At 32.0% G+C, this 65,426-nt stretch overlaps 12 protein-coding genes across 12 annotated transcripts; 4 read left to right on the top strand and 8 right to left on the bottom strand.

Annotated features, from left to right (window-relative positions):
- Positions 1 to 7,037: 7,037 nt before the first annotated feature.
- Positions 7,038 to 7,280, top strand: BO70DRAFT_300820 (uncharacterized protein; the record flags this gene model as incomplete). Its single annotated transcript, XM_025539685.1, has 1 exon — positions 7,038 to 7,280. A coding segment is annotated over one exon (243 nt), but the record flags the coding sequence as incomplete, so codon positions are not given.
- Positions 7,281 to 22,577: 15,297 nt separating this feature from the next.
- On the top strand, positions 22,578 to 25,007 carry BO70DRAFT_300805 (uncharacterized protein; the record flags this gene model as incomplete). The annotated part of the gene is made up of 1 exon (XM_025539684.1): positions 22,578 to 25,007. One exon carries the CDS (start codon positions 22,578 to 22,580, stop codon positions 25,005 to 25,007), a length of 2,430 nt encoding a protein of 809 aa, XP_025395178.1.
- A 1,628-nt stretch (positions 25,008 to 26,635) lies between these two features.
- Positions 26,636 to 28,919, bottom strand: BO70DRAFT_400444 (uncharacterized protein; the record flags this gene model as incomplete). The annotated part of the gene is made up of 2 exons (XM_025546923.1): positions 26,636 to 28,842; positions 28,907 to 28,919. The coding sequence occupies 2 exons, from the start codon at positions 28,917 to 28,919 to the stop codon at positions 26,636 to 26,638; spliced, it is 2,220 nt and encodes a 739-aa protein (XP_025395177.1).
- A 445-nt stretch (positions 28,920 to 29,364) lies between these two features.
- Positions 29,365 to 30,750, top strand: BO70DRAFT_366171 (secretion related GTPase srgD). The gene is made up of 2 exons (XM_025544269.1): positions 29,365 to 29,732; positions 29,791 to 30,750. The coding sequence occupies exons 1-2, from the start codon at positions 29,664 to 29,666 to the stop codon at positions 30,568 to 30,570; spliced, it is 849 nt and encodes a 282-aa protein (XP_025395176.1). The 5' UTR covers positions 29,365 to 29,663; the 3' UTR covers positions 30,571 to 30,750.
- Positions 30,723 to 33,929, bottom strand: pmt2 (protein O-mannosyl transferase). The gene is made up of 5 exons (XM_025544268.1): positions 33,349 to 33,929; positions 33,135 to 33,265; positions 32,517 to 33,069; positions 31,701 to 32,460; positions 30,723 to 31,630 (listed from the first exon to the last, which is right to left on the bottom strand). Exons 1-5 carry the CDS (start codon positions 33,484 to 33,486, stop codon positions 30,987 to 30,989), a joined length of 2,226 nt encoding a protein of 741 aa, XP_025395175.1. The 5' UTR covers positions 33,487 to 33,929; the 3' UTR covers positions 30,723 to 30,986.
- A 2,138-nt stretch (positions 33,930 to 36,067) lies between these two features.
- On the bottom strand, positions 36,068 to 38,706 carry BO70DRAFT_417521 (putative MFS monosaccharide transporter; the record flags this gene model as incomplete). The annotated part of the gene is made up of 8 exons (XM_025547415.1): positions 36,068 to 36,499; positions 36,554 to 37,266; positions 37,321 to 37,514; positions 37,580 to 37,868; positions 37,921 to 37,998; positions 38,053 to 38,372; positions 38,605 to 38,606; positions 38,646 to 38,706. The coding sequence occupies 8 exons, from the start codon at positions 38,704 to 38,706 to the stop codon at positions 36,108 to 36,110; spliced, it is 2,049 nt and encodes a 682-aa protein (XP_025395174.1). The 3' UTR covers positions 36,068 to 36,107.
- A 1,339-nt stretch (positions 38,707 to 40,045) lies between these two features.
- Positions 40,046 to 41,434, bottom strand: BO70DRAFT_345109 (putative mitochondrial carrier protein; the record flags this gene model as incomplete). Its single annotated transcript, XM_025541487.1, has 4 exons — positions 40,046 to 40,913; positions 40,969 to 41,117; positions 41,181 to 41,187; positions 41,247 to 41,434. 4 exons carry the CDS (start codon positions 41,432 to 41,434, stop codon positions 40,055 to 40,057), a joined length of 1,203 nt encoding a protein of 400 aa, XP_025395173.1. The 3' UTR covers positions 40,046 to 40,054.
- An 826-nt stretch (positions 41,435 to 42,260) lies between these two features.
- On the top strand, positions 42,261 to 46,205 carry spt16 (chromatin-remodeling protein SPT16). Its single transcript, XM_025548357.1, has 7 exons — positions 42,261 to 42,815; positions 42,872 to 42,956; positions 43,028 to 43,149; positions 43,223 to 43,375; positions 43,425 to 44,856; positions 44,912 to 45,510; positions 45,562 to 46,205. Exons 1-7 carry the CDS (start codon positions 42,636 to 42,638, stop codon positions 46,051 to 46,053), a joined length of 3,063 nt encoding a protein of 1,020 aa, XP_025395172.1. The 5' UTR covers positions 42,261 to 42,635; the 3' UTR covers positions 46,054 to 46,205.
- On the bottom strand, positions 46,177 to 47,619 carry BO70DRAFT_155503 (zinc metalloprotease). Its single transcript, XM_025538241.1, has 2 exons — positions 47,033 to 47,619; positions 46,177 to 46,968 (listed from the first exon to the last, which is right to left on the bottom strand). The coding sequence occupies exons 1-2, from the start codon at positions 47,315 to 47,317 to the stop codon at positions 46,300 to 46,302; spliced, it is 954 nt and encodes a 317-aa protein (XP_025395171.1). The 5' UTR covers positions 47,318 to 47,619; the 3' UTR covers positions 46,177 to 46,299.
- Positions 47,620 to 47,743: 124 nt separating this feature from the next.
- On the bottom strand, positions 47,744 to 49,466 carry BO70DRAFT_432829 (CDC50/LEM3 family protein). The gene is made up of 6 exons (XM_025548356.1): positions 49,148 to 49,466; positions 49,056 to 49,092; positions 48,908 to 49,004; positions 48,138 to 48,852; positions 47,927 to 48,089; positions 47,744 to 47,880 (listed from the first exon to the last, which is right to left on the bottom strand). Exons 1-6 carry the CDS (start codon positions 49,242 to 49,244, stop codon positions 47,790 to 47,792), a joined length of 1,200 nt encoding a protein of 399 aa, XP_025395170.1. The 5' UTR covers positions 49,245 to 49,466; the 3' UTR covers positions 47,744 to 47,789.
- A 30-nt stretch (positions 49,467 to 49,496) lies between these two features.
- Positions 49,497 to 49,974, bottom strand: BO70DRAFT_155438 (uncharacterized protein). Its single transcript, XM_025538240.1, has one exon. The coding sequence runs from the start codon at positions 49,837 to 49,839 to the stop codon at positions 49,600 to 49,602; it is 240 nt and encodes a 79-aa protein (XP_025395169.1). The 5' UTR covers positions 49,840 to 49,974; the 3' UTR covers positions 49,497 to 49,599.
- Positions 49,975 to 51,468, bottom strand: BO70DRAFT_155437 (SWIRM domain-containing protein). Its single transcript, XM_025538239.1, has 2 exons — positions 51,455 to 51,468; positions 49,975 to 51,390 (listed from the first exon to the last, which is right to left on the bottom strand). Exon 2 carries the CDS (start codon positions 51,286 to 51,288, stop codon positions 50,110 to 50,112), a length of 1,179 nt encoding a protein of 392 aa, XP_025395168.1. The 5' UTR covers positions 51,289 to 51,390; positions 51,455 to 51,468; the 3' UTR covers positions 49,975 to 50,109.
- Between the last annotated feature and the right edge of the window lie 13,958 nt (positions 51,469 to 65,426).

The following is a 65,426-nucleotide window of genomic DNA, read 5'->3' as shown; positions in this document are numbered from 1 at the left end:
TCCATTGGTTGTACTCGCTCGGCCATCCTTTCCACTTGATTAGATAGTAATCCTGACCGTCATAGCGTTGGTAGTCTTTGACTTCTTCAACTTCCCATTCATCTTCGTCGTCTAGCTCAGGCATCGGGAGCGGTTCTTCATGATCTCTTCCAGTGTTCCACGGTTCCAACAAGGAGACATGGAATACATTGTGGATTCGTCCATATTTCTCAGGTAAACATAACCGATACGCCTGAGATCCGATGCGTTTAAGGATCCGAAAGGGTCCTATGAACTTCGGAGCCAGCTTTCTCGGTTCTTTGAGTCGTAAGTTCTGAGTCGATAGCTTAACTATCCCTTTCTTTGAAGTAGAATGGCTTTCTGCGCTATCATGGTGTTCCTTTTGCTTTTCTGTAGCCATTCGCCATGTCTTTTGTAGCTGTTCTCTCGTTTCTCTAAGTTTCTCGATTCTATCCTGTACCGCTGGGACTTCTCGCTGCTGAGAATCGGCCTCGATTCTGATATGAAAGTCCGGCGAAAAGCCATAAAGGATATTGTGAGGTGATTGGCCCGTGGTTGCATTATCTGCGTTGTTGCAGGCGAATTGAGCACTTGGAAGGATTGATGGCCAGTTGGCATCATACTGGCTGGAGTAGCATCGGAGGTAGTGTTTCGAGTGTTTGGTTCATCCGTTCTGTTTGGCCATCGGTTTGAGGGTGGAACGCAGTCGAAAGCTTCAAGGTTATATGGCTATTATAGGCTAAATTTGACCAGAATTTGCTGGTAAAGATCGATCCTCCGATCAGATACGATCCCATTTGGGGGTCCGAAGATCAATTCAACCTGTTTATGGAACAGTTCGGCAAGGTCTGGGGCAGTTATCGTGGACGGAACAGCAAAGAAAAGACAGTATTTCGAGAATCGATCGACAATAACTAGAATAGCATCAACAGTCTTTCCATATTGGACGATAGGGGGCAGCCCTGTAATGAAATCCATTGCCAATTCGGCAAAGGGACGTAATGGAATCGGTAATGATTCAAGACTGCCATATGGTCGATGCTTTGGAGCAGTGGTTCCTTGGCATATTGGACAAGTTCGGACGTATTCGGCTACGTCGTGCTGTAATCCGTTCCAGTGGAACTTTCTGCGTAGCAGTGCTTCTGTTCGGGTCTTTCCGAAGTGTCCCGCTAACGGATCGTCATGGTATAGCTTAATAAGCGTCTGACGTAGTGTCTCAGAAGAGGGGATATAGTATCGGTCTTTGAAACAGATATGACCAGTTGTTTTAATGGTCCAATGCTTTTGGCCCGATTGCTTTTGTTGAACAGCAGCCTTTCGCCGTTGTGTCTCTGGATCATCGTTCTGCAAACGCAAGATCATCTCTTGAAGTTCGGAATTACATGTATCCGAGTACGAAACTTCCGCGGCACACACTCGTGACGCCGTAGATTGGGGAATGAATCTCTCTCGAGATAAGTTCTCCCAAGCAGCCCAGTCAGCTGTCTCTATACCGGCTCGACCATTGGGGTTCTTTGAGCTCAACGCAATGCGGGTATCGAACCCAGGGTAACCCTGCGCATCTCGAGGTTCGAACTGGGTTTTTTCTTTGACAAGATTCCTTATTGTCAGGGACGATACGCCCACGAATCGCGCTCGAATCGGGGTCAACAGTTTCTCTTGAGGAGCAGGTTTCACTTGAGATTCAGAAGGCATTCTGGAGGGTCCATCTGCTGGGTTTGATTTCCCTGTTCTATGTTTAATGATGAAATCGTAGGGGATTAGACTCATAAGCCATCGAGCTTGCCTCCCGTTAACCCGGGTTTGACGCATAAAAGATTGCAAGTTCGAATGGTCTGATAGGACCTCGATTGTTTGGGGAGCGCCTTCTAAATATTGTCGCCATTGTTTAAAAGAGTAAACGATAGCGAATAGCTCTTGATCTGGAGTACCATAGTTTAGCTCGGCACCGGAGAACTTACGGGACCAGAATGCAACTGGATGGAATACACCCTTGGTGTCAGGTTGGGATAGAATGCCACTCATCCCTTCTTTTGACGCATCAGTTTCTAAACGGCGGGGTTTCGTAGGATCAAAATGCATTAGTAAAGGTGCTTGTTGAAAGGCAGCAATAAGGCGGCGGAAAGCAGTCCGTTCGGTTAAGGTTAGATGGACCTTCCCTGGCTTCCGCCCGTTGGTTGTTCCACGAAGCAAAGAAGTAAGGGGCAAGGCAATACGAGAGTAGTCTTGAATAAATCGTCGGTAAAAGTTGCAGAATCCAAGGAAGACCTGGACATCATGGTAACTTTCGGGAATCGGCCACGAAACGATGTCGTTTACCCGTCGAGGATCCATGGATACTCCGTCAGAGTCGATGATGTACCCCAGGAATTCGACTTGGGATTGGTAGAATGAACATTTCGATGGTTTTGCATAGAGCTGAGCTTCTCGAAGCCTCTCTAAAACTTGATGAATATGCTTTGTATGAGATTCCTTATCTGACGAAAAGATGAGGATATTATTCAGATACGCTATACAAAAGTCATCGAGGAGTCCTCGAAGCGCAGTATGCATATAGTTTTGGAAAGTTGCTGGAGCGTTAGTCAATCCAAATGGTATGACCGTGTATTCGAAGTGGCCGTATCGGGTGCGAAACGCTGTCTTCTATTCATCGCCTTCCTTGATGCGGATTCGGTAGTACGCATCCTTGACATTGATCTTTGAAAAGTAGGTACTTCCCGAAACCCTGTCAAGAATCTCCGAAATAAGAGGTAAGGGATAGCGATTCTTGATAGAAATCTTATTGAGACCCCTGTAGTCTACGCAAAGGCGTAAGCTATCATCTTTCTTGGGTACAAAGAGAATAGGGGCTCCAGCAGGGCTCTTTGAAGGTTGAATTCGGCCTAGTTTCAGGTTCTCTTCGATATATTCTCGTAGGATCTTAAGTTCGGCTTCGGATAAGGGGTATATTGGACCGTAAGGGGGTGTTTTATTAGGTTTAATGTCAATGGCGTGGTCCGCAGGGCCATGAGGAGGTAGCTGTTGGGAGGAATTTATAGAGAATACATCTTGGAACTGCTTGAGTTCAACGGGAATTACCTCAGGGTTCGGTGACGAATCGCGAGGTTCTTCTTCTGGTAGCCAGACGTCTTCGGGGAGCTTAACAATGGCGTACACTCTTGCTGAGTTTCGAGTTGCTTTAGTAAATTGAGTAACGGAAAGCAGTGAAATAGACGGTACGCTAAACCACCACTGGCGGTTCCATGCTGATAAGGTAATGTATAGATCGTGAAGCGTAGTCATTGAAAGTAGTACAGGGCTGCCTTCCAGTCGGGGGTCCCGGTCAATCCCTACACAATACCGTTCGAAAGTACGGGTGCCTCCTCGCGAATCGGTAGCGGTAATAGGGACTTTCCATACACCATAGGTAGGAGTGGTGATTCGATTGATGGCTTCAATCTTTGGCGCAGTAACCGGGGCACGTTGGAGGTTATAGGCTTTGGCAAACTGGTAACTAATAACATCCACTTCGGCGCAGCTATCCAGGTCCGCAAAGGTTTCGAGGCTGTTTCGGATGCGGATAGGAACATGAAAACGATGTGTAGTCCCTACTGTAGGTGAAGGAGTCGAAATCGTAGGGCCTATCCCAACTCCTCTACTTTTCCCTCTGAATCCGATGAGGATTGGTAGGTTCTAGCGGATTGGACCCTTTTGCCTTCGGTAGGGTGTCGGTTCGCAAGGTGTTGGGTACTTTTGCATATAAAGCATTGTAATCGATTGCCATCCTTTCCGATGGGGTTTTCCCTGCGATTCGGGACATCTTCCTTAATGGTTTTACTAGTGGTTTCTTGGAAGCGCTTGCGTGGCTTATAACCACTGAATCGGTTATCGTTTCGCTTGCGTTTTCCTCTATTTTCCCACAGTTCGTAATAGTGAGTAGCGATAGCCACCATTTCGTCCCGCTCCTCTGGTAGGTGGGGAACATGCTCTTGAATATAATGGTTTAGATCCGGTAGTAGCTTAGCAAAGTAGGATAAGGCCCTTTCCTTTTCTGCTTGGCGAGGAAAGTGTTGCTCCAAGGTATCAAGGTAAGCATGGAACTCTCGCGGATCCTGGCCGTATCGCTGGTGAGCCCGTTCAAGTTGGGCCATAGTATCCGATTGAAGGGTGGCAGCGTTCCGAATCAGTGTAAGAGTCCAATCTTTGAACCGAGACCATGATTTCTCGAGGAATCGTCTCTCTTCCGGACTCTTATCGTCCACGAAACGGTACCATCTCTGCCTACATGCTGGGTCCATATAGCTGATAGCAGCGAGGATCTTGCGTTCCTCTGATGAATATTTCTTGGGTGCGCCTCTGAACATATATTCCAAATCGGTGATCCATTCTTGACGTTTTTGGAGGTTGAAGTTCAGGGCAAAGCGAGGGATATCTTTAAACTTGATCTCTCCCTTATCCTTTTCTGATTCGGGGGAGGATCGGTAGTGTCTCGAGGAGGTTTCGCTCGGGGAGCCATTCCTTTGGAGGTGAGCTATTCTTCGCCGTAAGTTGGTAGCTTGTTCCAATCGATGAACATGATCTTCTAGCTGTTGAATCTCTTCAACGGTGGGAACGGTATTCGGCGAGGGTTCTGGATCGATTCGATCGCTGAGTGCTTCCATTTCTTCACTATCTTCAATGGGTGGCATCTTCCTTAGGTAGTCGAAAAGAGAAGGATCAGAATGTGATAGGATCTACTTGTCAGGGTAGAAAGCCTGTCGACTAGGTAAGGAATCAACCATGAAACACCGTGTATTCGTTTGATAATGACAAAGGTAGCCTATATCCACGAGATAGACTGATCCTTGAAGGATCAGTAGCTCCTTACAGAGGGATCGGCACCTTATAGGTGCCGGAGAGGTGTAGAACCACTATCGATGACCTCACGACTCTCACAACCACTATAACACGTCATCCCGATGACACGACTCTCACAACCACTATAATACGTCATCCCGATGACCTTTATCCCGATAGCTGGTTTATTCTATCACAATTAATTAATCTATCTAATTAAAAAAACAACTAAATTATATGATTTTAAAAATAATTATTCTTATTTATAAATATATTTTATTTATATTATAATAAGATATTAGTCTGTTTATTCTTATTTTTACTTTTATAAATTAATTTAACTTTAAATTTTTATAATTAATTATTAATTAAAAGATTTTATATTAATTATAATTCAGTATTTTATTATTTAAGATTTTATATAGTAATGAGAAGTTTCTTATTATAAATTAAATAATTATATTCTGTTAATATATTTTATTTTAAAAAATATATATATAATGATAATATATTATTATTATTATATTATAAAAGAACTTTTTTTATATTATAGTCAGATAAATTTAGTTTTATAATTATTATATATTCAGAATAAAATAGAATTAGAATTAGATAAAAACAATATTTTTAAATTTATTAAAAATTATATAATAATCTAATATCTATCTGAAGACTATATTTTTTATATTAATTAATTTAAAAATTATACTATTTCTGAAAAGTTTCTAATAAATTATTTATAAAAATTAATAAAATCTAGAAATTCTTATATAATCTTTATAATTATTAAAGATTTTTATTTTTAAATAATCTAAATTTTTATTAAATTTATCTAAATCTTTTTCTCTATTTATATAATAAATTCAAGATATTTAATTTTCTTTTTTTTAAAATTATATTTCTTAATATCTAGATATAACTTTATTTTATTTAGTTTAATAAAGAATTTTTATATATAGTCTTTATATTTTTTTAAAAAGTTGCTTAAATAAATAAATATATTATTTATATAAATTAAATAAAACTTATCTAGATATTCTCTAAAAATCTAATTAATAAAATTTTAAAAAATTCTTAAAATATTAATAAAATTAAAAAAAAATTAATTATTTATATAATCTATATTTTATATAAAAAGCTGTTATTTATTCTTAATCTTTAATAATTTATATATAATAAAAAACAGAGAAGATATTCAGCTTAGTAAATTATTTAATTTATCTAATTTATTTAAGTATTTTATATATCAGAGATAAAGAATATTAATTTTTTTAAATAATTATATTTAATATTTAATAATTTATACAGAAGCAGAGTTTTTTTTAAATTTTTATTTAAAAAAAATAAATATTATAATAAATAAATAATTAATTTTAATAAAAATTTTATTGCATAATTCTATTAGTATTTTTTATAATATTAATAATTTGTTATAAAATATATTATTGTGATAGGATCTACTTGTCAGGGTAGAAAGCCTGTCGACTAGGTAAGGAATCAACCATGAAACACTGTGTATTTATTTGACAATGACAAAGGTAGCCTATATCCACGAGATAGACTGATTCTTAAAGAATCAGTAGCTTCTTACAGAGGGATCGGTATCTTATAGATATCGGAGAGATATAGAACCACTATTAATAATCTCACAACTCTTATAATTACTATAATATATTATCCCGATAACACAATTCTTATAACTACTATAATATATCATCCCGATAATCTTTATCCCGATAGCTGGATTATTTTATTATAAATAGCGCTCTTCTCTGCTGGGACAAGCTATTTAGCTCGGGTATTAGAAATAGTTTTATATATTTCTGATTTAGAATAATAGGAATCTGATAGTAAAAGATAGAAAACTCGCGGGATATATAATATAAACAGAGTTATATACTATTTCTGTATAGCTTTATAAATATTTAGTTATATTTATATAAGTGGATCCCCTGCGAAGAAGTATAAATAAAAAAATCTCTTATATTACTTCTCTTTCTTTTTTTTTTCTATTTTATAATTATTATTTTTTAGTGATTTATAATTATTCTCTTTATATTTCTTTATTATTTCGCGTAATCTTTATTATTTTTATTTATACTGTATTACTATTATTCTCTTCTTTATTAGATATTAATCTTATTTTTAATTATTTTATAATAATAAAAAAAACAGTATATTCTAAGCAGAATATTCTTATTAAAGCCCGCTATAACTTTTATATATACTGTCTGAGATATATAAATAATAACTTTAATTCTAAGAAGAGCGCTCTGTATAATATCAGTTATTTATTAGATATAAAGATATTTATTCTATATTATTTCTATTCCGCGGGAAAGAAGACTTATAATCTTATAGATTTTATATATTTTATATTATATATATATAATTTACTAATATCTCTTAAGTCTATAATTAATCTGCTAGAAAACACTTGTGATTTTATAAAGATTATTAAATAGATTACTCTAATTCTAAAAAAAAAATATTAAAATAATAATATTAAGTAGACTGTCCGCGAAGAGATCTATATTTTTATAAAAATATTTAATAGTATAGAGAATATCTATACTTATAAATTCTTATTAAAAAATATTAAGACCGCCAAGTATATAAGTTCTTGTTATAATTAAGAAATAAGATCTTTATAATTCTATTATTAATATTTTATTAGAAGTTTACTATTAAATATATTAAGTTTATTAAGATCTGTTGTATTTTTTTGGCGCAGTTAATTTCTTATTCTAATCTTTATATCTTACTAGAGAATTATTATATTTATAAAATAAAAATATTATTGTGTTTGCTGTTTAATAATTTAAGATATATAGACTAAATTTCTATTCTGCGGAACTTTCTTAATTTAATAAGAGCTATAATATATATTTAATATCTGGATATTAATAATAATAAATTAACTTTGGATAATAAAAATAGTATTATTAAATTAATTATAGATCTCTATATTCTTTTTCTAAAGTTTACTTTCTCTGTAAATATTTCTGAGTTATAATAAAAAAATCTGATTATTATTATTATTTATTTTATAAATAGATAATAGATATAACTAAATATATTTAAGTATTTCCTGCTATCTTATAGCAGAATAATTTTATATTTATTAATATATTTAATCTGTAATAATATAATTAATAAGAAATATTAAGAAATTAATATTTCTATAGCTTATCTCTTAAAAATATAAAATAATTTACTAGTAATTATTTTCTGTCTTCTTAATATATAGTACTTTTTATAATATTTTTAATATTATTTTATAGCTTCGGATATATTCTCTATATTTTTACTAAAAATCTATTAATTATACTTGCTCGGCTATTCTTTCTACTTAATTAGATAGTAATTCTAATTATTATAATATTAATAATCTTTAATTTCTTTAACTTTCTATTTATCTTTATTATCTAGCTTAGATATCAGGAGCGGTTCTTTATAATCTCTTCTAGTATTTTACAGTTTTAATAAGAAGATATAAAATATATTATAAATTTATTTATATTTCTCAGATAAATATAATTAATATATCTAAGATCTAATATATTTAAGAATCCGAAAGAATTCTATAAACTTCGGAGCCAGTTTTCTTGATTTTTTAAATTATAAGTTCTGAGTTAATAGCTTAACTAAATTTTTTTTTTTAAAATAAAATAGCTTTCTGTGCTTATTATAATATTTTTTTTATTTTTTTATAACTATTCACTATATCTTTTATAGCTATTCTCTTATTTCTCTAAGTTTCTCAATCTTATTCTATATTACTGGGACTTCTTGCTGCTGAGAATTAATCTTAATTCTAATATAAAAGTCCAGCGAAAAGCTATAAAAAATATTATAAAATAATTAGTCTATAATTATATTATCTATATTATTACAGGCGAATTAAGTACTTAAAAAAATTAATAATTAATTAGTATTATACTGGCTGGAGTAGTATCAGAGATAATATTTAAATATTTAATTTATCTATTTTATTTAGCTATCAGTTTAAGAATAGAACACAGTTAAAAGCTTTAAGATTATATAACTATTATAGACTAAATTTAATCAGAATTTACTAATAAAGATTAATTCTTAATTAGATATAATTCTATTTAGAAGTCCAAAGATTAATTTAATTTATTTATAAAACAGTTCAGCAAGATCTGAGATAGTTATTATAAATAGAATAATAAAAAAAAAATAATATTTTAAGAATTAATTAATAATAACTAGAATAGTATTAATAGTCTTTCTATATTAAATAATAAAAAGCAGCCCTGTAATAAAATCTATTGCTAATTTAATAAAAAAATATAATAAAATTAGTAATAATTTAAGACTGCTATATAATTAATACTTTAGAACAGTAATTTCTTAGTATATTAAATAAGTTTAAATATATTCAGCTATATTATATTATAATTTATTTTAATAAAACTTTCTGTATAGTAGTACTTCTGTTTAGATCTTTCTAAAATATTCTGCTAATAGATTATTATAATATAGCTTAATAAATATCTAATATAGTGTCTTAAAAAAGAGAATATAATATTAATCTTTAAAATAGATATAACTAGTTATTTTAATAGTCTAATATTTTTAGTCTAATTACTTTTATTAAACAGCAGTTTTTTATTATTATATCTCTGAATTATTATTCTATAAATATAAGATTATTTTTTAAAGTTTAGAATTATATATATCTAAGTATAAAACTTCCGCGGTATATATTTATGATATTATAAATTAAGAAATAAATCTTTCTTAAGATAAATTCTCTTAAGCAGTCTAGTCAGCTATCTCTATATCAGCTTAATTATTAGAATTCTTTGAGCTTAATATAATATAAATATTAAATTCAGAATAATCCTGTATATCTTAAAATTTAAATTAGATTTTTTCTTTAATAAGATCTCTTATTATCAGAGATAATATATTTACAAATCATGCTTGAATCAGGATCAACAGTTTCTCTTAAGAAGCAGATTTTACTTAAGATTTAGAAGATATTCTGAAGAATCTATCTGCTAGATTTAATTTTTTTGTTCTATATTTAATAATAAAATTATAAAGAATTAGACTTATAAGTTATCAAGCTTGTTTTCTGTTAATCTGGATTTAATATATAAAAAATTATAAGTTTAAATAATCTAATAAAATCTTAATTATTTAAAAAATATCTTCTAAATATTATTACTATTATTTAAAAAAATAAATAATAGTAAATAACTTTTAATCTAGAGTATTATAATTTAGCTTGATATCAGAGAACTTACAGAATCAGAATATAACTAGATAAAATATATTTTTAATATTAGATTAAGATAGAATACTACTTATTTCTTCTTTTAATATATTAGTTTCTAAACAGCGGGATTTTATAGAATTAAAATATATTAATAAAAATATTTATTAAAAGATAGTAATAAGACAGTGAAAAGCAGTTTATTTAATTAAGATTAAATAAATCTTTCCTAACTTCCGCCTGTTGATTATTTTATAAAATAAAGAAATAAGAGATAAGATAATATAAAAATAGTCTTAAATAAATTATTAATAAAAATTACAGAATCTAAAAAAGATCTAAATATTATAATAACTTTCAGAAATTAATTATAAAATAATATTATTTATTTATTAAAAATTTATAGATACTCTATCAGAGTTAATAATATATTCTAGAAATTTAATTTAGAATTAATAGAATAAATATTTTAATAATTTTATATAGAGCTAAGCTTCTTAAAGTCTCTTTAAAACTTAATAAATATACTTTATATAAGATTTTTTATCTAATAAAAAAATAAGAATATTATTCAGATATATTATATAAAAGTTATCAAGAAGTTCTTGAAGTATAGTATATATATAATTTTAAAAAGTTGTTGAAGTATTAGTTAATCTAAATAATATAATTATATATTTAAAGTAGCTGTATTAGATATAAAATATTATTTTTTATTTATTATTTTTCTTAATACAGATTTAATAGTATATATTCTTAATATTAATTTTTAAAAAATAGATACTTTCCGAAATTCTGTTAAGAATCTTTAAAATAAAAAATAAAAAATAATAATTCTTAATAAAAATCTTATTAAAATCTCTGTAGTCTATATAAAGATATAAATTATTATTTTTTTTAAATATAAAGAGAATAGAAGCTTCAGCAGAACTCTTTAAAAATTAAATTTAATCTAGTTTTAGATTCTCTTTAATATATTCTTATAAAATCTTGAGTTCGGCTTCGGATAAGAGATATATTAAATTATAAGAAAATATTTTATTAAATTTAATATTAATAGTATAATCTGCAGGATTATAAGAAGATAGCTGTTAGAAAAAATTTATAAAAAATATATTTTAAAACTACTTAAGTTTAATAGAAATTATCTTAGGATTTAATAATAAATTATAAGATTCTTCTTCTGATAATTAGATATCTTTAGAAAGCTTAATAATAATATATACTCTTACTAAGTTTTAAGTTACTTTAATAAATTAAGTAATAGAAAGCAGTAAAATAAATAATATATTAAATTATTACTGACAGTTTTATACTGATAAGATAATATATAGATTATAAAGTATAATTATTAAAAGTAGTACAGAACTATCTTTCAGTTAGAAATTCTAATTAATCTTTATATAATACTATTTAAAAGTATAAATATCTTTTTATAAATTAGTAATAGTAATAAAGACTTTCTATATATTATAAATAAAAGTAATAATTTAATTAATAACTTTAATCTTTGGCGCAGTAATCAGAATATATTAGAGATTATAGATTTTAATAAACTAATAACTAATAATATCTACTTTAATATAGCTATTCAGATCTGCAAAGATTTTAAGATTATTTTAAATATAGATAGAAATATAAAAATAATATATAGTCTCTATTATAGATAAAAAAGTCAAAATTATAGGATCTATCTTAACTTTTCTATTTTTTTCTTTAAATTTGATAAGGATTGATAGATTCTAGTAGATTAGATTCTTTTATCTTTGATAAAATATTAATTTGCAAGATGTTGAATACTTTTATATATAAAGTATTATAATTAATTATTATTCTTTCTAATAGGGTTTTTTCTGTGATTTAGGATATCTTCCTTAATAATTTTACTAGTAATTTCTTAAAAGCGCTTGCGTGACTTATAACTACTAAATTAATTATTATTTTGCTTATATTTTCTTCTATTTTTCTATAGTTTATAATAATAAATAATAATAGTTATTATTTCGTCCCGCTTCTCTGATAAATAGGAAATATGCTTTTAAATATAATAATTTAAATCTGATAATAACTTAGTAAAGTAGAATAAGACTCTTTTTTTTTCTGCTTAATAAAAAAAATATTACTTTAAAATATTAAGATAAATATAGAACTCTTGCGGATTCTGGCTATATTATTAATAAGTCTATTTAAATTAAGCTATAATATTTAATTAAAGAATAGCAGTATTCTAAATTAATATAAAAATCTAATTTTTAAATTAAGATTATAATTTCTTAAGAAATTATCTCTTTTCTGAACTTTTATTATTTATAAAATAATATTATCTCTGTCTATATATTAAATCTATATAGCTAATAGCAGCAAGAATCTTATATTTCTTTAATAAATATTTCTTAGATATATCTCTAAATATATATTTTAAATTAATAATCTATTCTTAATATTTTTAAAGATTGAAGTTCAGAGCAAAGCAAAAGATATTTTTAAATTTAATTTTTTTTTTATTTTTTTTTAATTCAAGAGAGAATTAGTAATATCTTAAAAAGATTTTACTTGAGAAGCTATTTCTTTAAAGATAAGCTATTTTTTACTATAAATTAATAGCTTATTTTAATTAATAAATATAATCTTCTAGTTATTAAATCTCTTTAATAATAAAAACAGTATTTAATAAGAATTCTGGATTAATTTAATTACTAAATACTTTTATTTCTTTACTATCTTTAATAAATAATATCTTTCTTAGATAGTTGAAAAGAGAAGAATCAGAATATAATAAAATCTATTTATTAGAATAAAAAGTTTATTAACTAGATAAAAAATTAACTATAAAATACTATATATTTATTTAATAATAACAAAGATAGCCTATATTTATAAGATAGATTAATTCTTAAAGAATCAGTAGCTTCTTACAGAGAGATTAATATCTTATAAATATTAAAGAGATATAGAATTACTATTAATAATCTTATAACTCTTATAATCACTATAACACGTTATTCTGATAACACGACTCTTATAACTACTATAATACATCATCCCAATGACCTTTATCCTGATAGCTGGGTTATTCTATCACAATTATATAAAACATTTTATAATATTTAAGAATTTTATTTATTTTTTTATATTAGTTTAATTTTATCATTTATATTTTTATTATAATAAAACAGTAATTTATCTATAGATAAAGATTTAAAAAATAAGAAATATTATAATAATATCTAAATAATTTTAGAATACAAATTAAGAAATATTATGATAATATCCAAATAATTTTTATTTTTAAGTTTTTTTAAATTAGATTATATAATTTTAGTTTTTATTATATAAAAATATAATTATTTCTATTTTGGTTTTAGTTATATATTAAATTCCTTTATTTAAAAAATAATTTTAAAATAAGATTATATTTAAGTCTATTTAATAAAATATAAAAAAGATTTCTTTTTTTAAATATATATTTATATTTAAATAAATTTATATAATATATATTAAATATTTTATCTATTTAGTAACTTCTTTTATTAATTAAAAAATAATTTTTATTATTAATATTTTATTTTATTATATAAATATTTTATTTATTATTTTATAACTTAAACAGCTGTTATTTATTAATATTTATATTATAATATTATAATTTAATAATATTTATATTATAAAAAAAGAACTATTTAAATATAGTTTTTTAAAATATTTTTAATTTAATAATAGTTTCTTATTATTAATATTCTCTAATATATAATTTTATGTAGACAGTAGAATTTATTTTTTTTTAATTTTTTATTATTTAATATTTTAATAAATTTTATTATAATTATTTTATTAAATTTATTTTTATAATTTTATATAAAATATTTATTATTTCTATATTTAAGACAGAGTTTTTTTTATCTTTTTTTTAAAAATTCTTTTTTTAAAATTTATTATAAAATAAGATTTTTTTAAGAGAGATTTCTTTTTTCTTTAGAATTTCTTAAATAAAGAGTTATAATCTTAATTAAGATAGTTTTTTAATTTATTTTATTTAGATTATTTTTCTTAATTATAAATAAAAAATAATTTAAATAATAAGAATTTTATTTTAGTATATTTATATATTAAATATTATAATTAATCTTAAGAAGTTAATTATAATATTTGTTATATAAATTAGCTTTCTTTATTTTAATTATATTTTTAATAATTATTTAATAAATAATAGTATTAAGTTTAATTTTTTTCTGATTATTTAATTAGCTAATATTATTAATAATAAAAAAAATCTTATTAAATTCTTTTTTATTTTATTATTATAATTTATATAAGAGTCTTTTTTTTATTTAGATTTTCAAATAATTAATTTATTAATTATAATAAATTATTTTATTATATAATTTTATTTATTTCTTATTTAAATATAATCCTGAAAAGTATATATTATTTAGTTTTTTTATAAAGATAATTATAAATATAATAGACTTTTTTTATTTTATTTATAAAATATTTTTTATTAATAAAGAATTTTATATAAAGCTTCTTACAGAAGAGAGAATATATCTTAAAGTTTTTTTTTAAAGAAAAGTATAAAATTTAAAAAATAAATTTAAAATTATATAATTAATATTAAATAAAAGATAATAAAATTAATATAAATAGTAATATAAAATATTATTATAAATGTTTCAGTTAGATCTATAGCTAAGCTTTTATTATTTAATATCTTTATTATTATTAATTAAAATATATTTATTAATTATTTAAATTTATTTATAAAATATATACTACTTATATAAGTTCTTGAATAATATTTTAATTATTATAAATTATTAAATTAAGAGAATTTACTATTTTTATATACTAAATAATTCTTAATTCTTAAGAGATTATCTCTTAATAATAATTAATTTCTAATATTAAAGAAATAATTAAATTAATTAAATTTAATAATGAATTATTAATACAGAAGAAATTAATAAAAAAGAAAAAAAATAAAAATAAAAATATTTAAATTATATTTTTTATCTCTTCTTATATAATACTATCTTGTATTTTATTTAATTATAATATATCAAACAAAGTATTCGCGCAGGTATTATTAAGTCTTTAGGATTTGAAGAGTTTGTACAAGAACCCCATAACAAAAATAAATAATTACAAAGTTATTTGGATATTCTATAAATAAGAAATTTGTAAATTCTTAAAATTCTGTCAGTATATTAATTAGTGTGAATAATATAACTAAATATTTAAATAGATTATATTTTATTTAAAAAACTATTTTCTATTTATAATCTACTGTAATTCTTATTTAATAATAGACTTTATAAAAATTAAATTATATAAATTATAATATTTTTATAAGCTAATTAATATAATTATTACTTTATAATTATAAATACTTTTTTTTAATAATTTATTTATCTAATTTATAATAATTGATATATATTTATAAATTTCTATTCTTCTTTTTTATAAAAAGGATTAACATTTTAATAAATAATTTTAATTATTAGATTAATTTTTATATAAAATATTTTTATAAATACTAGAGTGGCTTAACCTGACTATTATATCTTAATCTTAATCTGGCCATAATCTAGTAATTAGATTAAGATATAAAAAATTTTTAATTATATAATTAAGATTAGATTAAAATATAACTATTATTATAACTGTTTATATCTACTTATTAAAAAGATTAAATATAGCAAATAAATTAATAATTATAGATTAATTTATAATATATATATTTTTTTTATAAAAATAATATATAAAGTATAATATATATTTAATTATAATATAAATATAATAATATTCTTTAAATATAGTTTACTGCTTAATCTATTTAATTAATTATTTTAAGAAATATACTATATTCTGAAAAAAACTTTTATAAAATCTAGTATAAAAAAAATAAGAAAATATTAATTAAAATATAATTATCTAATTAATTAATCTAATTAATCTGATTATATCTAATTAAAATAATAAATATTTTCTAATTAGAATTAATTTCATAATTTATTATAATTAATATTTATTTAATATTTAAGAATTTTAATAGCAGCTGTATATATATCTCTTTAGATAATTTTATAAAATATTTTTTAATTTATATTTAATTAAAAAGACTTAATTTTCAGCAGAAAGATAAAACAGCAAGATTAATTATTTATTTAAATTAAATATATTTAATAATTTAAAATAATAGATAATAAATAAGTATAAAATATAGAATTTAATTCTAAAAATCCTATTTATTATAAATTATAAAAATTTAAAAAAAATAATAATTAAAAAAGATTTATTTTAGAAAAATAAATAAATATCTATAATAGTTCTTTACTTAGTATTTAATTAATTATTTATTTAGATATAATTAATAATATTTCTTTTTATAATTCTTATAAAAATAATAGCTTATAGAACTAATTTTTAAGTTTTTAATTTAGAAAAATAAAAATAGAAAACTTTATAAAAATAGTTTATTTTATTTTAAAATATAATTTTATATAAATATAATTTATTATATTTAAATATATAGCTAATATATTTATTATATTTTATTTATTTTAATAAATTTAATAAGCAGGAATTTATATTTAAAGTCTAGAATTATAAAATAATTTCTTTTTTTAAATAAAACTGTTTAACATATAATAAACTAAAATAAAAAAAAGATTTTTATAAAAGCTATAATATTATAATATAAACTTAATATATTTTATTTATTTTATTTATTTTATTTATTTTATTTATTTTATTTATTTTATTTATTTTATTTATCTATTTTATTTATTTAATTTATTTAATTTATTTAAATTATTCAATTTATTTAATTTATTTAATTTATTTGATTTATTTAATTTATTTAATTTATTTAATCTGTTTAATCTATTTTATTTTAATAATCTAATTATTCTTTCTAATTATTTTATATATAATTTATAATTTATTTCTAATTTTATTAATAGTTCTTTAAGCTATATCTTATCTATAAATCTAAGAATAGTCTGATTTAAAAAAATAATAAAATAAAAATAATATATTTATTTCTAATATTCTAATTAATAATTAATATATAATTTTTTATTATTTTATAATATAATTAAGATATATAGCTAAAATAGAGTAATAATTATATATTTTTATATATATTTTTTATTATAAGAATAATAATTTTATAAAAAATTAAATTTTATTAATATAACTAGAATTTTCTTAGTATTTCTAATAAATAATAATAAAAAAAATATTAACTTTTTTTTAATTATATTTTTTTAATCTAAAAAGCTTCTTTTTATATATTTTTAGATAATAATAATAATAATTAGATTAATAATTATTTAATTTAAGTATATCTTAATTATATTAGAGTTTAAAAAGATATAGTAAATAAATCTTAATATTAAAAATAATTAAAATAATTAATTATCTAATTTTTAGCTATATTATAATTAGATATAAAAATTTTCTTAATCTGATTATAATCTGATGATTAGATATAAAAATTCTAATTAATCTGATCTGACCTGGCTGTTAGCCACTCTAATAAATACTTTTAGAATATTTCTTATTTTATTAATAATATTTTATAAATTAGCTTTACTTTTGATTTAATTTATAATATTTTTTAAGAATATTTTTAGATTAATATTTAATTATAAAAATAAATAACTTATTATTTTTTTTATAGATATTATTTTAAAATTATAAAGCTATTCTAAAAATATTTTTAGATTTATTTTTTTATAAATAAATCTAATTATTATAATTTATAATTATTTAATTATTAGCTTCTCTGTGAGAAACTCTGTTATAATAATATAATATATCTTAATTTATTATCTTTTATAAAATCTTAAATAATATTAATTAAACTCTATAATAAAAATCTCTATTTAAATTTATAATATATTTAATATAATTTTCTTTATATTAGATATTATAATGATAATTTTTTTATAAATTTTATAATTATTTTTAATATTTATAAAATTTATTTTTAATATTATAATTTTTTCTGATTAAATATTATTATTATTTAAGAATTTTATAAAAATCTTTATAAATATAATTAATTATTCTACAGTCTTTATTAATATTATCAATGTTAAATTTATTTTTATATTTATATTAATTAAGATTTTAATCTTTTTAAATAGATTAGTCTTATTCTATATAAGTAATCACTTTTATAATCTTAAAATAAAATAAAATATATTATAAAAAATATATTTATTAATTTTTTATAATTTATTTAAATAGCAAGTAATTTTTTAATATTTTTATTTTTATATAAATAATAGTTCTTTATTATATAATCTTATTTTTTATAGTTAAAATATTTTATTATTTTTCTAAATATTAATATAAAATTTTATAAAATAAATATTTTTAATATATTTAATTATAGAATATCTTTTTATAAAAATCTTTTATAATAATTTTAATTATTAGATTATTTTATTTAATTTATAAATAATAATAACTTTTTTTATATATAATTAATTTTTTTATTTTATTAATTAATACTTAATTTTAATTTTATAAGTAGTATAATTAAATCTTATTTAATAATAAAAAATTCTAATTATTTATAGATTTTTTATTTTATATTTTATAGAAATAATATAAGGAATAATATCCACAGGATATATATACTTATAAGAATAAAGTCTGTCTTCTTCTAAATATATTTAAGTATATATATAGAATTCTAGAAATCTATAAATAATTATAAATAATATTAATTTTTTTAATAATCTATTTATATAATTATACTAGTCTGAGAAGATTGGTCCAGGGCTTTATTATATATAATATAATATAATAAGATAATAATCTCTAGATAGTATGTCTATGATTAATCAAAGAGTCTAATTTAGAATTAGAGAGTCTGTGATTAATTAAAGAGCCTGTAAGAGAAAGATAGTTATAAGAAATAATATTTATAAAATATATATACTTATAAGAGTAAAGCCTGTCTTTTTCTAAATATATCTGAGTATATATATAAGATTCTAGAAGTCTGTAGATAACTATAAATAATATTAGTCTTTCGGCTTGGAAACAACAACTCTTCTAGATTAATATCTTATAAATAATTTAAAAAATAAATATAATTATATAATATTTAGTTTCTGTGCTTTATAATCTAGCTTTATTTTTATTTTTTTTAATATTATAAATATATAAAAAATTTTTTTTATAAAAAGTTATTTTTAGAATTTATAATTATATCTTCTGTCTATAATTCTTTGAATTATTTAATTATTCTCTTAAAAAAGCTTCGCGGCTTTATTTTTTTATAAATTTTTAAATATATAATCTAAATAAATTTTTATTTTAATTATTAGTCTTTGTAATAGACTCTTATTAAATAATGAATAATTAAAAGATGATATGATTATAAATATCATAATATTTACTATTTTATAAAATATATATATATATATATATATATATTAATCTTTTTTAATTTTATAGATAAAATATCAGAATTATTTAAAAATTTTAAGTCTCTATTCTAGTTCTATAATTTATTAAAATATATTTAATTCTTTATAAAGATTTTTAGAAGATAATAAAATTATATTTATTTTATAATTAATCTTAAGAAAATCAGAAGAATTTGTTATGGGGTTCTTGTACAAACCCTCCAAATCCCAAAGTCTTAATAATGCCTGTGTAAATGTATTGTTCAGTATACCATGATTAAATAGATAATTAAATAAAGCAAAAAATAGTACTATATAAAAAAGATAAAAGAATATAATTTAAATATTTTTATTTATTTATTTTTTTTATTGATTTTTTCTCTATTAATAGTCAATCATTGAATTAGCTTAATTTAATTATTTCCCTAACAGAATTCTTGTGAGTATAATATCTAATATTTTATATAAATATAATTTTAACAGATTATCTTATAGATTTTAAGTAATAAACTTATAAGAGTATATATTTAAGATAATATAATAAAAATATATCTATTATAAAGTTAAAATAATATTTATATTATTTAAAATATTATTACTAATTTTTTATTTAATTTCTTTTATAGATAGATATATTTAGAAGAATTCTATAAATTATATATTATAATATTTATTAATATAATATCTTCGCCAGGAACTGCTCCCGCAGTATGGATATTCCTTGTGATATAATATATCGCGAGTGTTATAAGGATTACTATCCTTATATCTATATAAAATTATATCTGTATATAACTATATATACAGAACTAAGAAGAATCTTATAGATAAATATTTTTTAAAAATAATAAAAAAAAATAGTATAGCTTCACAGAAATTAAAAAATCAGATCTTTTAAATATATAATATAACTGTGCAAGAATCAGAAAATCAGATTTTTAGATATATAATATAACTGTGTAGAGATTAGATTTATAAATTCTAATTTTTAATTAATTATATTATATAAAGATCTAATCAAGAATTAGAAATCTTATCTGTAAGATATCTAACTTTCTGATCCTTCCGCAACTTTTTCTGAACCCGCCGCAACTGGGACCCCAACGCCCTATTATTATCAGTCAAGTACTCCGAGGCATCTTTTCTTCACACAGCAACAGACTCTGGAACACGCGCAATGCACTAGACGTTGAGCCGGAATGGAACTGCTCCATTATCAAAAATTGGGATTGCAACTGAGACAGATCTGGAAACTTCTCTGTTTACTGGGATATTTCTTTTCGCCCAACTGCCCATTACCGCTTGTTCCTTAGCTTTTATGTGGATTCTGTGCAAAAATACTCCGTACTTGGTATGAAATAAATAACTTGAACGGATTTAAGAATTGGACTCTTGAAGATAATTTATATTACCAGTTGATCCCTATATCACTGCGGTGGCTGCAGTGGTAACATCGCACTTCATGTAGGGGCGCTATGAGCAGTCTTGATTGTTTTATTCTGATCTTTTGCCGATAGCACAACGGCTTGTAATCCGTACTAGTAGCTAAAACACCTACAAAGGCGCGGGTTATACTCCGCAGAGCGGCTTGGTATCATATTTGCTACGTGCGGACTATATACGGGGTATATATATGTGATTGCAGACATTCAGAAGGCCATTCATGCAGGGTTGAAGAAGCTTCGACTCAGCTATGAATCTGTAGTCAATACTTCCAGCCATGGATTTCTTCTGTCCAATAAGAACACCCTCTAGCAATTGTTAGTTTGCGGGACTGATGGAAGCTACATTATTCAAAGGTCTAGTTCATAATTAATTCGCCCATTTCTCATACACAGACAGCAATCTGAAGGACGGTTTGACTGGAGGACGGTTTGACTGGAGGCAAAAGTCGGAAGCCCGATTAGAAGTATCAAACTTCTTGTGCCGTCATCTTGAGAACATTTGGAGACCGCCAGTCCTGTCCCGTATCAATCGTCTGTACGGAGTATCTACGGCATGGCAATATAGTAAGGTTCCATGATTATCAGGACATCTTGTCTACTGGGCATAAAACGCTGACCTTCCATATTCAGGCGAACGAAAATGGGGGCCAGTCACTAGACCATATCAGCACCTGGCTAACTGCTTGGGGCATGTATATTACTCAGTCTTTGAAGGATGTATTGATGGCATATACTCCGTGGAGGGTTCTCCATCAATAAACCTGGTCAGCTTATCATGGGATTCTGCTGAGTGCGAGTGGAGAAAGTTATAGAGAACAGTGGGCCGTTGGTAAGCTTGGATGTAGGTGTTTAGAAAGAGTAGACGGATACGGAGTACGGAGCCGATGATCGGATTACTGCCAAGCGCCTCCGCTTTGACCGCAGCCCGAATCTCAGGTCACAACTCCAACTTACCAAGATGAATGGATCCATCTCTCCAGAGGATGCTCTTTGGTCTTCTCCTTCCGCATCTCCACCCCCCTCTTCCTTTTCACCACCAGTACATCGGCAGTTCTCAACAAAAGAGACGGAGTCTCCCGTTCTCCACCCTTATGCCACCAAGCACACCAGTCTAGCTTCGGCACACATCGACTGTTTCTCCGCGATTTCCTGGACGGCAGATTGAGGCTGGTTCTCTATACTGTTGCCTGATCGAGACTTAAGGCGCTCTCTTGTACTGTACATCTTACCCCCCGGTTTCGATCTGGCTAGCCTAGAAGGGTTGTCAGACTTCACGTGGCCCTGTGTAGGCCAGGCCTGAGCTGAGTGTCTCTGAGAGTCCAAGCCGCGGTTTCTTGGAGGCACTCGATGTAAAGGGAATAGCAAGGGAAATCTACAGAACAATAAAGGAGCTGACTTCCAGGATCGGAATAGCGGCTCCAGTAATCTCCTCACGGTAGCCGCTCGATCTGTGTTTGATGAAGCGGATGCCCTGCGATCCTGACAATTGAATTCTGAACAGCGAAGCCACATGATATCTGGCATTCATTTCATTCAGAGAGGCCAAAGGAGAAGGAAGAAGTACGCTGGATTCTGGCCTGGGACAATTTGGGAAGAGATTGCTCCCCTTCAGTCACATAGACGCCTTATCAACAAACTGCAATGTCGGAGGACCAGCCCTCTCGCTCCGCGGATGATGAAATAGAAACCTCCAAGTTCCCCAGCGAACAAACATATAGTCCCAGACAGGATACAATCGATCAGCGATTGAAACGACTCAGTCAAGAAGTTCTCCCATTCTATCCTTTCCTCCTTACTGTTCCTACTGATGTGCCCTTCCACCTTGGGAGCCGCTTTGTCAACAACTGGGCAGTGAGTAATGAAGGCCCTTTTACACCAGAGGAGCAACAGTTACAATACATGACTTTCCTGACGCATCACGAAGGAGACTCCTTACTCGTGGCTGTGGGTGATTGGTCCAACGCAACGGGGAACGTCATGTCCGATCAGCGTTCAGGGACCCAAAGTGCTACGAGCACGCCATCGAACAATTCAACCAAGAAGAAGATAAGTTTGAATGACTACAAGAATAGACGGAAAAGTGGTACCTCGGCTTCTCCCATCAGCCATGAAACCGCTAACCAAGGCCCTTCGACAACTCGCACGCTTGATACAAACGACCGAGGCGCTAAAGTTGGCATTACTGGTAATAGCCTACAGAGGCCACTAGAAAAGACTCTTCCAAGTCAACTCCGATCCGCCTCTAACCCTGGGAGCATCGAGCGCAAGCGCCCCTATGAACGCAATAATGAACTTTTGAGGCCACAACAAAAGGGCCCTGCGCCCCTGAAAAAACCGAGGCTACCACCTGACCTTACAACAGACTCTACTAAGGTCGATCGGCTGAAGAGTAATGGACTTCCTGCCCTCCTATCGCCGACTCTTCCTCCAACTTCAAGCAGTCCAAGATTGCCTCGACTTTTGTCGCCCACGCTGCCTCCAGATATCGAGAAAGAGCTGGCCAAATATGATGAAGGATTGTTGGGATTGGACTCATCTCAATCCGGAATTTTTCCAACGCTTGATATTTTTGGAGCCAAGATGCAGAAAGAAAAGTCCGCTATGCACGGCCCGCCACAGGTGGACTCGGTATCATTTCATAACAAAGCCTCTAACCACGAGGATGACACAGGTTTATTGACAACAGCGGATGTATCGAGTTTCGGTTCGTCATTTGCCACAAGAAGCGACCCACAGTACCACGTGGGGAACACGCTACAAAGACCTGGCGATCTTCCACCAATTCAGCAAGCTGTTTTGGGGACATCACAGCTAGTTGTGAAACTGAAATATGGAAGATCAAACAGAAAACGAGTCGAAGCTCTCCTCAAATTCTCGGGCAAAAAGAAACCAGCACTGCCAAATTCACCTGTGAAATATGCACACGATATGGAGCCTTCCTTCGCTCCGAGTGCTGGGCAAAAGACGCCGGCATTTGAACGTTCTGACTACAGCAAATCACTGCATTTGGAGGGGAAGGTGAAAAATGTTGTGGCGGCGAACGCCAATATAAGAGAACACTCAAAACATCTGAAAGTCTCTGCCCCAGCAAAAGGTCAAACACCCATATATCTTATCTCGAATTCGGCCACGATTCCACAGGATACACCAAAATCGGCGAAGGATACCAAGTTCTCTAGCAACCGGTTAGAACTATCTGGCGGCAATGACGGAAGGTCATCGTCGGTCCAGCCAGCAGCCAAGCGTTCCAGGACTTCAGACACACCTGCCAAATGCTCGTCACCGCAATCGAGCAATACCGCATCTCGCCATTGTGACCGTCGAGCTTGGAAGGACGAATATCAAAAATACGGGAATCTGGGCCGAGAGTTAAAACATGCTGCGGAACGACATACGGCCAAAGACCGTGTAACAGCAATTGATGAAAAGCTCGCGGCCGCCACAGCTATTGAGGCTATTCTTTGCTTTATTTTAGCATTTGTTGCTGATGATCACTCGAAGGTACTATCTCGCCAGGCTGCAGATTCGTCTTCTTGGCTATCGATCCTTGCATATTGGCGTGTAGTGAGGAAAAATAGTGCGCCCTACCCGCGACTTCACAGTCTCTGTCTGATCCTCGGTGCTGTTTCGTATGATTCTATCCACGCCCTTGATCTTGAGCGACTTGCAGCCATTCCATTGCCTGGGGAGTACACCCCCATACCCACTCCAGGAAGTGACGAAACTACAGTTTCATGGGAAGAAAATAAGAAGAATCGAAAAGAGCTTCTTGAGTTGAAAAGCCGGCTACCCGAATGTTACAGGGAATCTCAGAAACTTTGGCTTGAAGGCTTGCGCGGTATTTCAGAAGATGTGCTCGCTCGCGAATTCCCTAGCACCTGGTCTAAAAGGTCCAAAAATTTCTCGGGGCTAGGGAAACAACGCTTGAAAGCTGGGGAATATTTTGGCGAGTACTTCTTACCAGTTGCACGGACAGCCACGCCTCTGGAGATAATCCGATTCAGTCGTGCAATTTTGAGTGAGTGGTGTTTGAAGGAAGGCGTTGGATGGAACAGCCGACTTGAGCTGTAGCGGTGGCAAACTGGTACAAGTATCTCCACCGCGACTTTGTACAAATGTTGGCGTCCCAGTTTCTATTCCATTGCAGCGGCTTTTAATCGGCGTTCCAGGCACCAGGTGTAACAAATCCCCCCCCCCACGGCGCTTTGGTCCGCTGTTGTTTCATGATACCACAGGTTATATATGCTATTCTTTTGGGGACCAGGTCTTCACCTTCCGATCTAATTGCATGTCAGTGAGAGAGAGGCATTAATTACCGAATGTGAACTTTGACCGATCAAATACAAAATACCTATGCCAGAATGAGAAGCTATTCAGGCTACAAAGACTTTTGAGCCAACCTACTATTGCCTACGTTACTTATATACTCTGTACTACTAGTAGACACCTAAATATTTAACCTAAACAATGGGGAAAAGCGGAAACTAATCACTAACGTTGTATGGTCCGAACTTTACCAATTTTGCATTTTCAGTACTGTACTCTGATGAGCTAGCTTTAAATACACAGTACCTTAGATTAAATTTGCTTGCCTTTATACTGTGGAGCGAGGCTTTCGTAGATGCACTATAGAATATCAAAACCCAGAGTCCTATACACTTTGCCCTGACAAGGTCGCGCCTAGTCCCCCAGTATAAGTCTTCAATGATAGTAGAACTAATGTGGAAGGTCAACGAAGCACAAAATATGCCTTTAACGCTCTAGACATGAAATAGTTGGAGGCTAACACAATAGAATACAACAGTGTATGCTACTGGTGGATATGAGAACTGGACCTTGTCAAAGTGAAGACCCTGTCCTGCTAGATCTGCTAGATCTGCTTCGCCGTCCAAATCCTACAAGCCCTGTATGATGACCTAATTCCAATGTGCACAAGTATTTCCTAAATACTGACACTATAGACACCTTGCCTTGCATTTAATATATATATCTCTATACCCACCTGGGTAGGTGGATTATACGGTTATATTTATGAATTACATACAAACAAGGCCTGTTTATAGCGATATAAAGTGTAGTAAGACAACAAGGAGAAGAAGTTTCAAAGTATATACTTAATATTATTAGGCTTTTTGTCAGGTAGGCTACTCTAGGAAAAGAGCGTCAGTAAAACCAATGGGGGGATCAGTCAAACAGAGGATAGGGAGGATTGTCAGTCGAACAAAGACCAGCATATAGTGTTTGCTTGGTAGGCAGTTGTTTCCGTTACTGTAGGTAGTTCTAAGCAATAGACTGGGTAAAGGAATATATCCATGTCACAGTGGCCTAGAGTTTCTTGAATACTCACTGTATCTATCATATTAATATCATAATACAAAGCAAGAGACGCGAGCAGTGTTGGGGCGAGTGTTTACAAACTTAAATGATTCCTACAATCAACAGTATATAGGCATATATGTCTCTTCGGATACATGTTTCGCGGAATCCTCATTGTACGTCAACGGATTGTCAAAGTAAAAAAGAGACTTGATATACCGAAAACACAGGACTCACGCCACCCAAGATGAGCAAATATTTCATAGAAGTAGCGCTTTGGATAAAATCATGCTAGAGTGTTTGTTGCAGGCGTGGGTATTACAGAGCCGAAAGGCTTCTGCGACAAGTTGAGTGTTCGCCCGATATGCTGCAATTATGCCAACTCAAGGTTCTTCCTCACCGAAGAGCCAACCAGCTTCCCGACAATACCTGGCCTCCCTGCCATAGGTTCCAACTTCACTGCCCCAGCAGATAATAGATGCATCGACAATGTCTGCAATTACACCCTCAATTGCGCCCAAGACACTCCAGCCAATCGCCCCAGCAATGAACCCAACCATGTAAGCATACATGCTCCCACGAATTGGACCGCTGGCATTTGATACGCTGAGGCTTCGAGCAGTGCTCACCCAGCCACCAAACCCCAGCGCTAAAGCCATCATGAGCCGAGCAGCATGTAGGATAAGCTTCGAAAGCTGATAGGAAAGAATTGCCGAAGAGTTATCACGAGACCAGGAGAAAGATCGTGGATGCAAAGATGACGTAGCTATTGAAGGCGCAAATTTTGTCATCTGAGCCAAACCACGAGCGGATACGGCAAGCGGCTGGGAATGAATTGAAGCATACGTGAGAGTAAGTGGATCGGTGATGGTGGTTATAGGAGTTGGGACAAAAGAATAGGCACAGAAACCCAGGAGGGAGGAAATGCGACTCGGGAGTACCAAGAGGGGTAGTCGAATCATGAGTGCAAAAAGGCTCGACAAACAAATTGTGCCAAATAGGGTTGTAAGGGTATGGAGGGTTGCAGCCTGAACTATTTGCCTGGAGGTCGGAGCCGGTGTTGAAAAGCGATGGAAATACCACTGACTCACTGCTGCAGCTGTGACTGTGCGTCGGATACCAGCAATGACCCCCAAGGACCATGTGTAGACAAAAACATAATAAACACCTAGGTACCAGCTGCTTGAATCGAGCACAAAGAGCCTTGTTCGCGAAACATGCCCCCCCAGGAACACTCGCGTGAACAATAGCATCCACAGCCAAGTCCATGAGACAATGAGTACAAGGACGCCGAGCCCCAGGAGGAGAAGTTCGGGGTTAGCAGCAAGGATGCGGCATGCAAATTCGAGTATATTGATCGCCCTTCCTATATTGTGGCGGCCCCGGACAACGTTGTAGATCCACGCACTGGCCATGATAAACGGAACAATGGACCCACATCTCATGGCTTTGTCTTGGACGCTTGATCCATGCCAGGCACCCCCGAAACTCGAGATGAACGGATAGAGGGAAAACGAATACAAAATTACGGGAACAGCAACTATGACGGCGTAAACCAACGGACGTACGTACGACCGTAGAAGCGCGAGCCATAGCAGAGATAAGGATATCGAAACGACGGTATAGACACCCAGCAAGTAAAATGACTTGTGCATCATCGAATAGACCGTATCGCCCCATTTTGACTTGTCGTCGGTCGGTGTGGAAGTATGGAGGTAGACAAGAAACGAAGTAGCAAAGAGACAGGCCACAGATATCAAGAACAATTGGCCCCAAAAGGCATCATGAGTGGGCGAGCTCGCGCTTACCGGTGCTGTCGACGTCTGATAGGAGCCGGGTGGGCTTGATGGCTGAGACCGTTCCGGCACTACTGCGTTGTCTGATTCTATTGGCATGAGAAACGAGTCTATTCCGAGATTTCCCATCTGGGATTGGGGCTGTTCCCGAAATCGTTGGACCGAGGGTGGGTCTTCATCACCTATTCCAGGAGAAATCGATCCCCCAGTATTGGCACTGGATGTCAATGTATCTTCCAGGCGAATCTCAACCAAGTTCCCCCTAGTTCCGCGGCTGCTTTGCTCGGCATGCATTGCATCTTCCGTCTCGCTTGCCTTCCACATGTGTTCAACATGTAGATCCTGTGCCCTGTCGTTTGAGTTGGTATTACGCCAAGAGCTCCGAATGCCTTTCCCGCTGTTGTGCTCGTCCACGCTCACTGCATCGTTGTCGTCGTCAGCTTCTGAAGACTCCTTAAGATAACTGCTGCCAAATTGCCGCCGCGACTTCTGCAAGGCATAGAAGTCGGCAATCTCCCGCTCATGCTCGATCTCATCGTCCTCTTCTCGAAACTCATCGGTGGCACTATAGAAAAGAGGTGCGGGCTGGGCTAGGCTCCGAGAGCCGAAGGGGAAGTTGGATATTTGAGATGAGGCAGGCTGGTAAGGATCGAGGGTATTTCTATGGAAGAACGGGCGCGAGGGTAAGAATGGATTTCGCGGTTGTTGTAGGAAGCGTCCATGTCCTTTGTTGCGAGAATCCTCAGGGTGAGCTACCACCCGTGATTGGGACTGTGCAAGGAAACGAGAGGCATCTACACAATTAGTGAGCGATGAATCACACCGCAAAATCATCTAGGCTCCCTGGGAACAACATACATTCTGAGAACATCTCGAGCTTCTTCCTGCCTTCTGCCTTGCTCTTCCTCCTTCTGTTCGTTTACCCTCGAACAGCCAGTCTCAAAGTCCAACGAGTTGGCTCTTTCCCAACTACTAAATGCCGGGGTAGGTATTGCAAGCGGAGCGGTGAACCTCTCAGTGGATGTGAAATCCCCACAGAACTTAGCATTCAGCGTGATCAAAAGGTACATATCATAGAAGTCAAGTAGCATAGAGCTGACTATCAAAGAGTCAACAACACTGTCAAAGGTGAAGGTTATGGGGCCTGTAGAGGCGGAGCTGGGAAAGAGCTATCAGTACGGAGTAGGTGAGTTGCAAGCGTCATAAGGCAAGGTCATGGTGATAGATGACTCATCATAGGTGTCGGTCGCCACTCAGTACTACTTACTGTACTAATAGTTAGTTAACTAGTACTCTCTAGTTTAGTCAGATATGAGGTAATTGCAAGGGGACCCTGTGTTGTAGGACAGCTCTGAGAAACCCTTCACCCCGACATACTTTACCTATTTCTATGATCGTACGATCGATATCTTTACAATTAAGCCAGCCGAGAAAAAAAACTTGAAACGCTCCATCGACAGTTTCGAAGACGACAGTTTCTTGGAGATCATTATCTTAACATTCGGTTTCAGAGCATGACTTCTACATACGTCTGATTCGGCGGCATTGATAGACGAGAATTCATACTCACCCACTTGCTAAGTGACTGAGAACTTATCTTTCTTCTATTGTATCCATGTCACAGCCATGGGATTATATCGCTAAACTTGTCTGCATCGGCGACTCTGGGACTGGAAAGTCTAGTGTGGGTGCATGCATACTCAAGAGCTCTACACAACGCTGACATAGCCAAAACCTCCTAGTTGACTATCAGGCTCTGCGAGGGCCGGTTTTCATCCTCTCACGATGTTACAATTGGCGTAGAGTTCGGCTCGCGGATCGTTTCAGTGGGCCCGCCTGCTTCGAAAGGGCTGGGAGGGGTGTTTGACAATGCTGTTCACAGCCGTTCCCCATCAATTCAACCTTCGTCTCCATCGCCCGGCACAAGTGGTTCTAATGAGTTGGTCGCCTCTGGACTGCCTAGCCCTCCGCGCAGGGCACAAGAGTCCCAGAAAAAAATGAAATTATCTCTCTGGGATACGGCTGGTCAGGAAACGTACAAATCCATAACCCGCTCATACTTCAGAGGGGCTTCTGGTGCCCTTCTGGTCTTCGACATTACGAGACCTTCCACATTTACATCATGCACACAGTGGTTGCAAGACTTGCGGCAGATTGCGGAAGATGGTATTGTAGTTATTCTGGTTGGGAATAAAAGTGACCTCGCTGGCGATGACTCAAGTTCACACCAAAGGGTCAGCAGGCAAGCAGCGGAAGAGTGGTGTCGTCTAAACAACATTGCTCGCTACGTTGAAACAAGTGCAAAATCAGGCGAAAATGTCGAGTGTGCATTTTTGGAAGTGGCTGAGATGATATACCGGAATATCGAGGCTGGCAAATACGATCTTTATGACCGTCGAAGTGGTGTTAAAGGTTACGGTGTCACTGGTGGATTGAATCCCGGTCCCCCAAAGACTGTCACTTTGGGTATCAATGATGCCATGCGCAACGGTGGAAATGGTCTGACTGGAAACTGTTGTTGAACAGATCCGCAAAATAGGTGCAGATGGAGGGATAATCCATGAAGCATGCCAAAGGGCAGTTTGCTATTATATTCTGAACAGGCTTGTATGGGCCAATTCTCGCTGATACCTTTGCTCGGGACGCAAATAATTATTGGCTCTAAGCCTAAGGTCTTCATTTTAAAATGGACAAAGTTGCGTACATCGGTTATTTCTCCCCCCACCCCACCTTCACCCTGGCGCATCCGCATCAGGTAGTGTAAAGAAGGCAGGATACAATTCGACGAGGAGGTATGACATCAAGGAGAATGGTTTAGCTTGTCGAAAGAAAGAAAGAAAGGGCGTATCTTGTGGGGTAGCCCATACAGTATAATAGCATACAAAAGTGTGAAATGGTAGCAAGGGAAAAAGGGGTACCACGAGGATAGAAAAGCAACCTAATTGGCAATTCGCCAACCACTGAACCAATTCAAATGTGACCACTGCTGACTGGAACCTTCGATGCCGAACACGATTGCTCGGAAATAGAAGAACATACCAATGATGATGCAGTAAAGGATTGTATAGAGCGCCCATCGAAATTTGCTACTCAATCCTTGAGTAAGCCAGTCAACACAGAACCCGAATGTGAGTATGGCGTAGTAGAGAGCCGGGTAATAATGGTGAACATATGTAACGCGTGCCATAACCGCGAAAGGTAGGTAATGTAGCACCCACCCTAAAACTGGGTACAGTCCGGAATAATGGATATGGTTAATATCGGCCTGAGAGAGCTCGTTATAGCCTCGCTGCCAACGGACCAGGTACCAAAGCATCAGAAGCCCGAATATGCCAAGGCTCATGGTGCTTCCCCAATAGACGAAGGGGTTTCCCAGAAGGTAATATTTCACCGTGCTGTCATCCCAAGAGCACATACGAAGACCCACATTGAGTATTGGCCACTGCCAGAACTTTGAGGCAAGATCATCTTGCTTATCTGGGTCAGGAACAAGAGCGTTGTTGGATGTCATCATAGCGACATTTAAGTGAATAAAGTCTTTCCAGAAGGGCGATTTGTAGGACCCCGGGTCACCAGGCGGTACTATCTTTCAATGTTAGAATGAACAATACAAGACAAGCTAAGACGGAAGTAATATTAGGATGAAACTCACGTTTTTCATTAAAATGAGACTCCACATTCCAATGCGTGTAGACATCGTTGGGTTTATCTTCCTTTGCACATGTGGTTTCAATCTGCTTGAATCCCCACTGCGGAAGATTCACATTTCCTGCACGCAAATAACAGCCCAGGACGGGATGTCTCAAGCGGAATGCGGTGGTAAGGGTCCGGATCCTGCTCCTGTCCCTGGAGGCGACGTCATCGATAACCTCAATCGCCCAATGATCCTTGTCGTCCCCAATAGTAATATTGCCATAGGAAGAAACTTCGTACTGACTCTTGGTAACTGGGGCAGATATAGCATGTGAATGCAGGTTCCGACCTGTCTGGCCATGGATTAAACGGATGATGTCGCCATCGCCAATAAATCTCAAAGGACCATCAGTATCAAAATCCGGCTCGTGGCGGTTGGGATAAATGAACCAATCATTATTGGCATCCTTGTGATGATAGCAGGTAACCTGTTGCTGGGTTGACCCTTCGGGGTATGTTTGGATGTGCGAATGGAGAAGCCCACCACCGTAACCCATATTTTTCAGCGTTACACGTGACCCCAATGCTATCTCAAGGGGACTGTCTTTTCCCACCTCAGTGCCCTTCAAATTCGCTTGGAAAAGCGAGCTCATTTGGGCATCACCGGGTCCACTGTTTTCTAAAATCCAGAAATGGACATAGAAAGACAATATGTAAACCACGCAAGGAACGATTATTAGACCCGCTACCCGGGCAGCAAAATGTTTCACTACTACAACCTGTCAAACGTTTAGATTGTAAAGATGCCAACTGTTGGGTTATCAAGATTGCTTACCTCTCGCATCTTTTGGTCACCAAATTTGGTCCATAGATCTTCAACCGTGTAGAGTCCCACAATTGCAGTGCAAAAGAAGCCAACCCACTTGACACTGCAGACGCAGCCAATGCTAACACCTGTGAGAAAAAGCCATACAAACCACTCGATCGAGAAACTAGCGTGTTGCAGCCGATGAAACTTCGCCCAACACAGCGTTGTTGTAAATGTGAAGCATAGTAACATGGAATCCAGGAGTATAAATCTCGAGATCGTTGCATACGAGTTCTCAAACAGAACCATCAGGCTAACAAGCCAGACGGTGGCCCTCCGGAACCCGAGTTCTCGCGCAGTATAATATGCCAGAGGGACACATGCCACCCCGAATGCAGCATTGAAGAGACGCATGAACGTGTAGTTGACATCTTCTGGGTAGTTCTCACCAGACTTGAATTCGAATGACCCATTATAGCCAGCAAGATATCCCGACAAGCCAACCAACATCTTCCCCAGTGGTGGATGAACATCAAAATAAAATTCACGCTTCAGATAATGGGATCCAAATTTTCCGAAACTGAACACAACCAGAGGAGAACTATGTTAACAATGCACAACCAGAAACGGTGGTGGTTTACTTACTGTGCTTCATCCCATGTCACAATATTCGAACGGCCAATTTGATACATGCGAGTGAAAATTGACAAGACTGTCAACACAAGTGGCGCAAGTATAGGCTCCCAGTTGGCAGTCTCAGAAGTAATTGAAGCAGACTAAATTCATACCAAATTTTAAGTCAGTTGGAATATAATGAAGACAATTGGTGTTGGTGCGAAGGTATGGTGGTAGGTTCTACCTCAGAATTCCGCTTACTGTCGCCGTCTCTGTCATTATCAGAATGCCAGGTTGACTTTTCGGGGCGGGGGGTAATTCTGCGTCGCACATCAGAGGTGATATTAACCCCAGAGCTTGACCCTATGCTAGATTCTGCCATTTTTGAAGGTTGCAGAGTGTAATGGGGTGGGGAGAAAATGCCGACGTGTGGTAGAGGAAGCCAAGACAACTTGAACAGATCGGATTCAAGCTATTCAAACCTCCAGGGACAAATGATGAGAATAAGTTGTTCGCAGTTATTGGCTTCTTCAAGGGAAGATGATGAGCATTTCTGGGAATAATGATTGGTCCTTGTATGAGTATGCAGTGGATGGAGTTGGTTGTGAATGTAGAGAACGAATATGTTAAATATACTGGAAGAAATAAAATGCAAAGAATGGAAGGGATTCAAGACAACATCCAGTTGAGTACGGTATGAAACGAACGAAGAAGAAAGTTCTCAAGATGCTGACAGGTTTTGGGCGGGTGTCGATTATGGAAATAAAAATGGAGAAGTGAAATAAGTAGGTAGGTAGGAGGGAAAGACAGATTGCCAGGTCAAAAATGTAATGGTAATACGAAGGAGGAAGTGCAAATGGAGAGTTGGCCTGGAGATAAGACGGAAAGCTCGGGCACGTGGTCTGAAAGCTCCGGGGCCCACTTGGCATGTTCTAGCCTCCAAAAGGTAATATGGTTGCTCTTCCCTTTCACTACATTTACCTAACAAGTGACCCTGAGTATATACTCAGGATGGAGTAGGTAAATCATGTTAATTGATAGGTGTGTGGCTAGTACCTTAAAAATAGTTCTCATCAGAAATGCAGCAACACTGCTATTATTATTAGGCTACTGCCACGGAAATTGGCAAATCTACTATCGAAGTAGGTAGCTATAATCTATCCTAGCTAGTCTTTTGCCTATAAATTTCACCGGCATCTCTCCGGAAATAGCTCGCATTTTCTCTGCTATAGAGTAGTAGCACTGGGCTCTTAGTAGACTAAAGTTGGCTGTAGCATTGCCTATATATGTGTCTGTTTCTGTCTGTTTCTGTATGTAATATTAACAGGGCGATCATCTAGCTGCCTTATAAGGTTCTAGGACAACTTTGGCAGCCTATTTATTACCTGTATGTTGATTCCCATCTCCAAACTCCATGTAATTGCTGCAGCTAATGCTGCTCTCCAGTATTATAAGCAGAGAGTGCTTAGTTATTTAGAACTATGATTCTACTATTGCTTTCTTATTTATAATACGACAGGCCACTAGATATTTCAGCTGTCAAGACCTAGCCACCATGTATACTTACTACTTCGGATATAATTGGTACCGAGTATGATGAATTATTCTTTGGAATAAAGACTTATATTGGGCGGAACAATAATAATTTCTTACTATGTCAGAGCGCAAGTCCAGGGTATATGGGATAATACTTATTAAATTCTTTTGTCATTACTGCACTGAAGCTCCGCATATATACTATGGTTAAATTGTGGGGGATTATTCTGAGCTTATCAGTTAGGCTGCAGCTCTTTTATTAAATTTGTGAAATATAATCCCCCCCGCACACATGTCTACACATGCAGGTTAAGGAGTATACTATGTGTAGGCAGATTCGACAGTTCTTATACTGTAAAGTTCTCGGATGAACAAGTAGGTGGATATAAAAGGCTTACTATAAATTTGAGTATATTGAATAATGAAAATAAGCAGGGGATCTGGGGGGTTGCCACCTAGTATAAAAAACTGGAATTATATAGCTTTACTCTGCGGGGCTCTGGGGACCTTGCCGGTTCTAGGGCCCAGAAAGGCTGGAGAATTATTTAAATTATAGAGGACGCTTAGATTATGCTGAGCTTTTTTAAGACTGGAGTAAGTTAAACCCCAGATTTACTCCTAATGGATAGTACAGAGGATTACTTGAATGTAAATTTCCTTTTATCTGCGAACCTATAAAACTACGGTACTTAATGCAGTATGGTGCTGCTATGAAGGAGCCTTTTTTTACATACTTATATATACTGTAGATAATGTAATAAATTAGAGTATGTAGTATATTTCATTGTTTAGTTGATATCTTGAATGGTCATAAGATTGTCCAAGTTGGGAAATTTTTAGTTATATGTACCCTGCAAACTAGGAAGTCATTAGCCTACTGGTTGTTTTAAAGTTGAGCTGAGGGTTACACTATGTCTGGGTCCCGGGACAGCGAGGTCGTCGTTGATTAAAACTTAGTATATATCCTTCTCATATAAATCAAACCTATAAAAGGCACCGATTCATCGTATAACAGCTGCTTCAACCCGAAGCTGCGAGTGTAGACAAGAAGTAGCTAGGTCGTCACTATTGCACTTTATTACATGCCTCATCTTATGCCATGTGCTTAGATTGGTGCTTTTTCCGGTGTTTTCCATTCAACAACCCACTAGCATCATTTAGTGACCACGGAGTATATACAGTGATGGATGCGCCATACATCCTCCTATGACCAAATTCAAATCGTGCTGCTTCAATCGCCCTTGAGGGGAGAACCCTGCAAGATATTTCAACGGGAAACACAAATATGGGATCGGGGAATGAAAAAGATTGGCAATAAAGATAGAGACAGAAAGGAGAGACAACAACAGCATGTAGTAACCTGCTCAGGGAAAATGCGCAGTAAATGAAAATAAAAAAAGCAGCCAGTGACAGACACGGTAGCACATTTATATCACCATTGCAATCAAAGCGGCCGACCGCGAATTCCTATTCATTCTCCTCTTGTCCAAGACGTCTATACTGATTGGCTGGTGTAGGTAGCCCGGAATCTTTACGTCGAGTTATCATGTTTGAAATCCAGCCACCAAAACCCTCAAGTCTGTTAGCACTATCTTCCCAGATGCCTGGCCTTGCAGGTGTGGTGCTAACAATAGAACCTATATTTGGCGGGTCAATGTCCAGCCCAGGTATGGCGCTATCTGCTCCCAAGTGGCCATATTGCCTTCTAATATCGAGTGAAGGTACAGGTGATCCTGCACCCATAAGGGAACCGCGCTCTCCCTGGGTGGCCGGCGTCGGCATAGCAGTAGTTGCATCTCCGAATAGTAAATTCATATCCTCCAAGCGGACCCCACTAGTTTCTGGGTATAAGAAGTAAACTTTTTTATTGATGTTAGAAAGAGTGACGCCCGGGAAGCTGGACAAGATCTCACCAAGTACGAAGCTGCACGCACAAAAAAAGGCATGCACCAAATAGAGACGCCACTTGATTACAGCCTGGAGAACAGGAGTAACCTCTCCAACAAGCCAATTAAAGGCCCAGTTTGCCGCCGTACTTAGACTGGCACCCTTGGCGCGAATACTCAAGGGCAAAATTTCCGGAGGATAAAGCCATGGTATAGGTCCCCATGATGCACCAAAAGCAGCGTTGTAGATCATAACAAAGATGACGGTGAGGGTTGGAGTTGCCACGACGTCAATGTAAATGAAATAGGAAATAAGAGACAGAGAAATGATCATGGCCACCGCTCCGGAGAGTAAAATTGGTCGCCTCCCCCAGCGATCCACGAGATACCACGGAGGCACAGTAGAAAGCAGATACGATACTGCATTGATCCCAGTCATCAATATAGCGTCACGACCGGCCCATCCTGCCGATTCGAACACAAGAGGAGCATAGTAGGAGATGACGTTGATGCCGTTGAGTTGAGCCAATGCTTGCGCCGACATTGCGATCAAGACCCGTTTGTGGTATCGTTTGAACATGTCCCCGTATGACCTTTCGCCTTCCTGTCTTTGGAGAAGGACGTTCATCTTAATATCTCTGTACTCTTGCCTAGCTTTGTCATTGTGAAGATCGCCACTCCCATAGAGATTTGCAATAACAACCATACCCTCCTCATCATAATCATTATCCAACAGCCACCTAGTCTCACGTGAGTACAGTTTTGCAAACCAGGCTGTTCAATCATAAACTTACCTGGGTGACTCGCAGATGATGAGGCTTCCCATACCAAGAAGGGCACCCATGATGCACTGGCACAATAATGGCAAGCGCCATGAGTAATTACTATCTATAAAGCTACAGAAATAATCCACCCAGACGCTGGCCGCATATCCGGAGATATTCCCTGTGAACTCTATACATGCTAGTTTTCCCCGGTTGTGAGGAGGCTTGCCATGATACGTCAGCAAATTAGTCGAGGAAATATGTGGTAAGGAAGGAAGGAGATAATTACCGATATTTCAGACTGGTAAACAGGCACGATTGTAGACAACGCCCCGACACCTAAGCCTGCAACAATACGACCGACCATCATCATAGATAACCCTGTTGCAAAGGCCTGCAATGCGCCGCCGATGAAGAAGACAATGGAACCATACAAAATAGTTTTGCGACGGCCTATCAAGTCACCAATTCGTCCCACGAGTATCGACGATACAAAAGCCCCGACTTCAAGAATTGCGACAACGGTACCTATGGCTGCTCGTGAGGGTTGGTTAAAGTAATCCTTGAAGTACCAGCCACTTATCGTGTGTTAGAAAAGCTCTTCTTGTTGGTTATACAGGGAAGACAGACGTGATGATTCCAGACATAACACCCTGGTCATACCCAAAAAGGAAAACACCAAGAGACACGAAGACACTCGTGAAATACCTACTTAATCTCAGTATATATTCAAAACTCTTTGGTGTGGCCTTTGACACTTACAACAGAGGTTTTCCGACTAAGCCATGTATCTGTGCATTTTGCCGGTTATTAGGGGACATTATGACGGCTAAAATTAGCTCTATCCGAGGCACTTTCCGGGTTGGTGGGCAGGGTATCTCGATTTTCTCGGATTCGTCTTCACCAGCCACAGAAAAATGCGGACAACGAACACGATTCGGATTCTTTATTCGTGCACCGAATCCCTTTCGACTGGAGTTTCCACGGTCTAAAGGATTCCCAGGATGGCTCTGAGAAGAATACTCGGCATCAGCGAATTGTTCGGTCAGATCCCCACTGTTAGTCCAGGTGGAGAGTTCAGACTCGGCGGAGTGAGTGGATAACAGAGAAGAGCGCCAAGTGCCCCTCTCACAACCCGGGTCCACTGCTTTGATAGGCGGTGCAGGAGGCTGAAAATGGGGATGCAGGCACCGCAATGGTATGTTAGAGGAGGTATGAGGTGGAAATGTTGTGTGAGGAATGTTGGCGGTTGTAATGGGCTGGGATTGACAGCCCCTTTTGATTTTCGATGTTTCGCTTTTCTCTCTGTATTACCACTTTCACATGGGACAAGTTACAAAACGGTTAGAACTAACAGCAAAGGAGAACAGGCAATCTCCGCAGGTCTCCGGATAAAAGAGGAAGGTGTGTGGGCATTGATGCAAGGTGGTGGCTAGTGGCTCGATTTGAAGGGGTGGAACGGAAGGCCAGCAGTGCAGAAAGAACGCAGCAATAGGACGAGGAAGAAAGACTAAAGTAGGGGCAACCAGGGTGTGAGGGAGCGAAGAGTTGACAAGGACGCTGACAAGCATAGAAGGCGGTAACAACAGTGTTTAGAGAGCTGCTCACGAGACTATGTTTGATGGATCAACAATGCAGAATGACGACGTCCGCGGCCTAATAGCGAAAATGGTCAGACGGAAGGCTTGAAACGGGCCAGAGAGTTAAGATCCAGACACACAAGGTATGTGGAAAGCTGGTGAAAATATTGGCTAAGTGGGCCTGCCCGAGGCAGAGGCAGGGCTTCTAATGGGTACAAAGGTTATATTTTGAAAGTAAGGATGACAACCAGATGACTACTACCAGTACTCCGTAGTAGATAGTACCAGTAACTAACTAGTTAGTTAGTTAGTTACTAGTAAGTAGTTATGTAACCACTGGCGCTAGCCGCTAGGCCCAATGGGGTTGTCGGATCCCCCGCAAACAATGGGGTGTCCTATGACTTAATATATGCGGGATGTCACGTGGCTCGACTTGAAGGACATCCCGCGACGTCATACTCATTATCAGAAACACCCCTCGGTCCATGTCAGTGGATGAGAAGCCACTGTCTTGAGGTAGTATGTTGCATTGGAGTTACAATGGTAATATGTGACTTCTTCTGACCAGAAAGTAATGTTTTTGTTTTTTAAAGTTGAACGCCTTATGTCATTTCTCGTAGACTCTCAGTACCAAAGAAGCTATGTCTCTCGAGGGAAGCATATTATATCAAGAAGTACACAGTGATTATAGTTTCCATTCAGGAGTTTTAGGACTGGAGAAGGTAAAATTATGGATCTTATCATATTCAATATTTCATTATTGTGCGATAGCACCACACTACTCGATGTCCCATATGGCCATAATAAAGGGTGAGATATGATAGGTGTTTTTGGTATTATCTTAATGGAAGTTTGTCTAGGATTATAAAAACACCTATAGGAAACTATTCTGTCTTGTAGAGTATCAAGAGTCTGTCTATTTTCATTTCTTGGCAATTTTCATGGGTACATAGCAGCCTAATGATGATGATAGTTTTGGCACGCCCCAGAACATACATTTATTTACCCCTGATACTATTGGATCACATCTGGTATTATACTACACATTAGGTTTATAGAAATGGTATCCCTACTATTGGTTGTTTTCCGGTTCTTGAAAGATGCCTCTCTCAGGGGTTTCCAGTGAAAAGAAAATAGTGCAAGATAATTACGAGTTTAACGAAGGGAGCCTAATGACAAGTTTCTCATGATAGGAGGATATCATAGCCACCTTTCTGGATATATACAGCGTCTGCCATGCTAGCATATTTACGACGTACCAACTCAAATATCACCAATCCAGCGCTTGTACTTGGTACCTGACGAATGGCGTCCTTTACAAACCCACGAAACAGCCACCTAGTCCAGCCACCTGCCCTCGTGGCCTTTCTTCTGCATCTTTTGTAGGTCTCCTGGTACGCAGAATAGTATAGGCGTAACATTTCTCGTTTTGAGGGATGAAGGCTTGCTTGGTGATCAAGGTACTCCAAACGAGCAACATGGAGATTCTGTATAGCACTTAGTGGGTGCTGTATAGTTTGCTGAGCAATTGATGCTGCGACACCTGAAGCCATTAGGAAGCATGGTTCTAGGGCATAATGAGGTCTAATGAGAGGCACATCGCGGTCGCTTACTTGAGTGGCCCGAAGCGTGCCTAAGCCATGCGAGTGTAGTGAGCCGTAGTACCAGGTAAGAAAAGAATAGTAGGCCTGAGACTTCATGAACTCGAATGCACAAAAGAAAGTTGCATAGCCGAAAGAATCCCGTAAAAAAGATAAGCCCCAGCCGGCAAAAACACCTCGGAATCCAATTTGATTGAGTTTGTGACGGCCGTAGTGCCACATGCTTCTGTATGGACCTTCAAGCAGGTCATGCACTCGGAGGCGAACCTGGAGAGCATCCAAAGGAGCAGCTACAACAGACTGAATTGTCCCAGCTATGAGGCCAGCTGCAAATGTACTTGAAGGAGGAGGTGGTGGATACACACGTTTAACGCCTTCAGACACTGGCTCGTATAGGAACCCAAGGACTTGAAGGTACGACGTGTAAAGTACAGCACCAATACTATGAGCAGTTAGCCCATGCATAGAACCAAGCACATGGGGTAGAATAAACCAACCCAGCATTTCCAAGGAGCGGGGGCATAACTTGATTTGGAATGAAGCGCCATCCATAAGTACGAACAGCATGGACAAGCAATCCAGGGGTAGTTGTATGCAAAGACCATCCCGTTTTTCCACTGTGGGGGTTAACAGCCCTCGCAAATGCCTACCGAAAAAGAGGATAATCAATGGTTCAGCTCAGAGAGGCGAAAATAAGAAGATCGCATACCATATAACTGGAGCAGGGGTAACCCTATCAGTAAATAAAAGGTATCGGGTTTAAGTGATAGCATACTCAACTCGGGTGCGAAAAAATGATTTTATAGGTGCCCTAAAGTAAAAGGCAACAACCTGCGCACTAAGAGCACGAACCCCAGCAGCAGAAGCTCCGGTAGCCGCATTTTGTCGCGGCTTCCTGCGTTGGGAGTCTACACTAGTGGTAGTCGTAGCTTGGTCACAGGCGGGTAGTATGTCGATTGCCATGTTGAGTTATACTGGGAACCATCCGAAAGCGTAGGTTTATTTATTCAATAGGAAATCCAAGCACAGTGCTTAGACTGAATCCATAATAGTACCTCCCTTGAAGCCTTAAAGATAGTGTTTTGGCTGGAGGTGCATTAGACTGCTGGATGCGGTAAGTAATTATGGCAAAGACAAGAAGGAATGGGCCCAACACGTAGAAGTGACTTTCCCTGTACGATTTGCTGAGGGTTAGGAGTTTTCATACTTCATAAAATCTCAAATGAGTCAATAATGATCGATGTCAATACAACCGACGTGAACTGCTTTCTTATGTAGTAAGTCGTGACCTTGGCAAGAAAACTATTACAAGGTACGAGGAAGCACTACAGGGAACGAGGGCGTAGAAACATAGGTTGATTGGTCTCTGCTAGATGCAGTTGAGGAAGAAAGAAGTCAGTGGCCAACGACAGTCACATGATAAGCAGACAGACTTGGGTATGTAGCCAAAAGATTACCGCCTCATCCGACCGCCTTAACAACTCAACCTAGAAATGAGCTTTATACAGCACCCGAGGTGGCAACTTACTTATATAATACTAGATCACCAAGTAGTAGATACTCCGTGAAGTTAAGTATCTGACTTAGATATAAGTCGCTGGATTTCACCAGCAAAACATAACAGTTCACATGACCCACGTACAATCTTTTCGCTACATACTAGATAGGACATCTACTTTGTACGGAGTACTCCGTACCTATTTTGGAATAGTGAGGTGGGACCTAGTTCATCCTACTAGATAACTATTGTGCTGGGTGGTGTGTGCCTGCCTCACTGCCCGCCTATTTACGCCGTCCGGTACTTTTTGGAGCAAACAACCCAAACATCTCTGATTTGTCAGGAATGAATTGAGCGAAACGCGCCCGTGGGCTTTCGCGTTTGTTCCTCCATCTTTGTTTCTTTTGTCCATACCAGCCTGGTGATAAATGAAATTTTCATTTTCTATCAGCGACACAAGTCCATGGTCTGAATTCTTGCTTGTCTACCTCCTTCCAACTCTCTCTCAGAGTTTACACCCGCATCTCAAGCACCTACTCTCCTGGTCTTATCCCTTGATCGCTCCATCTCTTGCATTGCTCTCAAAAGTTCCTCGGGGAGCTTCCTCCAGACTAGTTGTAGCTAGTCCGTCAACTGTCAAGCTGCTACTATCAACGCACTTTCATCATGGCTGAAGAAATCCTAATTGATAGAAATACATTCTTCACTCGATTATCGAGCTTATATACAGCTTGGAAGGCAGATAAACGATCCGGCAATGCTAGCTTTGGTGGTGTCTCGTCCATCATCATCCTTATGGGGAAAACTGATGAGGCAAATAGCTTCCAAAAAAACAACGCGATGCATGTAAGAGCTTCAGAGACCCTAATCAAGGCCTTTGACTTATTTGGTCTCTCACACAGTTCTGGCTGCTTGGCTATGAGTTCCCTGCGACACTGCTAGTCTTCACAACGGAGGTGGTGTATGTTGTGACCACAGCCAAAAAAGGCAAGCTTTTTCCGCTTGCAGCACCGGCTGCATCTGTTCTCTGTTATACTGACGTGAAACCTGGACCGCAGCGAAGCATCTAGAACCACTGAGGGGCGGAAAGTTCCCAGTAGAGATATTAGTAACTTCCAAAGACCCCGAAGAGAAGATGAAGTCGTTTGAAAAGTGCATCGAGGTTATCAAAAATGCTGGCGTGAGTTTAATGCCCGCAATTACGAGCACGGCTTATCACTAAATAAAAGCTAACACTTTCCTGGGACATGAAGAAAAGAGTAGGTATCTTGGCAAGGGATACAACTACGGGTCCCTTCGCCGAGGACTGGAGGAAAGCCTATACTGCCGTCTCCAAAGATGTAGAAGAGGTCGATATTTCGCCAGCCCTTTCGGCCGCGTTCTCGGTGAAGGATACAGATGAACTAGTAAGTTGCTGCTTGGCTATTCTCAGATAACAAAAGTAACAAATTACAGGTCTCAATACGAAATGCGTCTCGAGCTTGTACTGGGCTGATGTCCGAATACTTCGTTGATGAAATGTCTCGCTTACTTGATGAAGAGAAGCAAATGACTCATAAAGCACTATCAATGCGGATTGATGCAAAGATTGACGATGCGAAGTTTTTCAATAAGCTAGGAAAATTACCGGCTGAATTCGACCCCCAACAAATCGATTGGGCTTATGGACCCGTCATTCAAAGTGGAGGAAAATATGATCTCAAGCTCACAGCAGCCTCGGACAGCAACAATCTCCAGCCGGGAATCATCATTGCCGGCTTCGGGATTCGCTACAAAACATACAGTTCGTTGATTGCTCGTACTTACTTGGTAGATCCGAGCAAAGCGCAGGAATCAAATTATGCTTTCCTACTCAATATACGCGAAACTATCATGAAAGAGGTTCGCGACGGCACGGTAGGTAAGGATCTGTACAACAAGGCGGTTAGCCTGGTTCGAGCCAAAAGACCGGAATTGGAAGCCCATTTTCTTAAAACCGTCGGTGCGGGTATAGGAATTGAGCTTCGAGATGCCAACATGGTGCTTAATTCAAAGAACGAAAAAGTCCTGAAGAGCGGCATGACCTTTTCCATCACAGTCGGGCTGACGGATGTGGAAGAGTCGAACACAAAAGACAAGAAAAATGCCATCTATTCAATGGTCATCACTGATACTGTTCGTGTTGGAGATACCGGCCCACTTGTGTTTACGAAAGAAGCTGGCGTTGATATGGATTCTGTATCATTCTATTTTGGGGATGAAGAGGAACCTCAAAAGCCTGTCAAGGAGAAGAAAGAGTCCAAACCAAACGCCATTGCCAACAGAAATGTTACACGGACTAAACTTCGCGCTGAAAGACCGACACAAATTAATGAAGGTGCCGAGGCACGACGCCGTGAACACCAAAAAGAATTAGCCACAAAGAAGACCAAGGAAGGGCTTGACAGATTTGCCGGGACCACTGGAGATGATAATGGAGTCACCCAGAAAAAGTTTAAGCGATTCGAGTCCTACAAAAGAGATAATCAACTGCCGACGAAGGTCAAAGACTTGATTGTGTATGTAGACCAAAAGGCTGCGACCGTTATTGTCCCCATTATGGGTCGCCCAGTACCATTTCACATCAACACAATCAAAAATGCCAGCAAAAGTGATGAAGGAGAGTACGCGTACCTCCGAATCAATTTTCTTTCTCCCGGCCAAGGTGTTGGTAGAAAGGATGACCAGCCCTTTGAAGATCTATCGGCGCATTTTTTGCGAAACTTGACCCTTCGATCCAAAGATAATGACCGTCTTGCTCAAGTGGCGCAGGATATTACGGAGCTGAGAAAGAATGCATTGCGACGCGAGCAGGAAAAGAAGGAAATGGAGGATGTCGTCGAACAAGATAAATTGGTTGAAATCAGGAGTGAGTAGCATCGATCGCCCTACTTTTTTGGCTTACATGGACTGAGCACCTCTAGATCGTCGCCCGGTCAAGCTACCTGATGTCTATCTTCGGCCTCCTTTGGACGGCAAGCGAGTTCCTGGAGAGGTTGAGATTCATCAAAACGGTCTTCGTTATATGTCACCCTTCCGGAATGAACATGTGGATGTGCTGTTCAGCAACGTGAAGCATTTGTTTTTTCAACCATGTGCTCATGAGCTCATTGTCCTTATACACGTTCATCTGAAGACTCCAATAATGATCGGTAAAAGAAAGACCAGGGACGTGCAATTCTATAGAGAGGCTACCGAAATGCAGTTCGATGAAACCGGTAATCGCAGGCGCAAGCACCGCTACGGAGATGAGGAAGAATTCGAAGCTGAACAGGAAGAGCGACGACGACGGGCGGCTCTAGACCGGGAATTCAAGGCCTTTGCCGAAAAGATCGCAGATGCTGGCAAGGACGAGGGTGTGGATGTTGACATCCCGTTTAGGGAAATTGGATTTACTGGTGTCCCAAATCGGTCTAACGTTCTGATTCAACCCACGACAGATGCTCTCGTTCAACTGACAGAACCGCCCTTCCTGGCAATCACCTTAAATGAGGTGGAGATTGCTCATCTAGAAAGAGTACAAGTAAGTTGCAACCTTGACCAAAAGATTTTTCTGGTACTCACACCAACCTAGTTTGGGCTCAAAAACTTCGATCTTGTATTTGTTTTCAAAGACTTTCACAGGGCCCCTGTGCACATAAATACAATCCCAGTTGAGTCATTGGAAGGGGTAAAAGATTGGTTAGATTCCGTTGACATCGCGTTTACTGAGGGGCCTCTGAACTTGAATTGGACAACTATCATGAAGACAGTTGTCAGCGATCCGTATGGGTTCTTTGCCGATGGAGGTTGGTCGTTCCTGGCGGCAGAATCTGATTCGGAGGGTGGCTCTGATGAAGAAGAAGAGTCTGCATTTGAGCTTTCCGAATCAGAGCTTGCTGCAGCTGATGAGAGCTCAGAAGATGATAGCGAGTTCGATGATGATGCTAGCGCCGAGGCAACAGATGATTTCAGTGCGGACGAAGAGAGCGGTGAGGACTGGGATGAGTTGGAATTGAGGGCAAAGAAGAAGGACAGGGAAAGCGGCCTGGACGATGAAGATCGGGGTAAAAAGCGCAAGAGGTGAATGATCAATTATTCTTAGTGATTGGAAACTAGCTAGGATGTGCATGGTAAAGTTAGGGCTGGGATTGGGCATCCAAATATGACTCTCTCTTGATACTACAAATTGTACAAGAAAAACCCATTCCATTTGAGGCGCAAATAAGACAAATAAATGACCCTGTTCATATGCTAAGGTATCCTTAATGTATCCACCCAACAACTAATACTGGCGTATATGTGCAGAGAACGCAAGGGGATTGGGAGCTAATCATTTTCCTTGCCTCATGGCGGACCACATGTTTCGCATCCTTCTCTCTTGATCAGATGTAAAGCTTTCATAGCAATCATCAGAAGAATAGTCCATGAAGTTGTGTATTGCATCAAGACCAGGGAGGTCGGGACATGAATCCTTTCCAATAGGACAACCGTTCGTAGGCTGAGATTGTTCCGGTGTATCATCGATGAAATCACCTTCGTTGTCTGCAGAGCATGACTCCCCCTCGAACGTGTGAAGAAGTCCATTCCAATGGCCAATCTCATGAACCGCAGTACCACCTTGGTTATAATGAGCAAGACTACCACCAGGCATTGTCTGTGCTAGCACGTTACAACCGTCTTTTATATAGCTAGAGCGTGGACTGCTACCGTTAACACTTGAATCAGGTAAGGTGCAGAAACCAAGCACATTAGAACTCTCGTCTGAGACGTCTGTCCCGCGATTCTTGGAGCCAAAAGAAGCCCTGGAACCATCATTGGAAGATGCCTGGAGGTCGGTTTGAAAGTAGACGTTGAGAGTACTGTAGTTCCCTCTGCGCAGGGCACTTTTCATCGCAAGCTCGTCGTCATTGCGAGCCCACACATCGCTGACCTGGCGAGTGACACCCTGTAGTCGGTACGTAATAGTTGCGCTTTCATACGCTTTCTGAATATAGGAAAACTGCAGGCGCTATTAGACTAGGGACGTACAAACGAAACACATTAATACCATCCTATTCACATACCTGGCTAGTGATCATCTCGTCTGAGACTGAATTGGCCGCTGCCTCGCTGCTTACAATGTGGAACCAAGTTTCAATCTCAATCGAACGTAGGGCTTGCCGATTATCTTCGCCAACGGTATCAGGCTGAGACTCTATCATACCGAATCTCCTATGCTCTGCCTTTAGTGCCTCATCGGGCGCTGGCGTGGCGCAGAAACCTCGCTGTGCGAGGGACGCGCTGCATAGGGGCGTCAAGTTGGTAATGGCAGCGAGTAAAATGATCTGCAAAATAAATACTGAAGCCATTGTGATATCGAGCTCCAAGCCTTCATTGCCAAAGGAACCAAGAAATGGCACCCGGAGGGTATATAAACTCTGAGAAGCTGTTGCCAACCGCTACGAAGAATTTGATCACATCTGCTCAACAAGAAGCTTCGTGTCCGGAATGCTGGTCTCTCGAGAATGTTTCAGTAAGGGGTCAATTTATCCGATTCGATAACAGAAGAGAACATGAAGCCCGGCTACTCAGGGTAAATGAAGGGGTTAAGTCAAATTCTCCTATCGCAAAAAGGGGACAGATAATGTGGTATGGAAGTAAACGCCAAGGGTAGCGAACTCGGTCAGATCACCTACAAACGCCTTTAAACAAATACGCGGCTGGTCATATTTAGCAGATGACTAACACCTGATATCAAACACAGCAAGGAGCGAGGACTAACAATTTTGTGTCAAACGGAATGGGAATTCTTGAAGCAGCCGACGCAGAGGTGGCGGCCCTCTAAGGGACATGAGAGCCAAACCTGCCGCTTGTCACAGCTACACTCTCTTGTTCATTGTTCCAGGTCAAATAAGTATGATCCCCAAGTTTCCTAAAAAGATGAGCCTCAGATGAAAATGTCAGATAGAGCATCTTACCTAGGCCGTACTAAATGTGCAATGGTGAACAATGCTCCGAGAACAATGCAAAGTCCGCCAACAACAACATATGCAATCCCCATGAATGGATTTTGCCCCCCCATTATGGTTCGAGTAGATATCAGTATGGATTTCGTACCCCCATACTCAGTGACAGGAAAGCCTGCAAGCGGTAAGCACGAGTCATGATCACGGCATAGATTAAACCTACGGTCTTCAATATCCAGCTGATAGCTACCTGCGGTCATCGCCGTTGTGTCGTTTCGCAGCGATAACTTACTAAAAGACGGAAGGGCTGCAGTTCTCATCCAAACCATGAATTCCTCGTCCTCATGGAGGTTGGGGATACCGTCAACATAACCGTTTGGGTAGCGATCATGCCAATTGGGGGGCGGAACCACCTGCCATTTATTGTATTGAGTCTTTTTGATTAGTTGCTTGTCACTATCCCAGGCAATACCCTTATTGGTCATGTTGTATGTCTTCGCGTCCACGCCGTCGCTCAGAAGTTTCGGGCTATAAATTGTATCGTTGAACCGAGAGTTGGCAATAAGGCCGCATGGATAATACGCTTTGCCGGTTATGGGATCCAGGTTGAGAGGGTCACATGAACCGCCATCGATGGTGGCATTATCAACCGCCTTCCCTTTTAGCTGGTCTATATCCATAGACTTTACATATCTGCGGTGATTTTGGTAGAAGTTCGTTAGGCGATAATATAAAAACACAGGCGGCTCTAAAGTATCAGGAATCTCAAAGATCAGTCGACAGACTGTAGTTCCACTCTCATTAAACCTTTGCCAGGTTGGGGGTGATTCTTCGCTGGATGATTTGAACGAAGAGTGAACTTTATCTGATATCGAGGCTGCATAAGACGTGGGCGCTTTTGCAGCGCATTCTGAATAGTCTATGACTATCTCTTGTACCTGGTAACGATTCTTTGTTACTCAAGAATATGAGGCTTAAGGCTGGAAGACTAACTTGAGAACTAGCCCATAGCAAAAGACCGCCAATCGGAGCAAAAATGACACCGACGACGAAGAAAAGAGGAAGCACGCTCTTAGGTGTCAAGATAGGTCTATGCTAATCATTAGGCTCCTGAAGCGTATAAGAATTGAGGTATCCTTACTGCCAGGCTTTTAAGCGTTGTTGACGAAAGGCTGTGTCTGGAGCAATTTATTAGAGCTGCAGGCTGCATCCACCATGAAGTATAATTCTTACTGGCAGGTCGTCTAGTCTTAGGCTTCTTGTCATCGAGCTCTCCCCTAGGATCTTGCTCCTCCAAAGACGCTGTCCGGGTCGCTTCGGGATGTGACATGGCGGCTTGAATTACCCATCAAAGGTTCTCTGTGATCCACAAATACAGAAACCCGGATGAAAGAGATGATTGCTTTAAGGATTCAGTTGAAGGTAGAAAGGGTTGTTCACTGAGGGATGGGGTGGCGCAGCTTAGCAGGTGACAGGATTGCATAGTTGGTGGGCTTTGGCGTCCCAAGATCCGCCGCAGAGTTAGGAACCTACTAGTACGTAAGCGTAGTAGATAAACCGCATGTTGGGTTCCGTTTCCTCCCCTTAAGCTACATTGTTCAATTCATTCTCGACACTAGGAAATTATATTGTTTTGAGATTACTATTTCTTGCAATTCGAAGGCCTTCCTAAACGATTCAATTGACTAATTATCCACCACTCTATGATCTCTCACTTGCGCGATATAGCCAGTCGCAATAACAAAACAACAGCCAGAAAAAATGAGGTTCGGTCTTAATAACTGAACCTCAAAAACGAAGTATCCTGATTTCTCAATCAAACACAAGTCTAGACACGTGCAAAGTAAGACGCGGCCAAATGCTGATATCAGGGGAGAATGATTTGAACCACTGTTTTCAACAATTGGGGCCTGTTGACTCAGCATTGACGGGGTACAAAATCAATACCAGGAATGTCATTTGAAAGTATCTCGCACAAAGGCCGGCTGAGTGCAGAAACAAGTGAGTGGTAGCATGTTATCAGTTCAGCGGTTTATAAAGAAGGAGAAAATGCAACTGTGGGATTCGCGTGCAAGAGGGGCCGATAGACATCCAGAAATCCGAAGATCGCCTCGCTAATTCATCATCAAAGGAAGTATACGCAGGGACATGCCGACAGGAATATCGAAAAAGGGGGGCCAATGCTCTGACCCCCATTATCTCCGGTGCTGTTGAAAATGTTCGGATTTGAACCAACCAACACGCTCATATGCAGTCCAAAGCTTGCTTGCTTTATTCACATCAATTTTGCAAGCCTGTTGAGCGTCTGTCTTGCGAAACTCCTTACCAACGTTCAGCGCTCTGACACGGGCCTCGAAAATCCGGCGCTTGCTGCATAGATAAGTCGCGCAGGAAAGCCTTAAAGTGGCCGCAAGATTGATCTCGGCAGGACTGAGCAAATGTCGGTCCGGGTCAAAACTCAGGTCTAGCACTTGGCCTTTCCAGTCAGCCTTCAATGCCTTGGCATTGGTTCCAAGAGTCTCTATTGAAGGAGAATAGTCTTTGATGGAATTATAATCTGTATCGTCTCGGTTTGTGCCTATCGTGCGAGATGGCTTGCCACTCGACGGGGGTGAGTTAAATGTGCTGAAAACTTTCTGCCTGGGCGTGGACTTTGGTGTCCGCTTTGCTCTGGGTGTTCGCGGCACACGAAGTTGGGCAGAAACTGCCTTCTTTGTAGGAGCCGGGGCAATCTTCTTCAATTTTGCCTCTAGAGAATGCGGGCGACATCGGTTCATCATAACCAACTGACGCTCTAAGGTCTCCCGCTCCTCTTTAGCCCATGCGGCTGGGTTGCGGTTAAATTGGGCGGATACAATCGGCACACATGAAAGAGCTAGGAGATATTCGTCACGTGTCGGCTTGTTTAATTTAGTCTCAAATCTCGCCATGTGAGTGTTTATGTGCTGATCAACCAATGCTTCTGCGGATGGAGGAAGCATAGGTCCAAATAATGGCTCATCAGCGGCAATATCAATAAGAGACTCGTGGCGGGGGAAAAGAACAGGGTCCCTAGAGGAGCCGACTAGGGCATCCTTCTCGGCATTATCCGATGTGTTTGAACGCCTCTTTTTGTTTCCAGTATATGGAGTAACAGGTGGGGATGGTAGATCCATCTCGGACTGTGTTCTCTTTCGATCACTCGAGATGGGAGGAAGCCTCACTTCATGGACATAGGATGGATCCTGCGACATTGTGTGGGGTGAAAATGAAGGGTTGAAGTTTTCAAGAGGCTTTGACTCTGGAGGAGACATTAGACTGGAAACAGATGGTAGACAACTCATGTTGGTCTTTTCACTTCGACCAAGCAGGGGAGAAGCAGTGAATGAGGTCATTGCCTAGGATAGATTGAAGATTAAAGCTGAGTGAGTCAGACTGAGATGGTGATGTTTTTCACAAAGACTAGTAAGTCAGGATGGAAAATAAAACAGAAGTTACTGCTTCTGAGGTCAGTCTTGGAAATATGTCTTTCGCTTGAAGGTGACAGAGGTATCCCTATACTGGTGAAATGGTGTTGATGGAAGTCAATGGAACTGAGACTTGACAATGTTGGCACAACACACGTGCAAATGATTTGTCAGGGCCGCGGGCAGTGTCTTTGTCTGGTGGCAATAAGCGGATATGACTTTGGGTCTCGGCGATAAGTCTCACAATGGCCGAGAAAGGCTGAAAAGTTAATGGTTATGAGTAATCTTTGTCTCCTGATAGCTCTGTACCAGGAGTTTCAGGAAGTCCAAGGGATTGATTCACGGGTAAGCAGCCCCTCTCTAATACGGACAAGAGAGAATCAGGAATGGGGGGTAGGGGGGTATGAGTCGAGACACTAATGGTTGGGCAACAGCTACTGAAAGGAACTACGGAGTAGTAGTAGTCCAAGTATTTGTTCTGCGGGGTTGGTGCGTGGGTGTGGCAGACTGGCAGCATTAAGGGTGACTGACTAAAATGACGTGCTATTGTGTAGTGTCCCAGGGTAGCCGAGGGAGCCTCGAAGATAGGAGAAGTTGAAGCCGATGACCTAACACTTAGGCTATGTCGGTGCCAAATATGAATCAGAAGGAACAGCCCGCTATGTTCTAACAGCAAATGATAGTTTTTACAGAAGGCCATATGATGGGTGTGCCACATGACGACAACTGCCACAGAAAAGCGGGGTCAGGGATCTGGCACCGTGTAATAATAGCAAAAGGTGGGTGGCAGGAGAAGTCTGTTGGCCAGTTGTGTGGTATCCATTGAGGGGCGATAAACCCCGTTTGCAGTGTCCACCAATGGCTGCTGTGAGTTCCAGCCTTTCCCATTAGGCTGAAAAGCTGACTAGGAGTCATAAATCATCTGATATCTACTCCGTGACCGTACTCCGTACTTTTACTGTTGAGGATCCAGGCGGAAAGGATCACCTTTACAACTACTTTTAATTTGGGGATATCTTTGAAATAGGATCCTTAATAGTTAATTTTAATTCTATTTATCTTTATTTACTGTATCTTTAAGCTTTTTATCTCTAGCTGATTACTTTTTGCAGTATATGTTAGGGGTTGGAAACCCTTGTGTATGTGGCTTGGTGCCCTGTGCTTCTCTCTTTTATATAAGATATAATAAGTAGTTACTAGTTTATTATAATTTAATTAATTTATATTAATTTTTAATCTAATAAAAAATATTATTATATATTTATTATTTATTTTATAATATTTTAACTAAATATTTTAAGATTATATTATTATATATTTAATTTCTTCTGATAGTAATATAATTAAAAAAAATAATTGAATATTATAAATTTTATTAAAATAAAATTCAGAATTTTTTATATATAGCTGATATTAAAGTAATTCTAGTCTTTAATAAAGATTATATCTTAAGAAGAAAATATATATTAATAATTAAAGATTAAACATTTTTATATATATAACTTAATATTTTATATTTTTTTTATAAAATATATTAATTAATTAACTATTACTTAATTAATTTATATTAATCTTTAAATCTAATAAGAAAATATTATTATATATTTATTATTTTTTTATAATATTTTAACTAAGTATTTTAAGATTATATATTTAATTTTTTTAATAATAATATAATTAAAAAAAGAATAATTAAATACTATAAATTTTATTAGAATAAAATCTAGAAATTTTTATATCTAATTTATATTAAAGCAGTCCTAGTCTCTAATAGAGATTATATTTAAAAAATATATATATATTAGAGATTAGAAATCTTTATATATATAGCTTAATATTCTATATATATATTTTTTTAATATAAAATATAATAATTAATTAACTACTGCTTAGTAAACTTATATTAATCGTTAAATCTGATAAGACAGTATTATTATATACTTATTATCTATTCTATAATAATTTTATTATATAATTAAAGATAGAAATTTAATTATAATAATTCTAATTTTTATTTAGCTAAGATTATTTAAGGCTCTAGTTTTTTACTAATTATGATTTTATATAATATAATTATTATTATTAAAAGATAGATAATAAGTATATAATAATACTTTTTTACTAGATTAAAAAACTAATATAAATTAACTAAGTACTAGTTAACTAGTTATTATATTTGATATAAAAAAAATATATAGAATATTAAGTTATATATATAAAAATTTCTAATCTTTAATATTTTTTTTAAAAAATATAATTTTTGATAGAGACTAGAACTGCTCTAATATAAATTATATATAAAAAATTTTAAATTTTATTTTAATAAAATTTATAATATTAAATTATTTTTTTAATTATATTATTATTAAAAAAATTAAATATATAATCTTAGAGTACTTAGTTAAATTATTATAAAATAAAAAATAAATATATAATAATATTTTTTTATTAAATTAAAAATTAATATAAATTAATTAAATAATAGTTAATTAGTTATTATATCTTATATAAAAAAACAAGCACAGGATATTAAGCTATATACACAAGGGTTTCCAACCCCTAACAATTATTATAAAATAGATAATAAGAATAAAGATAGAAATAAAGATATTAAATAAGACTATAATAAATAATGTAATTATAATTAAGAATAAGATATTTCTTTAGCTAATATAATTAGTAATAATATCTTAAAATTAACCGCAGATATTTGTATCAAGCTAATCTTAATAAATATCTTAAGTATAGATTATAATAATCTAAATATTAATATTATTAAGATATTTTATAATATAGGTATTAATACTAATTTTTATATAAAATCTTTTATTATTAATAATATTATAATTAATAAAATATATCTTTTTTATAACATTATAAAATAATTTCAAAAGTCTATAAAAAATATAAATCTTTAAATAATTAATTTAGAATTATTATATTATATAATATTTTTAAAATAAGTTTTATTAACTATTATATCGCAGAATCCTATCTCTATATAAGATTTCTGGATTCTTCAGTAAATTATTATTACTAATATCCGCTATAATATCTCTAGATCTCTCTTATTTATAATAAAAGAAACTTTTTGAATTAAATACTATATTTTTTGATTATCTGCTGCCTGCTATTCTAAATTATTAAATATATTTAATTTAAATAAATAATTAATCTTACTATTCTTGTATTTCTTTTAAATATATATCTAATTATTATTAAAATTCTTAGATAGTAGAATGTAGATATATCTTAATTATAATTAATTATTAGACTCGTCTAGATTAAAAAGTATTTTTAATCTGAATAAAGCTAATAAATATATATAAAGTAATAATAATAAACAATTTAAGATATCTGATGATACTTTCTAAATAATTAAAAAAATATATAATAAAAGTTATTTATAAGAGATTTCTATAGAATTCTCTAGACATTATTTATTAAAATATATTATAGATAATTGTAGACTTATAAACAGTTTTTATAAATTTATTTAATACTTTTTATTTCTTATTCTAAATTTTGATAATAAATTTATAAGATTATATAATTTATAAATATAAGTTCTTAATATTAAAAAATGTTTTAGCTTATTTAATAGCTAGATTTTATTTTATATAAATAGATACTTAAGCTGTATAATTTCTTTGCTATTATAGTTATTAATCAGAATTGTTAGGGACGGAATTCATAAACTATAAAGAACGAAGCCTATATATATAAGAAATAACTAATATTCAAAAGAGAACTTTCAGAGATCTTATAATTTTATATATATATATATATAAGTTAATAGATATTAATCTAATAAATCAGGCTAGATAGATTAAATAGCTTTAAGATATATTTTATAATATTATTTTTTTTCTAGAAATTTAGTTTAAGATCTTTATTTATTTATATTAATTGTATAATTGATTTTACTGTAATTTTATTATTAATTTTATTTTAATCTTATTCTTAGCATATTCTGATTTTTCTCTTAACATATACTAGTCTTATATCTGAATCTTAAATATTAAGATAATGCCTGAGAGTATAAATACTTAATTTTAATTTTACTTCTATTTTTTTTATATTCTTCTAAATCAGCTGGTTCAGAAAATAATAAGAATAACTATTTATTTTCAGATTAATAGGAATTTATAAATTATAAGTTTGCTAATTTTTAATATTATCTTACTTTTAAATACTAAGACAGAGTCTAAAGAATATAAATATCTGATTTTTTTATCTTTATTTTTTTATTCTTCTTATTTAATTAACTTAGAAAATAATAAGAATAACTATTATTTTTGAACTTAATAAGAATTTATTAATTATAAGTTTATTAGTTTTTAATACTATCTTACTTCCCGGATATAAAAGTAAAATCTTAAAAAAGATATAAATATTTAGTTTTTATTATTATTATTATTATTATTTATATTTTTCTAATCAGCAGAGTTATATATTCTTTTATAAAATAATAAGAATTATTAGCTATAAGTTTAATTATTTCTAGATATTTTTAATAGACCAATACTTAGAATCTGAATAAATATATAAATAGATAAAAAATATTATTTTCTTATATAAGAGTATGTGTTGAGATAGTATAAAGAAAGTATATCTATTATAAAGTAAAGATAATATTTATATTACTTAAAGTATTATTATTAGTCTTTTATCTAATTTTTTTTATTAATAAATATATTTATAAAAATTCTATATATTATATATTATACTAATATAATTATTTTATAAGAAATTATTTTTATAGTATAAATATTTCTTATAATATAATATATTATAAAAATTATAAGAATTATTATTCTTATAATTATTTCTTTTTTTAAAATCTTAGTTTTTAAGATTATTCTTTATAAAAAATTAAATATTATTAAAATCTTTGTTATAAAATCTTCTTTATAAGAAAATTAATTAAAAAAATAATTTTTTTAATAATATTTATTTTATATAAGTCTATTATAATTATATTATTATTTATTATACTTTAGATTTCTATAATTATAACTAAGTAATAAATATGATAAATAATAAATATAGTATAATATTCTTAATTTAAATATAAATTAAAACTCAGGACTTAAAACTTAGAGCTCTAAGAAAGAATATTTTTAATAATATTTTTTTTCTTAACTCTCTCTACTCTGCAGTCTTCTCTTTTTAATTATTATTATTATTATAAATAAGTACTTGTTTAAAGAATTCTTATAATTATTTATATTTTTGCAGCTGTGTATACTCTTATAACTGTCTATACTCTTATAGATCTAGAATATTTATATTAGATTATAAAATATAATATTTTATAATCTTATATCAATCTATAGATATTTATTATTTTATAAGTCTAAGATATATAATCTAATCTAAAAATTATAATTAATTATTTTAATATCTTTTTTATTATATTATATATTTTTGATTTTTTTTATAAAGCAGTTATTATATTTATTATAAAAATATTATTATTTTTTATTTTTATTTTGTTTCTCTGTGTATGTTTATAATAGGTATTTTTTTAGAGAGATTTATCTTATATTTTATAATTAATATAGAACTATATTAGTCTATTTTTATAATTATCTTTACTACTACTATTATTATTATTATTATTATTATTATTATTATTATTATTACTATTATTATTATTATTGCCGCTAATATTACTATTATTATTTTTATTATATTTTTTTTTCTGTAAGAAATATCTATTTTCTTTATGAAATATAAAAAACTAATTTATATATAATTTGTTATCTTATTAATTAAGGTTTTCAAAATAGTCTGATTTTTTATAACTATATTTTTTTATACTTTCTTTATTATTCATTATTATAATGAAATTATTATTTTAAATAATATTTTCATTATTTCTATAATTTATAAATTAGAAATAAATAAATTATCTTTTTTTAAAAAAAATATATCCAGAGCTATCTGAAATTAATCTGCTTTATAAAATATTAAGATTATAAATTAAATTTTAATTTAATTTATAAATCTATCTGTAATAAATTAATTTATTAATATCTTTACAAATATACTAATAATTATATTAGATTTTTTTTAAATGAAATTATAGTCTTTATCTAATTAAAAAAGATATTAAATTATATAATTAATAATAGAATTTATAATTTTTATTAAATATAATAATTATTATTAGCTAGAGATTTAAATCTAGTTTTATAAGGTTTTTTTATAACTAGAGCTGACTGGCTCTTTCTTTTTAATTAAATATATAATATATATTATAATCTTTTAGACTTAAAAGTATTTATAATATATATTAATAATATTTAGAAATAAAGATATAATAATTTTATTCAGACAAGTTATAAGATTTATTTTTTATAAATTGAATAATTAATTTATTTATCTCTATTTTTATAAATACTTGCTATATTTTATATTTTAATTATAATTAAATAAAGTTTTTTATAGATAATCTTTTTTATTATTTTATTATTTTATCTTTTTTTTTATTTTTTAAATAAAGACTATATTTATAAACAAATATTCTATGAAACTATAGATAATATAAATTTATAATTAATTTTTAGATATTATTCTTATTAAAATAATTCTTTTATTTAATTAATATTTTTCAGAATCTATTTTAACTCTGTAAGGCTATTAAAACTTTTAAATAATATTTATAATTTTTTTTTATAAAAAATACATCTGCAAGTTTATTTTATTTATTTTATAATATTTATAAAATAATAATATATAATATATATTATATATTTCTAATTCTGTAAGTAATTTTAGTCTATAGACTTAAGAGTTTATTTATTTAATAATATAATAAGATTTTTTATTTTATAAATCTAGCTTTTTATTAGTCTATTTTTATAAGAAATATTTTATAAATAATTAAATTATTTTTTTTAATATAAAGCCTGTTATTTATTTTTTACAATTATAAAATTATTTCTATTTCTTATAAATAAAAATTAGATTTATTTTTATTTTAATATAAATCTTTTAAATATATTTAATTTATTTAGAAACTTTAATATCTTTCTCTTTTTATAAAAATTTATTTTAATTACTTATGAATATTCTGCTGTAATAATATAAAAAAATAATTTTTTATAAAGATTTATAAAATATTATTATATATAAACTCTATAATAGATATTAAATCTATTTAATTATTTTATTTAAGATTAATATAGTTTTATAAATATTACTTAAGAATATTATTTAATTTTTTAGTTTGATTATTAGTTTATAAATAATAAACTATGCTTGATTTTTTTTATTCTAAATATATAAATAAAATCTGATTAAAATCAGATTAAAATCTTTTTATAAAAATATTATTATAATCTATAATAATATTTGCAGATATATTATATAAATAAAAGATCTTTTTAATAAAGATTTTTATAAGATTTTTTTATTAAGACTTTTTTATAAAAAGAATAAATAAATTATTTTATTATATTAATTGATTATTATTAAAATATTATTAAAAATCTCTTATAAGCTCTTAATAATACTTGTATTTATAAATAAACTAATAATGAAATTTATTATTATTTTTTTAAAACTTTTATAAATATAGATAAAGATTCTAGCAATTTTTATTATTTTTTATAAATTATTTTATTATTTTAATATATTTTATAGACTTAATAGTATTTATTTATAAAATTATTTATTTCTAATTATTAAAATTATTATAATATTAATATTAATATTTCTTATTTATAAAATAATCTATAATAGAATTATTATATAATTTTTTAAATATTTAAAGCTTAAAAATATACTTATTTAAAATATATAGTTATCTTATTTTTTATAAAAGATTTTTATAATTTTTTTATTATAAAAGTTTTTTTTTTTTTATAATTTAAAGTTTTTAAAATCTCTTAATCTTTTATAAATCTTTTCTATTTATTAATTCTTTTTTAATATTATAGATACTGTAACTAGCAGCTTTATAAGAGTTTTTATAATATAATTCTTTTTTAATAATAATATTATTTATTATTTTTTCTTCTGTAACTTTTTATAGATTTAAAATATATTTATAAATAAAAATATTTTTAATATTTATAAATAAAGTCTTTATTTCTATATTTTTTAATTTTTATAATCTAAGTAGATTAGATAATTATTATAAAACTAATTTACTTAGTTTCTTATAATTTTTAATTATTATTCTTTTTTATATTCTAAATATTATAAAAATATATTTATAAATTTTTATATATTTAAATAATAAATAAAATAGAATAAAAATATTATAAGTTATTATATTTATTATATTATTTTTATAACAGCTCTAGACTTATTACAAAGTATTTAAAATATTTATAATTAATAAATATCTTAATTATAAGATCTGCTTTTTTTAATTAATAATATTATTTTTTAAATAATTATATTATTATAAGTAATTTTTAATTATAAAATTTATGATATTTTTTATTATAATTATTTTTTATAAATAAAATATAATTAGAATTTATTAAGTATCTATATTTTTTTATAATAATATATTATTCATTATAAAACTAAATATATTTCTTTTAATATATATTTATTTTTTTTAAAATAAATAATTATAATATTTTTTATAAATATTATTTTCAGCTGCTTGAAGCTTCTATAAATATTAATTATAAAAAATTCTATATTAGATTTTCTTTTTCTTTTTTTACAAAATTCCTTAATAAAATCTATAAGTAGAATTATTATTTGTAAATATTTTTAAATAAATTATTAATATTAATTTATAAATTTTATAAATTGTAATATATTCTTTATATTTTATAACTCTGATTATTTATAGATTATTATAATTATAAGAATAGTAATCCTTATAATACTTATAATATACTATATCACAAGAAATACTTGTACTATAGAAATAGTTTCTTATAAAGATATTATACTAACAGATATTATAGTATATAATTTATAAAATTCCTACAGATATATTTATTCACAAGAGAAGTTAGATAAAAAACAGATAATAATAGAGACCTTCTCCAATAGTTATTTATATTTATAATTAATATATTAGATTAGTATCAATTTCTTAGTAATCTGCTAAGGCCTAATCAGAATAAATCTGTATAATTAATTATTTATAAGATATATAAATAAAATATAAGCACTAATATTTATTATTTAAACAATTAGGCCTAGTATAGTAATTACAAAATAGTTAATAATTATTAATTATTAAGAAATATTATTTTAAAAAGAATTAAAGCTATTCAGACTATTTATATATACTTAACAGTCTAAATAAATATAATAGATAAGTATAATAGGCAAGTATATATAAAAATCAGACAGAGATCTTGATAAAGTAATAGAGAGTATTAGTAAAGTAATTAAAATAGACTGTTTTAGAGGGCTCTAGAGAGCTTATATATATATATATATATATATATATATATATCCTTATATATAAATTAATACTACTAATCTTAAGTAGAAGATTTTCTGCCCGCTGAGGCAGTAAAGTAAATATTTTTTAAATAATTTTATAGCTGATTACTAGAGGCGGGCTGCTATATCTGATTTTGAATTAAAGTATTAATAGTAAATAACTGTTGCAGAAGGTCTCTAATACTTTAAATAATACAGATACTATCTTGACTTTGTAATAGATATACTTTCTTTATACTATCTTAAACACAAACTCTTATAAATTATTATAATTACATCTATTATATAAAATATATTTTATATTATACTTAAGAAATACAGCTTATTATAAAATTTTATTTATAAATATTTAAATTATATCCTTTTCTAAAAAATAGCTGATATTAAATATATATATTTATATAGGTATATATTATTCTTAATATTAAATCTTTTTATTTCTTTAATAATCAAGCTTTATAAACTGGCTTAGATCTGCGAATAAATTCTCGCAGATAATAAATAGATTTTTTATTAATTAATATAATATCAGATAGTTTACTGACTCAGATTAAATATATATAAAATCAATAATAATTCTAGAAATTTTAGTACTCTAGACTAAGCTTTGATTATTTATTAATTTATTTATTAGATTAATATGACTTTTTAAGAATTAATTACATACTGTCTGTACTGTTTTTTTAATAAGATTTATAAAAGACTTTTGCAGATTCTGTTATAAAAGAATATAATTTGTTTTTTTTTATATTTAAAAAAATAATATTATTATTCTTGATTACAGACTTAAATAGAATAAATAAAATTATAAAATAATTTTATTTAAAAATACTTCTAGTTATATATAGCAGAAATATGTTACAAAATTATAACTAATTTTTAAATAATCTGAATATATTTAATATATTTAATATAATAATATAGTCTCTATTCCTACTCTTTATATTATTATATTTTATTTTAAATAATTTTAATTAAATATTTTTTTTAAATATAAAAAGCAGAGAATTACTGGTTATTTATTTATTATAATAACTATTTATCTATTACTACTGATAATAATAAATCTATATAAAATATATTATAAATTTTAATAAAAATATTTAATTAAATAAAATAAATTCTTATTATTTTTATAATAATATATTTTATATCCTTTTAGTCTAGCTTCTTATTGAATAAATTAATAATAATATTCTTTAGATTTAATTAAATTAAATTATTCTTTTTAATATCTTGATATAGATATTCTGAGTTTATTAATCTATATCTTAGTTTTTTATTATATATATATAAGAAATACTTGTGCCTTATTACTGACTTTCTTAATTATATATATAATAATTTTATTTATTTATATAAAACTCTTTAAAATATTTTTATATAAAATAAATTAATCTTTAATTAAATTAAAAACAATAGATTATATTTATAACTAAAAAAAAGATAATAGAAGTAATAATAAAGATTTATAAATTAATAATTATTTTTATAAATAGAAAGAGTTAAATCTAGTTATATTAATTATATTATATATATATTCTTAAATAGATTTTAATTATATTATTTATTTATATAATAGTTCTGTTTGTCTGAAAATAATAGATAATAAAAAATTAATTTTTAATTCTAATAAAATTATATAATTATTTTTCTATCTTTTTTATAAAATATAAACTATCTGCCGCAGTCTAAAATAATAGATTATAATATTTTATATTACTAAATATACTAATTCAGAATTATTTATATAATAATCTTAATAAGTATCTCTTTTATAGCTATCAGAATTACTTCTTTAATTAAACAGTTAGTAATTATAAATAGATTAATATATTTATTATTTTTAGATAGTTTAAAAGTAAAATCTATATTAATATTCTGTTAAGAGTATTTAGATATTAAAAAAGATTGAAATAAATTATATTTTTATTTATATCAGGCGCAGAATTTATAATAAATATTATAATTTTATATAAAATTTTAGATATTCTATATTATATTAGATTAGATTTACTTATAATTAATAATTTTATAAATATATTTTTATTCTAGATTTTTTATTAAAAAAGAGTTATATACTTTTTATATTAGTTTAATTTATAGAAATTTAGATTTTAATATTAATTTATATTTTTAAAAAATCAGGATTTTCTAACTATTAAGAATATATCTAATAATAAAAATATTTATATTTAAGTTAGAGAAAAACTTTTATATATTTTAATTAATTATTATCTTGACTTTCTAATATATTTAATTGTTATTCTTAATTTCTTTCAATAATTAATTATATTTATAAAGATTAATATTATTTTAAGAATCTGATAATAGCAGTTCTTTTATATTTTTCTAATTAAAATAATTAAAATATCTATAATATTATTTATTTATTTTATTTATCTAAATTATCTTAGTTCTATTAAAAAAATATATTTACTTAATTATTCTTAATATTCTTATAATAGATGAAAAAGTCAAATTTATTAAATAAAAGACTTTATCTAATATATTATTTAGATAATTTTTTATAGAAAATAGAAGTACTTCAGATTTTTATAATTAATAATTATTTTAAACTTTTTAATTAAATATAGTTTTGTATTTTAAATTTCTATATATTAAATAACTACTAATAATTTCTTATTATAGATCTTATAATTACTCTTAGCTAAACAGAGGTATTTAAATATATATATACATAAATATAGCTTTTTATTTTTATTATATTAAGAAAAGCATTTAAATTATAGTTAGATAAATCTACTTTTAATAATACTTTTTAATTAAAATTAAAAAAAAGCAACTATTAGTTTAATATAAAAAAGTATTTTTAAATAGCTAAAATTATTCTAATGTTTTTATATTTATTAAAATAAAATATCTTTCCTTACAAGGTAATAAAAAGATTTAAATAGATCTAAGAAGTTTAGTATAGACTAATAATAAAAACTTTTTATTTTTATGTAGCGCGGATTTTCTCAGAATTTAAATTTATTTTTTTATTTAATTTTAATAATAAATTCTAGATACTTAGTCTTCTTCTATTTAAATTTTTATTTATTAATATTTAGATATAATCCTGCTTTCTGTAGTTTAAACAGAATTTATTAAATATAATTCTAATATTACTACTAAGTTTCTGATAAGAAGATAAAGATATTATTTAGATAAATTAAATAAAACTTATTTAAATATTTATAAAAAATCTAATTAATATATTTCTGGAAAATATTTAAAATATTTATTATACTAAATAAAATATTAAGCTACTTATATAATTTATATTATATATAAAAGATTATTATTTATTTCTGTTTTTCTTTAATATAGATTTTATAAAATATAATAAAAAAATTCAGTTTAATGAATTATTTAATCTTTTTAATTTAATTTAATATTTTGTAAATCAGAGAAAGAGAATAGTAGTCTTTTTAATATCTATATTTAAGTCTTAATATTTAATATAAAATTAAAGATAATTATTAGATCTTTTAATAAAAAAACAGATATTACAGCTGCAGAGCTATTAATATAAATAAATCTTTTATTTAATATTTTAACAAATTTTTTCTGAAGTATAATAAACTCTCTTTTTAATATAATATAAAGCAGCTCTTAGAAAAATTATAAAGTCTTATTAATTTTTTATTTTAATTTAATAATATAATTAATTTCTAGATTACAGAGTAAGAAAGAAACTTTAGTATTTTTAAGTTTAAAGAATTTAAAAAATTATTAATACTGCAGAAAAAGAATATTCTTTAAATTGAATTTATATGTTTATATAAAAGTTTCTTAATATTTTAAAATAATATAGTAAATATTTTTATATTTATTTTTAAAATTCTTTTTTTTGAATTTAGATTTAGAATATAGCAGCTAATATCTTAGCCAAAGAAGATTATATAATTATTATAATTTTTAATTTTAATTAAATTATTTAAAGATAAATATAGTTTTAGTTTAATTTAGAGTGGCTAACAGCCAGGTCAGATTAGGTTAATTAGAATTTTTATATCTAATCACCAGATTATAATCAGATTAAGAAAATTTTTATATCTGATTATAATATAGCTAAAAACTAGATAATTAATTATTTTAATTATTCTTAATATTAAGATCTATTTGCTATATTTTTTTAAGCTCTAATATAATTAAGATATACTTAGATTAAATAATTATTAATCTAACTATCTTTATTATTATCTAAAAATATATAAAAAAAAGCTTTTAAAAAAAAATTAAATTAAAAAAAATCAGTATTTTTTTATTATTATTTATTAAAAATAATAAAATAATTCTAGTTATATTAATAAAATTCAGCTTTTTATAAAATTATTATTCTTATAATAAGAAATATATATAAAAATATATAATTATTATTCTATTTTAGTTATATATCTTAATTATATTATATAGAATACTAGAAAAACTATATATTAATTATTAATTAAAATACTAAGGATAAATATATTATTTTTACTCTATTATTTTTTCTAAATCAGACTATTCTTAGATTTATAAATAAGATATAGCTTAAAGAGCTATTAATAAAATTAGAAATAAATAAATAATTAAGAAGATTATAAATAATTAGATTATTAAAATAAAACAGATTAAACAGATTAAAT

Source organism: Aspergillus heteromorphus (assembly GCF_003184545.1).
Source record: "Aspergillus heteromorphus CBS 117.55 chromosome Unknown BO70scaffold_38, whole genome shotgun sequence".
NCBI classification, from domain to species: Eukaryota; Fungi; Ascomycota; class Eurotiomycetes; order Eurotiales; family Aspergillaceae; genus Aspergillus; species Aspergillus heteromorphus.
This window is presented reverse-complemented; position numbering and strand designations above follow the sequence as displayed.

Bases quoted from the DNA above. Each gene is read 5' to 3' on its own strand.
- BO70DRAFT_366171 (XM_025544269.1), top strand. From the start codon at position 29,664: ATGTCACAGCCATGGGATTATATCGCTAAACTTGTCTGCATCGGCGAC. The intron at 29,733-29,790 runs GTGGGTGCATGC...AAAACCTCCTAG, and splicing joins CTGGGACTGGAAAGTCTAGT to TTGACTATCAGGCTCTGCGA.
- pmt2 (XM_025544268.1), bottom strand. From the start codon at position 33,486: ATGGCAGAATCTAGCATAGGGTCAAGCTCTGGGGTTAATATCACCTCT. The intron at 33,070-33,134 runs GTAAGTAAACCA...GGTTGTGTTCAG, and splicing joins GTGACATGGGATGAAGCACA to TTTCGGAAAATTTGGATCCC. The intron at 31,631-31,700 runs GTGAGTTTCATC...ATTGAAAGATAG, and splicing joins GTCTCATTTTAATGAAAAAC to TACCGCCTGGTGACCCGGGG.
- spt16 (XM_025548357.1), top strand. From the start codon at position 42,636: ATGGCTGAAGAAATCCTAATTGATAGAAATACATTCTTCACTCGATTA. The intron at 42,816-42,871 runs GTAAGAGCTTCA...TCTCTCACACAG, and splicing joins AAAAAAACAACGCGATGCAT to TTCTGGCTGCTTGGCTATGA. The intron at 45,511-45,561 runs GTAAGTTGCAAC...ACACCAACCTAG, and splicing joins CTCATCTAGAAAGAGTACAA to TTTGGGCTCAAAAACTTCGA.
- BO70DRAFT_155503 (XM_025538241.1), bottom strand. From the start codon at position 47,317: ATGGCTTCAGTATTTATTTTGCAGATCATTTTACTCGCTGCCATTACC. The intron at 46,969-47,032 runs GTATGTGAATAG...TAGCGCCTGCAG, and splicing joins ACGAGATGATCACTAGCCAG to TTTTCCTATATTCAGAAAGC.
- BO70DRAFT_432829 (XM_025548356.1), bottom strand. From the start codon at position 49,244: ATGTCACATCCCGAAGCGACCCGGACAGCGTCTTTGGAGGAGCAAGAT. The intron at 48,090-48,137 runs GTAGGTTTAATC...TACCGCTTGCAG, and splicing joins TCAGCTGGATATTGAAGACC to GCTTTCCTGTCACTGAGTAT. The intron at 47,881-47,926 runs GTAAGATGCTCT...TCATCTTTTTAG, and splicing joins GCACATTTAGTACGGCCTAG to GAAACTTGGGGATCATACTT.
- BO70DRAFT_155438 (XM_025538240.1), bottom strand. From the start codon at position 49,839: ATGCTGAGTCAACAGGCCCCAATTGTTGAAAACAGTGGTTCAAATCAT.
- BO70DRAFT_155437 (XM_025538239.1), bottom strand. From the start codon at position 51,288: ATGACCTCATTCACTGCTTCTCCCCTGCTTGGTCGAAGTGAAAAGACC.